This window comes from Glycine max, chromosome 19 (genome assembly GCF_000004515.6).
Source record: "Glycine max cultivar Williams 82 chromosome 19, Glycine_max_v4.0, whole genome shotgun sequence".
In the NCBI taxonomy this organism is placed as follows: domain Eukaryota; kingdom Viridiplantae; phylum Streptophyta; class Magnoliopsida; order Fabales; family Fabaceae; genus Glycine; species Glycine max.
The window spans coordinates 34,167,889-34,239,977 of record NC_038255.2 but is presented as its reverse complement, the minus strand read 5'-3'; the positions used below and the strand labels follow the sequence as shown (position 1 = coordinate 34,239,977).

General features: G+C 34.6%; 2 protein-coding genes across 2 annotated transcripts; one reads left to right on the top strand and one right to left on the bottom strand.

Annotated features, from left to right (window-relative positions):
* Positions 1-46,310: 46,310 nt before the first annotated feature.
* LOC100800779 (transcription factor TCP20-like) lies at positions 46,311-47,946 on the bottom strand. The gene is made up of 2 exons (NM_001317418.2): positions 46,705-47,946; positions 46,311-46,588 (listed from the first exon to the last, which is right to left on the bottom strand). Exon 1 carries the CDS (start codon positions 47,908-47,910, stop codon positions 46,918-46,920), a length of 993 nt encoding a protein of 330 aa, NP_001304347.2. The 5' UTR covers positions 47,911-47,946; the 3' UTR covers positions 46,311-46,588; positions 46,705-46,917.
* A 200-nt stretch (positions 47,947-48,146) lies between these two features.
* On the top strand, positions 48,147-52,634 carry LOC102666607 (protein MAIN-LIKE 2-like). Its single transcript, XM_006604096.4, has 4 exons — positions 48,147-50,254; positions 50,367-51,026; positions 51,125-52,291; positions 52,373-52,634. The coding sequence occupies exons 1-2, from the start codon at positions 50,093-50,095 to the stop codon at positions 50,727-50,729; spliced, it is 525 nt and encodes a 174-aa protein (XP_006604159.2). The 5' UTR covers positions 48,147-50,092; the 3' UTR covers positions 50,730-51,026; positions 51,125-52,291; positions 52,373-52,634.
* Positions 52,635-72,089: the final 19,455 nt, after the last annotated feature.

The window sequence follows — 72,089 nt, the reverse complement described above, 5'->3', positions numbered from 1 at the left end:
GCTATCCAACTTTTGATATACATGCCTGCGATCACAATTTGTATGCATCTTTAACTCTATATCAATATTGTCAACCTTGCTCTTGTTTATTGAGGTTTCCCTTTAAGGGAGAAAAATTGCCAATTTCACAATTTTGCACCATTTCTTTTTATCAGTATAAGTGAGTATTAACGATTAAATTTTTCGAGAGCATCAAATTAATATACTATAATATAGAAAAGAACATCATTAAGAAACAAAATAATTTGTTTCTAGAAAGAAAAAAAAAAGAGTATTCGGGGCTATCAAGCTGTTTAATGGGTTGGTGTCTAATATGGGTATTGACTCTCTGATTTATGTGTTAGGCTTCCTTGGAGTGAATTTGGCTAGATGGCCGAGAAGAAGGGAGTTGCTATTAATTTCAATTTCATTGTTATTGGCTCCTACTAAGGGGTTGGCCTTTTTTTTTTTTTTTTTTATTTCCAAAATACCCTGCCCACAAATCCTAATTTCATTGTATGATTCTATTGAGCAATCATTTTTGTACCTCCCCTTAATAAAATAAAATTATGATTCCTTTATATAGTATTCAATTTAATCACGATTTTATTGTATTTTTTTGTTATTCCAGACATAATAATGAAATCATAATTCTATTATTTTTTTTAGCATCCCCCTTAATATAACGAAATTGTGATTTCGTTGTATTTTTTTTGTCACCTTAGACATAACAACATAATCATAGTATAGTTTTGTTGTAGTTTTCTTTTTTTGCACCCCTTTAACACAATGAAATTGTGATTCCATTGCACTATTTGGGGAGAAAAAAAATTGTACAACAAAATCATGATTCTATTGTATTATTTTTTTAAAAAAATTGAAAATAAAAAATGAAAATACATTTGGTGTTTTTTATCGACTGGACATTACAATAATTGACTAACCGCACTGCTTTTTTATGTTACGTATTGATTGAATAGTACTTTTTCCTTATACATGTTAACATTTTAATTATGTTAGGATTTATGTCGATCAAGTGTAACCGAATTTCAATTGTAGTACTAAATTGAAGCTCAGGTCGTCTCCCAAGGGAATAGTACAAGGATGAATATTCAAATTAAAACCTTTTAGATAAAAATATTTTTTATATATATATTTTGATGTATCTAAAACTAAAACTAATCAAAACAGAAAATCAAAGATATATTTTTCTAGAGAGTTTAATGTGCTGAAAATTTTATAACAAATTAAAAGAAAATGTAGGAAGTTACTTGTTGACGCGATAATAATTGTAAACAGAAATAATAACATTGAGATACAAAGAATGTACTCGGAATCCCCTTATTTGTTACAATTCCTCACACTTCTACATCGTTATATCGTTCACCCCCAATTCACTAATGTATTTTATCCCCTAATCCCTTGGGTGATAGACCCTAAATCATTTGCCTTGATTCTCAATCCCTTGGTAAACCAACACAAGCAATTAACATTATCGTTTGGGAATTAGCGAGACTTAACCAAAATTATTTTATCCCAAGAGATAACCCCAATTAGGTATCCGATTTAGTTCGGATTTCAACGAGACTCGTCAAAGTACATGTTAATTCCTGGAATCATCTATGAGGTGCGCAAACTCACAAAGAATTAAGTATAGAAGACAAATCATGAATTCAAACAATATATTAATGTGAGAAAATTAAATCAAATAGGGTTCAATCCTTTTCTCTCCTAGCTAAGGAAAAAACTAGTTACTCATGAAATACAAGAAGAGAGAAGAGAATAGGGTTTTTTTAGTGAATGGTGGTATGTAGAGGTGTTTTTTTGTTGTTGCCTATATTTCTATTTATAGAATCATAAATGTGTTTAATAGAGACAAATAGTCTCCTTAATTTATAAAATAATATAATTTATACAAGAAAATTATCTCTTTAGTTGATATAATCTGTTTTAATTGTTGCAATTATCCTCCAAGTGATTTTCTTCATTTATCTTCGAGCTATATCTCCATAATTATCTCTGTTTTGAATTAATTTAGTTTCTGGATGCATTGTCTGACGCGCTTTTCGCTTAAGCAAGATATCTTCTGTAAAATTTCATCTTCTCCTCTGTTTGAGATGACTTGAGCGACCTATACCTCGCTTGAGCGAGGCTACCTTGAAAAATTGTCCCGTTTCTCTGTAAAAACTCACAAAATCATATTAATAACTTCTAAAATCATAATTCCTATCTAAAATATATTAAAAACTAAAAACATAATGAATTTGATTCAAAATACGCATCCCAACTATAAATTTGATGTTTATCACTACACATACCAACTATATTAAATATAAATGCAATATAAATAATTTATTTTGTCGATGCGATCTCAACCATTGGTATGACTCATGAAAGAACAATAGATCATCTAACATAAATATCAGTAAGAGTTTGATGCAACTCAACACTATTGATTGATATTCAATATATTGCTAAAAACATAGAGAGTGTATCTAATGTTGTGTATTGCGATGGTGTTAAGTCAAAAGACATTTGTTTCTTAAGACGAATTAGGACCCTTAATTATTTTGATTAGATGACAACAAATAAAAAGGTTAAAAGTTGAGTGTTATGCACTATCATAACAATGCTTGTAAAATTTGTGTCTGATGTTTCAGACAATAGCTAGATAGAAGCATGATCTAATATAGACCCGCTCTGATAAAAGAGAAATAACTTCCTACTGTATTGTTCAACACGCTAGCAACAAAGAGTGAACTATTTGCGTGAAGAAAGGACGTGCATTTAATGCAAGCAATAAATGCTCAAATGACCACATTCATTAGGCGAAGAACAGGAAAAACTTGACTTGTAGAGCCAAAAGTGGTCATGACATAATACTTGTAACTTGTGAAGTTAGTGGAATTTGGTGGTTTGTCAAGAACTTAACGTAGTCTCAGTAGTAGAGATGAACCAATATAACTCCATGTGTATGATCCTTATGTACTTTCTTTCTGCTTTAATTGAACTAGGGTTTGAATTTCTTTTTAGACATTTGAAAACATCTTTTATTTGGCAAAATCGTTTTTCATCATCTGACTATGTCTTTGAAAATCTGTTATCTATTTTACAAAGTTTTTCCTTTCAAACGAAACCTTTGTTTCATTGTGAAAAGACTTAAAAAATTTATAAAATCACAATTCAACCTCCATTCTTGAGATATTTGCCTTTACAGATGGTGACATGATTGTATCATTTGAAGGGGTATTATTTGAATGTTCTAGTGGTCCTAAAGTCGTTACAATAAGGGAGGACATGTCGCTTGATGCTTCAAGAAAAACAATTATGGACACCATCGGAGGTAGGAAAATTTTACTTGTCCTTTTTTACTGCCAACTTGTGGTGATGGTTGTGTTGAATACGAGTGTATGGAGCTTAAACGCGTCGATGATAGGAGAAAAATATTTTTCATATTTTCAGAATTTAGTAGCAAAGGTGCGATTGAGTTGAATGTAATGCTTGGTCGATCTCCAGATGAAATCCTTTCCTTGCTGTGCAAACCAAGATCTGCTGATGAGATCATTGCTCTAGTGCGTGATAAATCTGTGTAGTCGTGTTTTAACTTTACAAAAGTCATATGCTATTTTTTTAAAGAAAAGTCTATATTATCAGTGCTTCTTTAGTTGTTGATGTTTGTTTTATGAATCAATTAAAGATATCGTTGTTGTTAAATTACTAGGCGCGTGTTGTTTAAATAGTTGATGAACACAAAAAAGTAATTCAACCACAACATAAACTTAAAAGAAGTATTTCAAAATAACATAAAAAACTTTACAAACTACATCAAACAACGACAACAACCCCACCACCACCAACAACAACAATAATAATAATAAATAATAAATAAAAATAACAAGAACAACAACAATAATAATAATATATGTCCAAACAATAATTAATTGCCTCTATCACCCTTCTTGCCACCCTTTCTACCATCCTTGGCAAGCCTCTTTCTGGTTCTCTGTGTCTAAGTTGCACCTAGTTGCTAAGCCTTCTTCTGACGCCATTCGAAATCGATCTTGCAATAACAATTACAATTAGTAACTATATTCTTAGTGACAATTTAGGGGGGGGGGGGGGAATTCAATTTGTATTACCTAGAAAAAGTAGTCTCCACTTGGTACATAGTATGTCAGTGGCTACCCAAGCCTTGGCTATCGTGGGATAGGCAGTAAACGTACAGGACCAGGTGGAGGTAGTCCTTCCTCTGGCAGAATAATATAAAGGTGGAAAACTTGGAAAACCAAGGCAGGTAGTCAGAGGTGTGGAAGGTGCCACTTCATTGGTGGAAACCTAGTAACTTGAATATGCAAAAAGCAAGGATCAATAACATTGTGCATTATAAAAGAAAAATACATGTCTACCTCAAGTTGTTGTACCTAATTGATCTGGATCAAGAATCAACTGAAATACTACAACATCTTTGAAAATAAGATACCAATCTAATGTGACAAAAAAGAAACGATAAATTTATCTAAAAACCCTATATTGCATTCAAGAGCTAAGTATATAGAAATCAAACATCACTTTCTTAGAGACCAGGTTCAGAAAGGAACAATGGACCTACACTTTTTATCAACTAAAAATTAGCTTGTTGATATTTTTACAAAACCCTTTACTAAAGAAAGGTTGTTAACGAATCAAATAGGAATGGACAATGTAAATGAATTATTCATTTCTAAAAGCTTCATGAAACTCTGTGTCCATAGGACATATTGTCCAATGGCTCATAGTTACTACATTTGCATGATTGGACGATACCATATTCACTCATATTACAAGGTGGAATGCTATGTATGAATAAGAAACATATTCATTATACTGTGTTGAGTTGTCCCTTGAGTAACAAACCAATTAGACACATTTGAAAAACCCAAGAAAACCACTCCACATTCCCTCTTTCATTAACCCATCATTTAAACATAAAAAAGGTTCATTCTTTATCATCAACCTCTCACTCTTTCTTTCTCTTTGAAACCTAAACCCTAAAACTTTCATGTCCAATGATAGCCAACCAGACATCACCGAAATGGTCGTCCACTGATGCTACCAATGTTCACACTGATGGTGAACCAACTATTCACATTGAGCACTTCTTCTACATCCACAAGTTAGAGAAAGTTGGCCTCAAACTTCACGAGACCCTACTTTTTTGTGGTGCAAGATGCTACTCCAACGAACCACAACTCATCTACCCAGAACTCATAAGGATGTTCTGGACAACAAGACCATTGTTTCCAAGGTACTAGGAGTAACTTTAACATTGTCTATCGACACCATCACCAGAGCTATTGGGTGTCTCCACGAAGGAAGCACCTACTATGAGCGATGAGAGAAGGCCTATAACTCTCATCTCCTTAAAGCTCTCTATGTAGAGAACACTAAAAATGTAAGAGACCGGAAAGCCATTACTTACAATCTTTTGTGTGAAATGGCTAAAATTTAGAGGTTGAAGAGTGGAAGAAAGCTAGATCAAGACAAAAAGCTAAAGAGGATACTGCCAAGGTTCAACAAGTCTTAATTGATCTTAAGCAATCTGGCACAAGAGAAACAAAATAGGAAGTGGATGTGTCCATTCCTAATACTAATGCTAAAGAACCTATCAGTGAATCCACTCAAGCTAAGCAATCTCATGAAGTCACCTTCATCCAACAAGAGGTTATTATATACTCCACTAGCTCAAGCAATCCAAAAGATGTTCCTCCAATCAACTACGTTGCCCTTGTTGCACTCACTGAGTAACACATCCAAGAGATGTTGAATCAAGCCATGCAGAAGAAAAAAAGAAGAAACTCAACAGAAACTTGAAATCTTTGTTGGACAATGACATTTGGAGAATGAGCAATATCGACTTTCCATACAAAATGTCATCTCATCTCAATTCACCAACTTGTCATAGATGTTGCTAACTAACCTTCAGCAAGCTCAATCCAATGTCCTCAGAGCTGTTGCATATCCACTTGCTTAGCCTTTACCACCCGTGCAAACACCAAGTCTACCTCTTCCACCTCCTTCCAATGTCCTCGAAGCTATTGCATATACACTAGCACTACCTTCTCAATCCCCACCAACTCAACCACCTCCACCACCTACTCAAGGACAACCATGATGTCCTTCATCATTTCTTTCTCTTTAAACATGTATGTTCTTTCCTAGTGACAAAAGGGAGAGAAGTTATAGGAAAAAATTTTGATGCAATCGCAAAGTAACGCTTAATGATATGAGTGTTTGTTGGGCACACAAATGTATTTACTTAATCTTTTGCTTTCACTATATATGATCATTAATAATTCATAATCATATTGTACTATGCACTTTTCTGAATCAAAATTTATATAGTTTGTCATCATAAAAAAGGAGGGAATCGTTAGAACTGGATGATCCACTTATCCCTTAGTTTTCATGAAAACAAAGATATAAACTGGTATTGACAAATAATTTATTTGTAAGTGGACAAAACTTATTGATTGAAGTAAATATGATAATATCTTTCTAGTCCTAAGTGGTTGTTATCATTATCCACTATCATTTACTGGAATCTACTTTATATTAAATCATGATCTGCGTCCATCAGTTCTCTATGCTTAAAAATTAATCCAATATATTACTTAAGAATGATTCCTTTATTCCACTTTGTATAAGTATCCATCTATACAAAGAATATTCTATGAGATAATACTATCTTTCCTTATATAAATAACTAACATTTGAAATAAGAATGCGAAAGACAAATTTAGAAAGGATTGATCCACAATCATTCTCGCTGAGGAGAACATATCACACTTGCTATAACTATGCCAAATCCATCTATTCCCAACTGGTACCAGAAGAATCAAATCAACAATGGTCAAAAATTGGATGCATAAGATTCCACATTGATTTGATCATCTTTCTCCTTTAAAAGGCGTGCCAAAACAACACTCAAGGTTGATGAACAACATTCATACATTAAGGAGAAGCAAGAAAGAATCAAAGAGAAATACCATTGAGTGAAACACAATGTTGATAAAGTCTATCCTTTTCTTAGCAAATTTTTTGAACTGAGTCTAAATTTATTGTAAACGCACTCTTCGAGTGTTACAATTTGTGATTCTTCAAACTATTTGTTTGTGAAAGCCAAGAGTGGCTTAGTGACAGAACAATACTTGAGTGTTTTTAGATTCACGGGAAATCTAAGGGTTGTGCTAATAGTGACCTAGAGAATACTTGTAAAGCTAGGAGTTACAGGTAAGAATACTTGTTGTAATCAATCATTGATTAGTGGAACCCTTTACTGTTTTGTAAATGAGAACTATATGTAGCTTAGATTGATTGAACCGATATAAACTAAGTGTTTCTACTACTCTTGTTAAGCTTATGTGAGTATTCTTTAAGGCTAAAAATTGACACAACTTTCACACAAATTTTATGATGCAATCCTACCTCGCAAGGGCATTGGATAGAAGACTCCAAGTAGATTGGGCCAGAGATGCAAGAGAAGGCCCTAGGGTTATCATGAGCCTTAGGGTAGATTTCGGGCCCATGGGCTAAGTATGAGCCCACTTATCTTTGTACATATTAGATTAAAGTTTCATTATTTTTGGACCTTGTATTTAGGGCCCCATAATGTAGGTAAGGTATCCTAGAAATGTAGGATTTTTCAGCCCTTGTATTTTAGGGCACCTAGACTAGTTTTTGTATTAGGGGTAATTTTGTAATTTCACATGCATTAAGTGAATATTTGATGTGTGTGTTGGAAAATAAATTTAATTGAATTGGGAGAAGCCCAATCCAATTAAATTTTAGAGGGGGAGGTGAGCATTTGTTTGCTACACCCCATTGTCACATCATATAGTCACACTTTGTGCATGTCCTTCATGCTTTACATGTCTCATGACACCAAAGCACACTTAGTGGAGAATCTTGGACTTGATCTTGGATTAGTGGGCTAAACCGTAGCTAAAGTTCACTAATCATAATTAGTGAAATTTTGGCTCCAAAATTTGGCTCCACAAATTCAATTTCAAATCCAAGTGAAATTTGAATAGAAATTCAAATTCCCTCCAATTTTATGTGACACTTAGGCTATAAATATTGGTCATGTGTTTTCATTTTTTTGGAACTTTGATCATTTGAAAATTAAACTTCATATTTCAGAGCTCTTTTAGAGCACAAAATTTCGTGCTCTTCTCTTCCTCTCTCTTCATTCATCTTCTTCTTCCTCCAATCACTTATCCATGGCCTCCTATGGTGGTGAGCTTCTTCTAGATTCATCTTCTCCTTGAAGTGGCGTCTCCTCTCTCTCTTCCTTCTCCATTCCGCTGCCATTCATCTTCCAAGAAGCAAAGGAATCCATTGATGAAGAAGATCCTAGGCCTACAAGCTCCAATGGAGCTTACACCATTTCTAGGATATCCTACCTACATTATGGAGCCCTAAATACAAGGCCCAAAAATAATGAAACCTTAATCTAATATGTACAAAGATAAGTGGGCTCATACTTAGCCCATGGGCCCGAAATCTACCCTAAGGCTCATGAGAACCCTAAGGCCTTCTCTTGCATCTCTAGCCCAATCTACTTGGAGTCTTCTATCCAATGTCCTTGCGGGGTAGGATTGCATCATTTTACATATTAAATTTTTTTCAAATCATTGTTTTATTAATCACTAGACGACAACTCTTGTTACTAGATGACAAGATTAAAATATTATTTTGTTTATATAATTACTTTCATTTTAAAAAGTTTTATAAGTTTATCTAACACATTATTCACTCCCTTCTAGTGTGATTTATTGTACTACAAAAAAATCAAGCTCTTTGGGTTGTCCATTCTAGAATTATGCATACATAATTTCAAAATGAGTTATCTAAAGAAACAAGTTATTTGTTGGATTACTTGTTCTGGAATTATGTATGCATAATTCGAGAATAGGAAATTCGTATTTGTAATTCAAGATTGACCGGCCCATTCTGGAATTATGCATGAATAATTCTAAATTACATACTATGAATTTTTGTATGCATAATTTTGCAATGGACAATCCAAAAGTGCTTAGTTTTTTTTGTCTATTCCAAATTCTCCAATATGGGATTATAACTAATTTCGAAAAAAAATGATACTTTTGTAATTCGAGTTTTTTTATGGGGTGCAGGAAGCAAAACGTGAAGTGCACGAAGTAAAGGCCTAAAATATAAGCTCCAAAACTAGAATATGGGCTACAACCCATCAAGCCTTAAGTGAAGAGTTTGACTTAGGTGGGTTCAACATGGATGGACCAATCACTAGAGTAAGGAGTAAGAAATTTCAAGAAGAGCTTGGCGAGAGACTAAATTCTCTCATGGAGGAAAGAGAAGAAGAAGCGAAGCTCATTTATCTTAGCTAACTTTTAGAATAAGATTTATTTTCATTTTTAATTATATTTTGGGGCCTATTTTTGGATTTGTAATGGACTGCTATCTTTTTTATTGTTATTTTAAGTCTTTTAATTATTAGATTAGTTATTAGGCCTTGGGCCTAATTTAGGATTATTATTATGAGTTATAAATAGACTCCTTAAACACTTTGTTGGCAGTTTTTATGAAATTTTCATATTAGACATAGTTAAGAGAGTGTCTCTCTTGGTTCTTGTGTGAAACCTCAGGTTCTTATCAAAGAATTCTATTCTTTATGGCAAATCATCCTCAACTTATCAATTTCCCAAGATTGCTAATGCTAAAAATTGGATTCGCAAATCAGGGTTCCATCAATTGGTACCAGAGCTTTGGTTCTTAAAATCAGGTGTTATCTATCCTTTGTGCTTCCTGTTTCATGTGTATTTTCTCCTTTGTTTGTTCTGTCAATATTTTTGTTTAACTCTATATTATTATTATTTTATCTTCCTTTGTTTTATTTCTGAGTCTATCTTTCTTTTTTAAACTATATCTAGTATCAATATCTTTTTATCTTCTTTTTTTATAAATATAACATTAAAATTTATGCAAAAAGAAAGAAAGAAAGAAGTTAAAAAAAAGAAAGAAATCCAATTTTCAGATTTGGAGGCAAAACTCTGTTACAGTCTAGATTTGAATTTTCCCAATCACATATTTGCATTCAAATTTGAATTGTGTGCCAAAAAAAGTGCAGAGATAAAAAACAAAAGAAGAAAAAAATGAAAAAAAAATTGCATTCAGAGTCTTTTTTGTTTTTACATACTTCTATCTCAAAAAAATTGTGTCTTGTTGGTTATTTACATCTAGTATAGTTCAATTTTTGGACAATCTTTTTCTTCATTCTAGAGTCTTTTAGTTTGTCTTCCTTGGCATTCCTTTTGAGTATTCCTTTCATTATTTTTCCTTGTCTTTATATTCCTTAGTTTTGTCTTAGAGTATTTATTTTCTTGGCATCTTGAGTTGAGTTTTGATTTGTGACGTATTTCACATTGAATACTTCTTGACTTTGAGCTTGAAGGTTCTGCATAAGAACTGAAAAGAAGCAAGAGTGGTAAAAGGAAAGAGTACATATTATAAAAGAAAAAGCCTTGAAAGAGTGATACATGAGTGAACTTGAGTGAAACACTAAGTTGAGTGGTGAGGTCCTATTCTATTTTTTACTTGTGCACTAACTTTTCTTGTAGGTATGGCTTCTACAAGTGGAGATGCTACTCCACCATCTCCAAAAACCGCAAGGCTCATGGCAGAGATGATTAAACTTGGTGAGCAAATGATAAGAATGAGTTATGAAGATGAAGAAAGGATGGAGAGAATAAGAAAGGAGAATGAGGAGAGTTTGGAAAGAATATACAGGAGTAGTGAAGCTTTAAGAGTGAGGATTGAAAATATAGAGCGAAAAAGAGAGGACAAATCATCTAAGTCTTCTAATGGAGAAGATTAGGGGTATGAAGAGGATGAGGAAGGAGGAACGAGAGGTATATAGAGAGAAGAAATCATAGAAGATATGGAGGTAGACAAAGAGAGGAAGGGATTGACGGAGTGAAGGTGAAGATCCCTACTTTTAAAGGGACTTATTATGATCTAGAAGTGTATCTTGAGTGGGAGATGAAGGTCGAGCAAGTCTTTGCTTGCTACAACTACGATGAAGAGAAAAAGATCAAATTGGCCTCCCTGGAGTTTGAGGGATATGCCTTAGTGTGGTGGAATTAAGTAAGGAGTGATGTTGAGAGGATGAGAAGGCCGTTGATTAATAAATTGCAAGACATGAAGAGAGTTTTGAGAGAGAGATTTGTGTCGTCTTATTATGGGAGAGACCTTCACAACAAGCTCCAAAGACTAATTCAAGGAAATAAGAGTATGGATGAGTATTACAAAGAGATGCAGATTTCCTTGATTAGGTCTCAAATTGAGGAGTCTCAAGAGGCCACCATGGCAAGGTTTTTGCATGGTCTCAATAGGGAGATCCAATACATTGTAGAGTTGCACCACCATGCTTCTTTGGAGGGTCTCATTCATCAAGCTATCAAGGTGGAGCAGCAATTAAAGAGGAAGCAGACATACTAGAAGTCCTCCTATGGCTCTTCAACTTAGAAAGATAAGGAGACATTCAAGAAGGAGGAAGGATCTTCATTCAAATCTCATAAAAAAGGTGCTGCCCTTGGTAAAAATATTTCTAACCCTACTCCCACTTCTTCAAAGGCAAATTCTATTAAATGTTTTAATTGTTTGGGAAAGGGTTATATTGCCTCACAATGTCCTAACAAAAGGACTATGGTTGTGTTGGGTAATATGGATATCACTTGTGCATATTCTTCTAGCTCTTCTAGTTCTTCAAGTGAGAGTGAAAGTGAATGTGATGTACAACCCCTGGAAGGTGATCTTTTGATGGTTAGGAGGTTAATGGGGAGTGTATGTAAGTATAGAGATGAAACTCAGGGAGAATATTTTTCATGCTAGGTGCATGATCATGGGGAAAATATGCTCTTTGATTATTGATGGGGGTAATTGCACTAATGTAGCTAGCCAAAGATTTATTGAAAAACTTTCTTTGAAAACTTCCCCTCACCTTAGGCCTTACAAACTACAATGGTTGAGTGAGAATGGGGAGCTAGTTGTAGATAGACAGGTTTTGATATGCTTCTCCATTGGAAAATATATGTTGATGAGATACTATTTGATGTGGTCCCTATGGAGGCTAGCCATCTCTTACTTGGAAGGCCTTGGCAGTATGATAGGGATGTTGTCCACAATGGTGTCACAAAAAAATTTTCATTTGTACATAAAGGGCAAAAGGTTACCCTTAAACCTTTGTCTCCAAGTGAGGTTTGTGAGGATCAAATAAAAAAAAGAGTGAAAAGAGAAAAACAAAATTGATGAAAATAGAGAGAAACATGAAAAGAGATAAAAGAGTGGAGATAAAAAAAAAGGGTGAAACTGAAAAAAAAAAGATGGAAATCAAGAGAGAATAATATAGAGCTTGTTCATGAGAGAAAAAAAGGTGAAGAGAGTGATGATAGCTAGGCAACCTATGTATTTACTAATGTCTCATGATTATTGTTTGTCTTCTATTGCCAGTTCTTTGCCTATAGGTGTGGAAGAATTATTGAAGGAGCTTGGGGATGTTTTTCCTAAAGACACCCCTCATGGGTTACCTCCTTTGAGAGGGACAGAGCACCAAATTGATCTCATTTCAGGAGCGTCCTTACCAAATAAGCCAACATATAGAAGCAATCCGGAAGAGACAAAAGAGATCCAAAGGCAAGTGGAGAACTTGATGGAAAAAAGGTGGGTGAGAGAAATCTTGAGCCCATGTGCTATGCCTGTCATCCTGGTAAATTAAACTCTATCTCAACTTCTAAGGTATGTGATAGGTAAGAATTTGAAAGCTTGGGAGGAATGCTTACCCCATGATGAATTTTCTTATAATAGGGTAGTAAACTCTACTACTTATTCTCCTTTTGAGGTAGTTTACAGTTCTAGTCCATTGTCCCTCTTAATTTGTTACCTTTGCCTAACACTTTTGCTATGATGAATAGGGATGGGCTTTCTAAAGCCAATTTTGTTAAGAGTTTGCAAGAGAAGAGGGAAGCACAAATTGAGAAAAAGATTGAAAAATATGCTAGATATTCCAATAAGGGGAGAAAGGAAATGGTTATCAAACCGAGTGATTGGATTTGGATTTACATGAGGAAGAATAGGTTTACTTCCAAAAGGAAATCTAAACTTCAAGAAAAGGGAGATGGTCCTTTTCAAGTTTTAAAGCACATCAACTATAATGCATATAAAATTGCTTTACCACTAGACTATGGTGTGAGCAACACTTTTAATGTTACTGACATGACTCTTTGTGATGTAGGTACCTTTGACATCAATTCGAGGGTGAATTCTTCCCAAGAAGGAGGGTATAATAGAGGACTATCCAAGGAGGAAGAGTTTGGCTTAGGTGGGCTCAACGTGGATGGACCAATCACTAGAGTAAGGAGTAAAAGATTTCAAGAAGAGCTTGGCGAGAAACTAAATTCTCTCATGGGGAAAGAGAAAAAGAAGCAAAGCTCATTTATCTTAACCAACTTTTATAATAAGATTTATTTTCGTTTTTAATTATATTTTTTGGCCTATTTTTGGACTTGTTATGGATTGCTATCTTTTTTATTGTTATTTTAAGTCTTTTAATTATTAGATTAGTTATTGGGCCTTGGGCCTAATTTTGGATTATTAGTAGGAGTTATAAATAGACTCCTTAAATACTTTGTTGACAATTTTTATTAGTAGGAGTGCCTCTCTTGGTTCTTGTGTGAAACCTCAAGTTCTTATCAAAGAATTCTATTCTTTATGGCGAATCATCCTCAACTTATCAATCTCCCAAGATTGTGACGTTGTTCTTTCCATCTTCTTGTCTAATTTTGCTTTATCCTTTTATCATCCCCTAATTACATAGAGTCCCAAATTGGTTTTCCAGTTTGCTGATGCTAAAAATTGGATCCGCAAATCAGGATTCCATCACTTCACCTCGATCTTCTTCCTTCTTTTTCCCTTTAACCTTTGCGCCCTTCTGGCTTCTTAAACCATCCCTTCCCTTCTCCCTCTTCTGCATGCCCCATCTAATCTGGCATATTGTTTTTGGCATTTTTTATTCAACAGAATCACAATTGCGTAGATTTTTTTTTATTTTAAAAAAATGAGTAATGAAGTCACGATTTCAAAGATTTTTTCATTTTAAAAAATAAGTAGCGGAATGTTCCAATAACTCATTTTTTATGTGTTTGAATACCACAAAAGAATCATGATTTCGTTGTGTCTAGACAAAGACCACAACAAATCATGATGCTATTGTGTGTTTTGGTAAATGATACAATGAAATCGTGATTTCGTTATGGGTTTCATAAAAGAACACAAAATAATCATAATTCCATTGTGTTTTGTCGAAAAACAATAGAATTTGTGCCACCTTAGGGTCCTTGGGACATTATGTCAGGTCTAGACGCGATCAAGTACAATAATGAGCCAATCATTGCACTAAATTGAGTGTTATCCACCTTCTTGGATTCTTTGTCCAATCCAAGATACATTGTTGGATGCATGGGTGTTTTAATCTCCTTAGGGTTTTCTAGGTTGAACTTTTTCAGAAGTTCTTTCACATACTTGGTTTGATGGATGTAGATTCCATTGTTAGTCTGTTTGATTTGTAGTCCTAAGAAGAACTTTAGTTCTCTCGTCATGCTCATTTCAAACTCGATTTGCATTAGCTTAGAAATATCCTCACATAGAGGCTCATTCGTAGCACCAAATATGATGTCATCCACATATACTTGAACTAATATAAATTGTGAATCATAGTTTTTGCGGAACAGAGTTGTGTCCACTTTTCCTCTTTCAAAGCCATTTTCAAAAAGAAATGAACTATGTTGTTCATACTGTGAATGTATGTATACATGATTTTGATGATGCCAAAGAAGAATCAAACAAGGCTACTTCAAAGGATAAGCATTGCTTCAAGATTAATACAAGATTGCTTCAACAAACAAAGCCTTACTTCAAGATTTCTTAAAGATCAAGCCTTGTCTCAAAACAAAGTGTTTCCAAGACATCCAAGGCTCTGGTAATGTTAAAAAGGGTTTTGAATTTGAATTTTGAACCTATAATCGATTACCAGAAACCTGTAATCGATTACCAGTGAAAAATTTCAAAAAAAGCTTTTTAAAAAGACACATCTTTTCAAACCATTTTGAAAAGGCACGAAGGGCCTATATATATGTGTGTCTGATTTCAAAAAGCAAGAGAGAGATATTCCAAGAGAACTTCATTGCCAAATGCTCTCTCAACAACTCTTGGGCAAACACTTGCAAATCCATTAAGAGTTTATCCATGAACTTCAGTTGTAATATTCTTCTCTTAAAGAGAGAATTCTTCTTCTTCTTCTTCTTATTCAAAGAGATTGATTAAGGGACTAAGGGTCTCTTAAGTTGTAAGGATTCCTGAACACAAGGGATGTGTTGTCCCTGTGTGGTTCAGACTTTGTAAAAGGATTTTTACAAAGAGAGTGGAAAATCTCAAGTGGGTTGCTTGAGGACTGGATGTAGGCACGAGAAGTGGCCGAACCAATATAAATTGAGTTTGCATTTCTCTCTTCCCTTATCTCATTTATATTATTGCAATCAATTTTGTCTTGCATGATTAAAGAACATTATTAAATTGATTGCTGCTTCTACTTCTACATTCTGAGCCTATCCTTTAGAAAGGGGTTAAAAGCTTGTTAGTGGGAAATTAATTCACCCATTCTTAAGATAACTGAGGCCATTTGTCTAACACATACCAAGCTCGTGGAGCTTGTTTTAGTCCATATAGGTCTTTGTTTACATTGAAAACATGTTGAGGAAATGTGTCACTCTCAAACCTAGAGGGTTGTTCTACATAAACTTCCTCATGTATCAGTCCATAAAGGAAATGTGTCACTCTCAAACCTATAGGGTTGTTCTACATAACCTTCCTCTTGTATTAGTCCATTAAGGAATGTGCTTTTTACATTAATTTGATATAACTTCATTTTGTTATGAGCAACAAATGTCAGTAAAATGTGTATTGCTTCTAGACGAGAAACCAAAGCAAAGGTTTCAATATAATCTATAGCTTTCTGTTGTGAGTAACCCTTGACAACTAATCGCGCCTTGTTTCTCACATCTTTACCTTCCTCGTCCAACTTATTTTTGAATACCTTTTTGGCACCTAATACCTTCTTTCCTTTGGATAGTTCCACAAGTTTCTAGACATTTTTCTTTAGGAATTGCTTAAGTTCTTGTTTCATGGCTTTGACCTAGTGTTCATCCTCCATAGCATCATCAATGTGCTTAGTTCAAATTCAGAGATTAGTGTGTTGTGGCCTTGATTTTTGAGAGATGCTCATTTTTGGACCTTGATTTCTGGATGATTCTTTTGGAGTATTCATCAAGTTGGTTTCCTAACTTCTTCAAGTTGTTCTAGTGTTTGGTTGGACAAGTCTACTCTGTTGGCAGGTCTATTGTTGTTGAGGGTCCAATTCCATCGTCAGCTCTAACATTTTTGTATCAGGCTTGGTGTTATTAAATTTCACATGGATAGCTTCTTCCAATACTAAGGTTCTAGAGTTGTACACTCTATAGGCCTTAGATGTTTCAGAGTATCCAAGTAATATTCCATGTCACACTTAGAGTCAAACTTACCTAAGTTGTCTTTGGAGTTGAGAATGAAGCATTGACAACCAAAGGGGTGAAAATGTGAAATGTTGGGTTTTTACTCCTTTTAGAGTTCATATAGAGTTTTTTTTAGAATAGGTCTTATGGAAAAAAAAATTTGTAAATAACATGCAGTATTCATTGCTTCAGCCCAAAAATGTTTAGGTGTAGAATTTTCATTGAGCATGTTCCTTGCCATTTCCTGCAATGATTTATTCTCTCTCAACTATCACATTCTGTTGGGGTGTCCTGGGTGTCGAGAAATTGTGAAGAATGTCATTTTCTTCATAGAATAGAAGAAAATTTTCATTTTCAAATCCTCCACCATGATTACTTATGATTAATGTAATGCATACTCCATTTTCATTTTGACTTCTTTTACAAAATTTAAAGAAGACTCTGAAAGACTCATCTTTGTGAGCAAGGAACATAACCTATGTCCATCTTGAGTAGTCGCCCATTATAAGTAGGCCATACCTTTTACCACTGATTGAGGAGGTTTTGGTTGGACCAAATAAATCAAGATATAATAGCTCTAGGGATCTTGAGGTGGAAACAATATTTTTACTTGAAAATGAACTTTTGATTTGTTACCCCTCAGACATGCCTCACAAAGGAAATCATCTTTGTATGACAGCCTTGGTAATCCTTTCACAAGGTCATGGTTTTGTAGCTTTGAGATAAATCTCAAGCTTACATGGTCAAGCTTTTTATGCCATACCCAATGATTTTTTTAAGGTCAATAAGTGTTCGCAGCAAAAACTTGTTCGATAATATTATGCGATGCTAATCAACAAGTGTACTGAGTCGCACAAGTAATATAAAACGGTAAGAACCGAGTATCGAATCACAGGGAACTTGTTTCATTCAGAAAATATATGTTCAATGAGCAAACATTTGTATAAAACAAGTAAATGTTGAATATGTTTTTGTCTAAAAGTTTACTTAACTACAGATTAAAATATCTAAAAGTTGAGAAGTAAAACAGTCAAGTAACAAACATTGGGTCATTCTACTGACTTACTTTGATGTTGCTAAATGTTTTTCTCTATTTAACGTTGTCTTAGTGATCTTATGCTTAAAAAATACCTAAACCAAGATCCCCAGAGTGAATGGGCCTAACTCTATTTAAAGCTCGTCCTTGATCCCTCAACAAACTTAGTCTAAAAGAGTTGCATTACGATTACAACATAATAAGGACTAGATTGCTGCACTCCGTCCCCAGACATACAATTTTCTAGCTTGCTCTATCAAGTTCTAAGGTTTTAAAGCACTTCCCAGTACTAAAAATCCTAACTATGCATACAAATGGGTGATCAAGCCATAAGCATACAAAAATAAGCTTAGATAGAAGCAATGAATACATAAAAACAACTTTAAATAGATAGTAAGAGAATATTACATCAAAGGTTCAGCAGAACTCCCCAACAAGAGATTTAGCCTTCCATTACAAGTTAGCAACTTTCGGCACAAGGATAGAATTTTGAAGAAAGACTAAGGCTACAAATGGTTAAGAATGTCTCCTCCAACCTCTAGAACCCTAAAATCACTCCTCTAACCTAAACTCTCTTGGAGGCTGAGGCTCTGTCATTCTAGCTTCTTCTCTTCTTTTAGCTAGAAACTGAAGTGGTTTCAATATTAATTCACAAAAATGGGAGTATCTATTGAGTAAAATCAAACTAAACATAAAAATATGTACAACTCTTACAAAAAGAATCATAAATTGGAGGAAAGATGCTAATTTCATGAAACTATTTAATACCAAAGTTAGTCGTAAATGATGACTAACAGTAAGCATGTTACATTTTGTTTAGATAGCTCAGCAAGGTTGATTTGTACATATTACCTTTTCTTTTAGCAGTAAATAGTAAGGTGACAATAGTGTTTTGGGCGATGCACCCTTCTTTATTGAAGGAGGCATTATGTCCATTATCACATAATTGACTTATGCTAAGTAGATTATGCTTCAATCCTTTGACAAACAAGAAATTTTCTATAGGTGGATAAGGATGAATATCTATCTTACCTACTTCGGTTATTTTACCTTTCCAATTCCTCCCGAGAGTGATTGTTCCACCGTGCATGGGGGTCAAGCATTGGAATATATACTTTCTCCTATCATGTGACGTGAGCAATCACTGCCCAAGTACCATGATCAATGTGTCCTTTTTGCGGTCAAAGATATTTGCAATAGGAATTATTGTGTCATTAGGTACCCAAATCTTTTTGGGTCCTTTCTTGTTAGTTCTGAAATCATTGGACGACCCAATCTTAGGTAGATTTCTACACTTGGAGGTCTCGTGTCCCACCTTTCCACATAAATAACATATGGTAGTCATAATCATGGTGTGCTTGTGAAAACTATTTCCATAAATCATACCATTCTTCTTTAAGATAATCATGAAGCTCATTTAATTGTTTCAACATTATTTGCAGATACTGAATTTGTCTTCTAAGATCTTAAAGATTTTCATCAATGTATCATGTTCTTTTGAGACCTTCTCATTTTCCAGCAAAAGTTGTGATTCCTTTTCTTTTAAGGTATCATAGTCTTTATTGTCTTGATCAGGTTCAGTTAAGAGATTGATATCTTGATGAGCCTTTTTAAGCTCAGTATATTCTTTAGAAAGGTTTTTAAAATCCTTCCTTAGCTTTTTGTAAGCTTTAGATAGAATGGACAAATTGGAAAGAATTTCATGGTAAGTTAATTTTAAACATTTTGGGTCATCAAAATTTACATCCTCATATAAATTCAACTAAAATTCTTCTGATGTTGTATTAGCCATCAAGCAAAAATTTGCTTCTTCTTTTGTCTCTTCTATGGATGACATGTCGTCTAGGTCTTCCCATGTGCCCATAAGTACTTTCTTGTCTTTCGACTTAAAGTAGTTCTTGTTGTCCTTTGTATTTTCTAGGTCTGGACATTCAGACTTGAAGTGTCATGGCTTTTCACACTTGTAACATATGATAGAGCTTTTAACTCTATCCTTTCTATCTCTGGATGACTTCTTGGACGAGCCATTCTAATTAGATCCACTTATCTTCTTCCATATTTCCTTATCTTCTTTTATATGAAGGCTAGTTGATCATCTTCATCTGGTTCATCTTCATTAGATTAATCATCAAAGGATGTGTCTACATTTAAGGCTTTCTTGAGTCTTGTTCTAGAAGTGGCTTCCTTGAACATAGAGGACTTTTTGGTATTTTTTGCTTTTAAGGCCAGAGATTTCTCCTTTTTGATTCTCTCATCCTATTGTAGTTCTTGTTTATGGACCTTTAATGTTCCAACTAGTTCCTCTATGGACATAGAATCAAGATTTTTTACTGCTCATAGAGTTGTAACCTGTAGTCTCCACTTCCTAGACAAACTTCTCAAGATTTTGTCAATGTCATCATAATTATCATAAGTTCTACCAAGAGATCGCAATTCGTTTAATATGGTTTGAAAATGTCCAAAATATCTTGTATGTCTTCATTTTCTTCAATTTTAAGCATTTCATATTTATGTGTTAACAAGTCGAGCTTGTTACATTTTGCCTGATTTGACCTTTCATATGTTATGGCTAATGTGTTCCACATCTGTTTTGCACTTCTGAAGATGTGGACTTTAGTATACTCTTCTTTTGAAAGGGCACATAGCAGGATGTTACCGGCTTTGGAGTTCATCGGGAACCTTTGTTTTTAATCATCACTAAGTTGTTCATCAAGTGGAATGTAATTTCCATTTTCCATCACGGCCCAGAGGTCAATATGAGTAAACTCAAAAATGAGCTATCATACGTTCCTTCCAGTAGTCATACTTTGTTCCTTTGAACAGTGGAGGGTTGTTGGTGAAGTACCCCTTATCCATTTCTTTAGTTTATCATGATCTTCCTTTATATTCATTAGAATACTTAACCTAAGAGGCCAAGCTCTAATGCCAACTCTAGTACAATAAATCTCTCTAGAAAAGGGGTTGAATAGTGTGTTAGATATACTTATTAAACATTTTGAAATGAAAGTAATTATATAAATAAATCTTATCGTCCAGTAACAAAAGTTGTCATCCAATGATTAATAAAACAATGATTTGAAAATAGTTTAATATATAAAATTTGTGTGAAAGTTGTGTCAATGTTAAGCCTTAACGAATACTCATATAAGCTTAAAAAGAGTAGTAGAAACACTTAGTTTATACCGATTCACTCAATTTAAGCTACGTCTAGTTATCTTTTACAAAACAGTAAAGGGTTCCACTAATCAATGATTGATTACAACAAGTATTCTTACTTGCCACTCCTGGCTTTAAAAGTATTTTCTAGGCCACAACTAACACAACCCTTAGACTCCCCCTAAATCTAAGAACACCTAAGTATTCTTTTGTCACTAAGTCACTCCTGGATTTCACAAACAAACAATTCAAAGAATCACAAATTGTAACACTCGAAGAGTGCATTAACAATAAAATAAGACTTAGTTCAAGAAATTCGCTAAGCAAATGATAGACTCTATCAACAATGTGTTTCACTCAATGGTATTTCTCATTAATTCTTTCTCGCTTCTCCTCAATGTATGAATGTTGTTCATCAACCTTGAGCATTGCTTTGACATGCCTTTTAAAGGATAAGGATGATCAAATCAATGTGGAATCTTGTGCGTTCAATTTCTGACTGTTGTTGATGTGATTCTTTTGGTGCTAGCTAGGAAGAGATGAATTTGGCGCAATTATAGCAAGTGTGATATGTTATCCACAATGAGAATGATCATGGATCAACTCTTTCTAAATCTATCATTCACATTCTACTTTCAAATGTTAGTTATTTATATAAAGAAAGATAGTATTATGTCATGTGACACCCTCTACCCTCACAAATAACGAATAAAAGGAAATAAAATCATGCATAACTTTTTTTTTTATAAAAAAAACACACATTGATTTTAAATCAATTCAAAAGGATAAAAGGTTCACATCCACTTAGTGAAAACATAGTAGAAATTGTTCGAATAAAAGATAAAGTTATCCCGGCTCAAAACAAGGTCGTCCATTCTGAAATAAAAAAAAACTAAAATAGAAAATATAACGCAATTATATCATTCACGGAAATTATAACATGCAAAGTAAAATCCTATGCCCCAATGTCACACTTATCAGAGCATGTCCCTATCACAGACTAAGTCTCTCCATCTCTAGCATGGAACTCATCATATGATGGCTCACCTGAAACAAAATGGCAATCAGCCCAAACACAAACACACATTGGGAGTGAATTATCACATTCGTATATAATAAAATATTAGAGCATGTGAAGCATATAATACTTAAGGCTGAATTTATATAAATAACATCACTTCACAAAATCACACACATTATTCACACCCATTCAAGTTCACACACTTCAGAAAATAACATCAAACTACAATTGATAACTCAATGGAAGTCAAACACAAGCGTTATGCAACAAATACGCTAGTCTCAAGCCTACATGCAATGTGGTACCATTTTTCAGTGAAAACCTCGTCGGGCGCCTAGGAATACATGACGAGACATGCCTAACAATGGGTAAGTCAGGTCACTCTCACTAAGTGAAATCATAGGGGGACCAGTCAGGGTCATTCTGTTTTGCGAGAATGCTCCAACCATATGGGATCAACACAGGCTTAAAGGAGAACTCAAACCAGATGTATTTACCCCCAAGGCCTAGACTCAATTTCCATTAAATTGAAATATATTAATTCAATAAAATAAAAAAAACTTCTACAACAATTAATTTATAAAGTAACAAAATAATCACTATGAAACAATAATTTTTATAACCTTATTTTATTTATTCCTATTATTATTATTATTATTATTATTATTATTATTATTATTATTATTATTATTATTATTATGACACATCACAGTGAAGATGCATACTTGGAATACATTAAGACAAAAATAAACACAGTACCAAACCATTTTTAATACTTCCAAATTTTTCTTAATGCTCCAATATATGTTAACCTGCTATACGAAATCTCAAACAGCAAAAACATTGTCACGAGGAATCAAGCTGTATTTGGCCAAAATTATGAGAACTGTTCGAAATCATAGCTCTAGACGAAATAAATTTTTTATGATATTTCAAATAATTCATGTTGATTTATCACAAAAGAAAAACAAATAACAACAAATATCAACAATAATAGTAATTAGCACACTCGAAGAACAAGCTAGATTCAATAACAGTGTCGGGTCCCTTCACTTTCTAGAAACCTTTTTATTTTAAATTCTAATAGGTTGAGATTATTTTAAAGGAGGATATGTGTGTGTGTGTGAAAGAATAAGTATAGTACATGAGATTAAATTTTCAAGCTACAAGAAGCACGTACAGGGGAACTTTCATCAAAAAGCATGATATCTACTTTATATATATATATATATATATAAAACAAATGTGGTAAGACAGTACATGTGAATTGCAAGCAAAAAGGATCAACAAAGCCATATAGTAGGCGTGGTTCATAAAATTTGATTACAAAGAAAAGGGAATACAATTATTTGGGTCAAATTTTTCATTCCAATGATAACAATTCACTAACACATTCCAAAAAAGAGGTAAATCACAAGCGCAAAACAACAAAAATCATACGCGTTAATATACAAAAAGAAATCAAGTAATAACAATTGACAATTTTTAAAAAAATCTGATATACAAAAAAAAAATCATATCAATATACACTAAACACGATCATAGAATTTCATGATAATAGATATTACACTCAATTTAGCGTATCAGATATTCAATTTGAAAGGGTTCATGAATTAAATTTTTATAAAAAAAAACCCAAAATACCCCAAAATTGATCCTCTAGAGATTCCTATACATGTTTATTCTAATCCCCAAGCGTAAGTAACTCATCCCTTTCCTCGATGTAGTCGCTCAAATGTTCTCCGTTAGCAATTGTGGCGTTTCTGGTGCTCTCTAGAGCTCATCCTCCGGTTGCTCTTTAGTGTTCTTGTGCATTAGAAGAAGAAAAAAGGAACAGAAGGTGTTTTGTAAAAGCTGCTCTAGGTTAAAATTTGATTTATATAGTGGGGAAATTATGACCTAATTAATTTTATTTATTTGTTTATTTATTATCTTATTTATTTATAGGAAAACTTAAAAGGCACGGCTGTTACAATTCCATCCCCCTTAAAAGAAGTTTCGCCCCCGAAACTTACCGGTATCGAATAAGGTAAGATATGCATCACGCATCTGACCCTCTAGTTCCCAGGTGGCATCCTCGCCCGAAGCACTTCCCTATACTAATTTGACCAAGAAAATCTCCTTCCCCCTTAGCTGCTTAACCATACGGTCGTCGATTCTCAGTGGCAGTGTTTCATATGTCAAGTTCTCTTTCACTTGGACGTTGTCCAACTCAATCACATGCAATGGATCATGAACATATTTTATGAGCTGAGAGATATGGAAGACACTATGGAGATTTGAGAGAGATGGTGGTAAGGCCACTTGATACACAACTGGGCCGACACGCTTTAGGATTTCAAAGGGACCAATGAATCTAGGTGTGAGCTTACGGGACTTCAATGCCCTACCAACCCCAGTCCACGGAGTGACTCTCAGGAATACACGATCACTTTGACCTTTTCAGTGGTATGCTATCATAGTAGCTCTTCTGCCTACTTTTGGTTGCTCTCATCCTTTCTTGGATCAACTTGACCTTTTCAGTGGTCTGCTGAACCACCTCAGGTCCTAAGACAATGCTCTCACTGGGATTTACCCAACATAGAGGTGTCCTACATCTCCTACCATACAATGCCTCATAAGGCGCCATACTTATATTGGAGTGAAAAATATTGTTGTATGTAAATTCTATCAAGGGTAAGAAATTATCCCAACTACCCTTCTGCTTTAACACAGGCTCTCAAAAGGTCCTCTAAGGATTGGATGGTGCGCTCGGTCTGACCGTCAGTCTGTGGGTGGTAAGCAGAACTCAACTTAAGTTTGGTCCCCAAGGCTTTATGAAGACTCTCCCAAAATCTAGAGGTAAATCTGGGATCTCTATCAGAGACTATGCTAGAAAGAACACCGTGCAGTCTAACTATCTCACTGACGTACAAGCTAGTCAACCTCTTTAAGGAATATCTGATGTTAATTGGGATGAAGTGAGCATATTTGGTCAACCTATCTACAATAACCCAAATGGAATCTAAACCTTTGGGGGTCCTAGGTAACCCCACCACAAAATTCATGGAGATGTTATCCCACTTCCACTCAAGTATCTCTAAAGGTTGCAACTTCCCTGAAGGCTTCTGGTGTTCTATCTTAGCCTTCTGACACACTAGGTATGCAAGGAAAAACCCATTTCTCTCTTCATACCCAGCCACCAAAAAATTTGCCTAAGGTCTTGGTACATCTTAGTTGCTCCCGGGTGGATACTCAAACTACTTCTATGGCCCTCTTCCAAGATCGTTCTCCTAAGCTTGGATACACTAGGAACATAAACCCTATCCTGGAATCTCAAGACTCCATCAGGCTCCACTCTAAAACTACCTTTTCTCCCTGCGACTATGGACTCTAACTGGGCTGACAAGAATGGGTCAGACTTCTGACCCTCACGGATCTCGCTCAAGAGTTCACTAGTGACTCTCAACATACCCAACTTAATGTTACTAGAGGTGATCTCACATGCCAAACTCATGTCTCTAAACTACTCTAAGAGGTCTAACTCTCTAACCATCAAAGCAAACATCTGAAGGGATTTCCTACTCAAGGCATTAGCTACTACATTGGCTTTACCTGGGTGATAGTTAAGCTCAAAATCGTAATCCTTAAGGGACTCTAACCATCTCCCCTGCCTCATGTTAAACTCTTTTTGATCAAACAAATATCTAAGGCTCTTATGATCACAAAACACCTTAAATTAAGATCCATAAAGGTAATGCCTCCAAAGCTTAAGAACAAAAACTATGACTGCTAACTCGAGATCGTGTGTGGGGTAATTCCTTTCATGTATCTCTAGCTGTTGAGAAGCATAGGTCACTACCTGTCCCCGCTGCATAAGCACTCCACCCAAACCCATCTTGGATGCATCACAGTACACCATAAAGGGTTCACTCGGTTCAGGTAACATTAAAACTGGTGCAGTGGTCAACCTTTCCTTAAGGATACGGAAACTACTCTCACACTGAGCATCCCATACAAAAACTTGACCCTTACGAGTAAGCTTAGTCAAAGGTAAGGCTAGCTTAGAAAAACCCTCTATGAATCTTGATAGTATCCTGCTAAACCAAGGAAACTCCTAATCTCAAACACTGACTTAGGACTCTCCCAACTCATCACTGCCTCTACCTTGGAAGGATCTACTGTTATCTTTCCCCTGGATATAACGTGCCCTAAGAAGCTCACCTCCTCTAGTCAAAAATCACACTTGGACAACTTAGCATATATTTTATTGTCTTTGAGGGTTTTCAACACAACCCTTAGGTGCTCCTTATGTTCCTCTCTCTCAGGTGGTAATCCTGACACCTCCTCAAACACCTCTGGGAACTCTCTCACCAATGGTATATCACTCATAGGGGTTTTGGTCTCGACACTCATACTAGCTAAGATCATGTATACTCGTGCATCCTCCCTCAAAGATGCCTCAACTTGGTTACCAGACAAAAACATATCACATTCACTCACACCAGACTCAGGAAAGACAACAGATTTCTCAAAACAATTTATTAAGACGTGATTGGAAGATAACCAGTTCATACCAAGAATAACATCAATCTGACTCAAAGGTAAAACAACTAAATCAATCAGAAATTGTCTATCAGAAATTAAGACAGGACATTGCAAGCACACATCAGAAGTTAAAACAGACCCACTAGCAGGTGTATTCACAATCAAGTCAAATTTCAAGGAAGACACAAGTAAGACAAGTTTTTCAACACAGACACGAGAAATAAACGAATGCGTCGCACCTGAATCATACAATACAACCAAGGGAACTTGACTTATGAAACACATACCTTGGATGAGATCATCAGACTGTGCGACATCGACACCACTAAGAGCAAACACTCTCCCTGTGGTCCTTGGTCGTCCGCTCTGGTTATTCAGACTTCCACTCCTCTTCTCCCTCCTCGGATATGGGCAACTGGTACTGAGGTGGCCCTTACCTCGGCGGTTGAAACAAGTCACGTCACTATCTGGGCACTCACGAGCAAAATGACCCCTCTTACCACACTTAGCACACCGGTTTGGCGTAGCAGGTGTAGCAAGAGAACCACCACCACCACTACCACCTCTACCAGCAGGCTGAGACACTCTGTTAACTGGCTGAGAACTCCCACCAGCTAGGTGATGTCCTCCATTGGTCCTTTGTCCCCCAGAATGGTTTCCATATTGCCCGAGAGGGGCAGAATATGGCTTAGCATGACTATGAGTCATTGGCTTCTTCTCTTTCCCATGACTAGCATTGGCATTCCTGTAAAATGCAACCTTCTCCCACTGATCCTCGTCAAAGATCCTACATTGTGCAAAGTTGTGAATATCATGATAATTCACCATCATCTTTAATTCTAGTCGGAGGCCATTGACAAATTTCACACATTTGGACCTCTCCCCAGCTTCCCCTTGATAATGAGGAAAATACCTTACGAGGTTCTCAAACCTCGTTGTATACTCTGTCACCGTCATACTCCCTGTTTCAGCTCGAGGAACTCCATCTCCTTTCTGTTACTCACATCTTATGGAAAATACTTCTCCAGAAAAGTTTGCCTGAAGGTCCCCCATGGGACAACAACACCATCTGCTCCCTCTAGACGTGGGTGAGTGTTCTCCCACCAGTACTCCGCCTCATCTGCCAGCATGTGAGTAGCAAACAACACCTTTTGCTGGTCCTGACACTCCGTCACCCGGAAGATCTTCTCAATCTCCCTTAGCCAAGCCTCAACACCCTCAAGATTGTAACCCCCTTTGAAGGTAGGTGGGTTGTTCCTCTGAAAGCAATCTAAACCATGGTACATATTTGCTCCTCCATCACCTCCCTGATTGGCCATAACTTGCACCAAGTTGTTCAAGGCCTCGGTAAGAATTTGTTCTTGCTCATTTCTCACAACCATTACTTCTTATGTCACACAAGAAACAAAACTTTGAAAAGGAAAAAAAATATATACCAACACAATAGAGTACACCTCTAAACAAACAAAACAAACACAACGCATCAGAGTACACAAGGAAACACAGAAAGCTCATAACACACATGGTCAAAAGGTCCGACCTGCTTTGAGACCACTAAATGTGACACTCTCTACCCTCACAAATAACGAATAAAAGGAAATAAAATCATGTGGAACTTTTTTTTTTAAACACATTGACTTTAAATCAATTCAAAAGGATAAAAGGTTCACATCCACTTAGTGAAAACATAGTAGAAATTGTTCGAATAAAAGATAAAGTTATCCCGACTCAAAACAAGGTCGTCCATTCTAAAATTAAAAAAAAAACTAAAATAGAAAATATAACGCAATTATATCATTCACGGAAATTATAACATGCAAAGTAAAATCCTGTGTCCCAATGTCACACTTATCAGAGCATATCCCTATCACAGACTTAGTCTCTCCATCTCTAGCATGGAACTCATCATATGATGGCTCACCTGAAACAAAATGGCAATCAGCCCAAACACAAACACACATTAGGAGTGAGTTATCACATTCATATATAATAAAACATTAGAACATGTGAAACATATAATACTTAAGGCTGAATTTATATAAATAACATCATTTCACAAAATCACACACATTATTCACACCCATTCAAGTTCACACACTTCAGAAAATAACATCAAACTACAATTGATAACTCAATGGAAGTCAAACACAAGTGTTATGCAACAAATACGCTAGTCTCAAGCCTACATGCAATGTGGTACCATTTTTCAGTGAAAAACCTCGTCGAGCGCCTAGGAGTACATGACGAGACATGCCTCACAATGGGTAAGTCAGGTCACTCTCATTAAGTGAAATCATAGGGAGACCAGTCAGGGTCACTCTGTTTTTCGAGAATGCTCCAACCATATGGGATCAGCACAGGCTTAAAGGAGCATTCAAACCGGGTGTATTTACCCCCAAGGCCTACACTCCGAGGAGTCCGTTAAGGCCTCTCCCTCTTGATTCAGGTCCAACCCAGAAAAACATTTGAACACGCAGACTCTACCTATGAATTATGCAATGCACACAACTACTCAATTGTTTTCAAAATCTCAAATATTTTTTTTTCAAAATTATTTTAACTCATCGTGCCTCAAGTGATTAAACTCGTCAGGTTCCCACAGTGGATCCCATTACAACTCATCGCGCATTAACTCGTCGCCCTTAAAAGGTCTTATAGTTGTGTGATTACATAATTCATAGCTCACAACTCAATACATACAACATCTCAACAATCATGTAATTCACAATCCATTACGTACCAAATGATTATCAGTTATACACAATCCCAATCACAATTTCATAATAAAATAATTTATCACATCCCATGCATCCTACACATATCATTCAATAGTAACATTTACTTGACACAAAAAAAAATATAAATTAAATTGAAACATATTAATTCAATAAAATAAAAAAAACTTCTACAACAATTAATTTATAAAGTAACAAAATAATCACTATGAAACAATAATTTCTATAACCTTCTTTATTTATTCCAATTATTATTATTTATTTACTTTATTATTATTATTATTATTATTATTATTAAGACACATCACAGTGAAGATGCATACTTGGAATACACTAAGACAAAAATAAACACAGTACCAAACCATTTTTAATACTTCCAAATGTTTCTTAATGCTCCAATATATGTTAAACTGCTATACGAAATCTCAAACAGCAAAAGCACTGCTGATGTGCCATTATTTTCTCCTATTTCGTAACCTTTTTTGCACCATTTTAAGTACTGATTAATCTTAATTGTCAAATTAATTAGGCAGTTTTATTATTTGGGCCCATTCAACTAATTTGATGTTTTTAATCTAATTTCAAGAATTAATGAAGCATTGGGCTTGAATCCAGAATTGGGCTTGGACTTGAGGAGGGCAGACTATTTTATTCTACAAAATTTTATCTTATCTAGAATTTATCTTATCTAGATATTATTTTATCTAGATCTTATCTTATCTTATCTTATCTAGATTTGGTTTTATTTTATTTATGGGCTTGGATTTAAAACAGATTTGTAAGCTTTGGGGCTGGAAAAACTATATAACAGCACCAAGGTTCTAGTTTAGGTCTCTTCTCTTCTCTTTCTCTCCTGTTTTCGTTTTTAGTTTTAGGCTTTTCTTCTTTTAGACACTTTTTCATTTTGCAATTGCAGTTTTTACTTTTCGTTCTAGCAATAAAATTTCGCTCTCTATTGATTAATGGAAGACTAAGTCTCCAGCGTTGTTTTTTTCTTGAGGATCAAGCACAGTTCTCTTTGAGGTTCTATTATTACTATTAAATTCTGTTCAGTTTTTCCTCTTCACTAATTACTCTGAATTTGTTGCTATTAATTCATGCATGCTTAGTGCTTGATTAATTGTCTTTGCGCTGAATTTACGTTCATGCTTAACGATCGTTTATGATTAATTGGTGTATGTGTTGCTTAATCACATAATGAATGTCTTATGTTAAATTTCGCTTAGTAATTTAATTTCGGGTTGGATTAAGTGGTTGAACTAATAAAGGATAAACTCTCGTAACCTAGGATAAGAGACTTGCTTGTGAATCAAGGGGAAGCAACGTGTTTTAATTCTGATATTTTATAATTCACTTCTATTCGCTGTTTAATTTACAAAAGCAAACAACCCCTCCCCCCCAATTTGTTACTATTTCCTACTATCTGTTATGAACATTTGGTTTATAATTGCTTGTTTGGAAATGACTTTGGATCACTTCCTAGTTACTGCATTTTAATGTTTATTTGATTCGGGTACGGCCTCGATCAACTGCCACGAGGAATCAAGCTGTATTTGGCCAAAATTATGAGAACTGTTCGAAATCATAGTTCTAGACGAAATAACATTTTTATGATATTTCAAATAATTCATGTTGTTTATCACAAAAGAAAAAAAAATAACAACAAATATCAACAATAATAATTAGCACACTCAGAGAACAAGCGAGATTCAATAACAGTGTCGGGTCCCTTCACTTTCTAGAAACCTTTTTATTTTAAATTCTAATAGGTCCCTTCACGCGTACTGTATGGCTTTGTTGAATATATATATATATATATTCAACAAAGCCATACAGTACGTGTGGTTCATAAAATTTGATTACAAACAAAAGGGAATACAATTATTTGGGTCAAATTTTTCGTTTCAATGATAACAATTCACTGACACATTCCGAAAAAGTGGTAAATCATAAGCGCAAAACAACGAAAATCATACACGTTAATATACAAAAGAAATCAAGTAATAACAATTGAAAATTTTAAAAAAATTGATATACACAAAAAATATAAATCATATCAATATACACTAAACACGATTATAGAATTTCATGATAATAGATATTACACTCAATTTAGCATATCAGATATTCAATTTGAAAGGGTTCATGAATTAAATTTTTATAAAAAAACCCAAAATACCCCAAAATTGATCCTCTAGAGATTCCTATACATGTTTATTCTAATCTCCAAGCGTAAGTAACTCATTCCTTACCTCGATGTAGTTGCTCAAACATTCTCCGTTAGCAATTGTGGCATTTCTGGTGCCCTCTAGAGCTCCTCCTCTGGTTGTTCTTTAGGGTTCTTGTGCGTTAGAAGAAGAAAAAAGGAACAGAAGGTGTTTTGTAAAAGCTGCTCTAGGTTAAAATTTGGTTTATATAATGGGAAAATTATTACCTAATTAATTTTATTTATTTGTTTGTTTATTTATTAATTAATTTATTTATTTATTTATAGGAAAACTTAAAAGGCAAGGTTGTTACATGTCACATAATATTCTTTGTACAAATGGATACTTATACAAAGTGGAATAAATGGATCTTTCTTAAGTGATATATTGAATTTGTTTTTAAGCATAGAGATCGGATGGGCGCAAGACATAATTTAATATAAAGCAGATTCCAATAAATGATAGTGGACGATGATAGAAACCACTTAGGACTAGAAAGATCTTACCAAATTTTCTTCAACTAATAAGTTTTGTCCACTTACAAATAAATCATTAATCATCACAAATTTATATCTTGGTTTTCATCGAAACTAATGGATAAAGGGATCATCCAGTAAAGGATCGTCTAGTTCTAACATTTTTCTCTATTCTAGTTTTTTCAATCCGAAATTATAACTAGATTAGGAAAAAAAAAAAACCTTGGAACTTACCTTTTCGACATAGCACAATGAATGGTGAGCCAAGGAGGACAATATGGTGTTGGAGGCTTTGAGACGGTGGGAAAGGAAGAAACTGTGATAATGACGGAGGAAAAAGGAGCAACAATGGTGACAATTTTAGACGGAGGTTCCAAGGAGGGAAATCTTGGGATATTTGAAACTAAGGAGATGCAAGTAGCAAAAAATAGGATGCAAGAAGCAATTGCCAATATTTATTATAGCATACATTGATTGTTTTTTCCCCTCAGTAATTACTCGACTAAGCTCAATAACTTTCACTATTTTTTTTATTATATATATGTAGTAGTTCATGAATGAACAACCAACCAGAGATAAATTGGTAATAGGTTAGTGATTGGTCTTCTTGTGCTAGTGCCTTGTCTTGATGAATGGAATTGAAGTGAGTATTTACAAGACACTCTAGCAAGAAGAAATGTAGGTGACAATAGTGGGATTGTGTGTAATTGGTTTGAAAGTGGATTTTTCTTATATAAATATTTTTCGTCTTACACATAGCTAAGTGAAGTGAAGAGTGGTCTCTTTTAAGGGATCTGATGGGAAAATAGTTGTGCACATAACAACATGAGGAGTGTGAGTTTTTTCATGATGAGGTCCTGATTTTAGAGGTTAAATTCAAAGCTTAAATGATATGGTCCATTTGACAAGTTCATGACAATACATGTTACTAACAGGAAATTAATTTAGATATGATGCATGAAAGTGTGAAGTCTAAAACTCTATGAATGATAGGTATAAGTTTAAGCTAATTATTGATGAAAAAGAGTAAAAATACTAGTCGCTTAATTCTTTGAAACAATCACAATCCAATAGAAAAATGTTTCTTCAATACAATGATACATGGCATGATGGTTTTTTGTTTTGGGCAATATTGACAACTGTAGGCCCAAAGTTAAGATTGGGTTGGACTAATCAATTTTGCTAGGTATTTAGGTTAACTAAGAATGACCTAGGTAGAAATGTCCTCACTCCTCCCATCTCAAGGGTTGTTGCTTCTTGCACTTCCCAATTGTTTTCTGTACTCTTTCTAGGATTGTTTTGACCTTTCAAATTAATCATTCTGAAAGCCAAAAAGAAAATACATTCCAGAATATAATTTAATATTTCAGATTAACCATTTTGAATGACAAAAGGGGAGTGCAGGAAACAACTAGGAAATGCAGGAAACAATAGCTCATCTCAAGATGTCTCACTGCATGCCTAAGGGGGATTTGTGATCATAGTCAAATCCTCGATGCCATTATCATGAACCAACAATAATTCTAGAAGTTTAAATTGTTTAATAAATATGCAAAATGATTTCATATTATATTTCTAATAACTCCTCTCCCACCACACCAGAGTTCTTAAGATTTGAAGTGTGGGCAATTCACAAGCTTACCCACCATGTACTGAAATTTAACTTTTTTATTAAAAAAAATGGAAAAGCAAGAATTAAATTCTAAATCGCTCGGTTATATAGAGCCTTTTTTTTTTTTTTTTGTACAGGGAGACTTGGATAGTATGTTATAATTAAATCAACAATTAGGTGAAAATAGATTAGTGTATTTATATCATATAGTAGTAGTTCTATTACTTGCACATGACCATTAACCTATAAGTGTCCAGCATTTATGAGGTAAAGGATTTCCAATCAATTAGCATTCGACTCACAAAAACCTTACTTGAATATATGAGAGTCTTTAATTGTAAGGACATCCACTAATCCAGACTTCGTGTTCCATCATCATCTCCATTGTAAATAAGTTCTCAACTACCAAAGATAATTGAGCATCATTTCGGCCACCTCGGATCACATGATCAAGATTTTTAAATTACAGTTATTATTGCGCTTGTAATTATAAAAAGTAGCATGTAAATAAGTATCATACAAATTGATTAAGAAATTAAAAGTAAAATTTTATTTATTTATAAAAAAAATATTATTAATACACTCTTACCCTGATATTGAATGCAACCCCACGTTAATTTCCAATAAAAAAAATCTATTTATTGATTTCCTAAGAAATACCTTGAGAACATTAGCAGGATTCTTAAGAAAATTGCAGAGAACGGTGGGAAAATGTAGTTAATGAAAACTCCAATTTAGAAGTTGTGATGTTACATATTTCATATGTACTCCCGTCTAAAATATAGTCTCAAATATAAATTTTTTAAAACTAATTTTACTTTATTTAATATTATTATCTCTAAAATGTTATTTATTTAATTAAGATTTATGTCCAATAATTTATTTTTATTCTTAATACCAAGTTCTAATAAAGAATAAAAAAAACTTAATTTTTAATTAAGATTAAAACAATTAAATGTGATTAATTAATTTTTTAAATAACATAAATCAATTTTTTTGAACCCAATAAAAACATTTCTACTCTGAGATCAGGGACCGGAGAATACCAATTAACGATGATTTAATTATTGATTAACAAGGTGCACGCCTCGTTGGTTATCAAACTAAAATTTCTAGGCAATTGATTCTTAATTCGATAACCAACGCGTATTCACCCCGATGACTAATAATTCACTGGTTTTTAATTGATGTATGGCAGGTGTCACTCTCATGTGTAACAAAACCAATAATAAAACTGAAACCAATTATCTAATTTCAATTATATCCATTTTTTTGTGCCTGGTCCTGTGCATGTTAGTGCTTCTGATTGACGCATAGAATGAGAGAGAAAAATGGAAAAAAGGCATCAACGGTTTCATTCCAAGCAGCATGCTTGTGTTTGAAGTCCAGTGCAAAAACAGTAGTGAGCACCACTACAACTTTTTCACTTAATGCTGTAACTTGTTCGCTTTTTGAGCTTGTGGAGGAAATTAAATGATCTTCATGTGTTGAACCAACATCTTCATTTTCACCATAATGGTAATAGGAAAATGTTAATCAATGTCCAATATTTTAAGTACATTGGTTAAGAAATTTAAAGAATAAATACTTTTATTGAAAGAAAAAAAATTATATTACTCATGATTTAATTTTTTTTTTACGTTCTCTTAAAATTTACATAATATTTTTTTAATTTCTTAATCAAATACGCCACGGATACTAGTTTGCAAGACCCCATGTGACAATTTCCTTTTAGATCAGTCGGTTTCACATGCTCTCAAAGTCGAACTCTACTGTCCTCTAGCTTGCTCCATATCTCTGCCATTGTTGGTTTTTCATTATATCCTCACTGCTGTGTTCTATACTGAATTTAAAGATGTGTCGCATTATGGTCAGATTGATATGGATGTTATCTTGTTACAATATTTGCGATTTTCAAACTTAATAATTCACTATGATCTTCTATCATGTGGTGTTTTTTCCTTCCCCCGCTTATTTGGTAAACCAACCATTTTTCAGAAATGACAGATTAATATTTGAACCTATTGGATAACATAGGATTGTTATCACTAGAGAATAAACATAGGAATTTAATCCAAGGAATTTTGAACATACCCTCCACTATAAGAACAAATTGAGTATTTTAAATTATGCCTAATTGTATATGATTATTATTGTGTCAAGATCAGATTTTACTTCACAAAAGAATGAGTTTTTTGTATGAACAAGAATAAGCAAAATGCAGAAAAATACACCAAAAACTACACAGAACTCATAGCAACCACTTTTATTCAATCTCTGCAGAATTTCTCTGGTTACAAAAAACTCTCTTATGATCTAGGCTATGCAAGAAGAAGAAATAAAAGCACTATTTCAAGTCTAACTAACCAAACCAACTTAAAACTAATTAACTGTTACATGTTATAACAGAATAACAGAAAACAGAAAAATACTAAGTTGGTAAAGAGTAAGAGAACTAACTAATGATTGTTAATGAACCAACATACAACAATTCTCCACCTTGGTTCAATAACAAAACATTAACAAAAACAGTGGCTGCTGCAGAAACAGGATTTAATCATCCTTCAACTGAATTAAGTTCAAACAATGGAAAAACTTGCTACTTGGAAGAGCCTTTGTGATCATATCAGAAGGATTGTGATCAGTTGAAATCTTCTTGACTATAACTGATCCTTGACCAATAACTTCTCTGACAAAATGCAGCTTAATATCAATGTGCTTTGTCCTTTCATGATGCACAAAATTTCTGGGTAAATCAATGGCACTTTGGCTGTCATAGTGTACTGTGATCACTTCATTTTGTATCTTCAGCTCCTTTGCAATGCCTTCAAGCCGCAGAGATTCTTTCACAGCTTCTGTACGAGCAATATACTCAGCTTCAGTGGTTCATAAAGCCACTACCTTTTGAAGGCTAGCTTTCCAACTAATTGCAGTGCCAAAAACAGTGAACACAAATCCTGTTAGGGATTTCCTTGAATCTAAACAGCCAGCATAATCAGAATCTACAAAACCTTCAATAGCAGTTGTTCTTCTGCTATTCCTAGCTCTACCATAAACCATAACTCTTCCAAGTGATCCTCTGATATATCTGAGTATCCATTTCAGGGCTTGCCAATGTCCTTTGCCTGGATTTACCATAAACCTACTTACTAAGCTCACTGCATGAGCTATGTCAGGGCGAGTACATACCATAGCATACATCAGTGACCCTACAGCATTATCATATGGAATACCTTCCATGTAAATTATATCATCAGCATATAATAGCAATATCACAAACTCAGATTTAGAAGGAAATTTGAAGTAAACACAGTTATCATAGTGACTTCTATGAAACTGTATGTGAGCCATAAATTCATCAAATCTCCTGTTCCATTGCTTGGGGGATTGCTTTAGACCATACAGAGATTTGTTTAATTTGCAAACATAATCCTCTTTACCTTTGACTTCAAACCCTTCGGGTTGCTTCATCAATATCACCTCATCAAGCTTCCCATACAAAAATGTTGTCTTCACATCCATTTGTTCTAACACAAGATCAAATTCTGCCACCATAGCCATAAGAATTCTGATTGACCTATGTTTCACTACAGGAGAGAAAACTTCATTAAAGTCAATTCCCTCATTTTGAGTGAATCCTCGAGCAACAAGTCTAGCTTTAAATTTGTCTGGTTCAACTCCTTGGATGCCTTCCTTTTTCTTAAGGATCCATTTGCAGATGAACACTCTAGAACCAGGGGTTTTTTTAATCAATTCCCATGTATGGTTTTCATGGAGAGACTTAATCTCTTCATTCATGGCACTTAGCCATTTTTCTTTCTCCTTACTAGCTAAGACAACTTTAACAGTTTTTGGATCTTCCTCCAAAACTTCACTGGCAGCTACCAGAGCAAATGCTATTAGATCATCATATCCATACCTCTTAGGTTGTTTGATTTCCCTTCTGGTTCTATCTCGAGCCAGCACATAGTCAGCTTCTTCTTGTTCTTCTTCTTCAAATTTTTCTTCATCAAGAGGCCAATTAACAGCTTGTGTTGCAGCATGTTTATCCTCAGTCTCCACCTCAAAATTTAATTTTTCAGAATCAGTTTCCTTACTCTGATCAGTGTTGGACTGAACCATGTTGGGCTTAGTCTTGTAGGCCATTTCAGCTTCATTGAAGACAACATCACGACTCACTAAACACCTCTTAAAACCAGCCTCAAAACACTACAGCTTATACCCTTTCACTCCCTCAGGATATCCTAGAAAAATGCACTTGACAGCTCTAGGTTCCAATTTGTCTTGCTTGATGTGAGCATAGGCAACACAGCCAAATACCTTTAGCTGTTTTAGACTCGGTGGATGGCCAGACCAAATTTCCTCAGGGGTTTTGAAATTCAGAGCTGTTGAAGGACACTTGTTGATGAGATATACAGCAGTCATTACTGCTTCAGCCCAAAAAATCTTGGGTAGTTTTGCACTCAGCAACATACATCTCACTCTTTCCAAAATGGTCCTATTGAATCTTTCAACTAAACCATTTTGTTGAGGGGTTCCCGCAACTATCATGTGCGTTGCAATGCCATTCTCTATACAGAAATCATTGAAAGGTTCAGAACAAAACTCAAGACCATTATCAGTACGGAGCCTCTAGATCTTTCTGCCTGTTTGGTTTTCCACAAGTGTTTTCCAGCTTTTAAAGTTATCAAAAGCCTCATCTTTTGTTTTCTGAATGTAGATCCACAACTTCCTTGAGTAGTCATCCACAATGCTCAAGAAATACCTTGCTCCAGAATGAGAGGGAGTCTTGGTTGGACCCCAAAGATCAGCATGAACATAATCAAGGGTACCTTTTGCTCTCTATTGTCCAGCATTGAATTTGGCTCTGCAGGCTTTGCCATAGACACAATGTTCACAGAACTTTAATCTTTCCATTCTGTCCCCACATAGCAGCTCTTGTTTTGCCAATTCAATCAACCCCTTCTCACTTACATGACCCAACTTCATGTGCCATAACTCAGTTTTTGATAAAACTCTTCCGATTGCAGTGGCTACAGAGCCAATTACAACTTCACCATCTACAGAATAGAGGCCATTCTCCATAATTCCCCTCATGACAACCATGGAGTCTTTAACTACATTCATTATTCCTTTTTCACCCTTGAACACATACCCTCTATTATCAAATTCACCAAGAGAGATTAAATTTCTCTTCAACTCAGGTACATATATGACCTCTGTGAGAATTCTTTTAACCCCATCATGAAACTTGAACCTTATAGACCCAATTCCTTCAATTTTGCAAGGCTTGTTATCTCCAAGGAGTACTAACCCATCTGCTTGATCAGAAAATTGTTCAAACCATGATCTGTTTGGTGTCATATGCCATGAACACCCTGAATCCATTATCCATTTAGTTTCTGGATTCTTTTCAGACACCATCAGTGCCTCTACAGATTCATAGTCATCATCTTGAACAATTACAGCATTTCCTGAGTCCTTCTTCCTATTGTTACTGCCACCATTTTTCTGTCTTTCAGGACAAACTTTCCTTGTATGACCCTCCTTTTTACAGTGATAACATTTGATTTTGAAGATGTTTCCTTCACCATTCTTCTAATTTTCTGGCTTTTGCTTCTTCTTATCAAATTTACTATCTTTCTTGAAGGTCTTGCCTCTTGCTGTCAGCCCTTCACCACTTGTAGAGGACTTTTTTTCCTTTCTTTCATTCAATTCCTTTGAATTCAGAGCAGCCTGCACTTCATCAAGAGAAACAGAGTCTCTTCCAAACAATAAAGTCTCTTTGAAATGAAAGTAACTCTTAGGCAAAGAGCACAACAATAACAAAGCTTGATCCTCATCATCAATAGTGACAACGATATTTTCAAGATCTAGAATCAGTTTATTAAACAAATCCAATTGTTCTCCTACTGATCTATCTTCATGCATTTTAAACGAATACAAAGACTGCTTTAGGTAAAGACGATTAACTAAAGATTTGGTCATGTACAAACCTTCAAGTTTTGACCAAACCCCAGCAGCATTTGTTTCCTTAGAGACTTGCCTCAGCACCTTGTCTCCAAGACTGAGGATAATTGCACTGTGTGCCTTCTGCAGTAGTGCTTTCTTATCCCCATCAGCCATCATCTTTTCAAGTTTAGCTTCTCCATCAAGTGCTTCCACCAAGCCTTGCTGAACAAGAAGAGCTCTCATCTTCAATTGCCATAGCCTGAAATCATTTTGCCTTGTGAATTTTTCAACCTCATACTTGGCCGAGCCCATTTCTTGAATCGAACTCAAAAATCACTCCATGTTCATCGCACCAACTTGTTGTGCCAAGATCAGATTTTACTTCACAAAAGAATGAGTTTCTTGTATGAACAAGAATAAGCAAAATGCAGAAAAATGCACCAAAAACTGCACAGAACTCACAACAGCCACTTTTATTCAATCTCTGCAGAATTTCTCTGGTTACCAAAAACTCTCTTATGATCTAGGCTATGCAAGAAGAAGAAACAGAAGCACTATTTCAAGCCTAACTAACCCAACCAACTTAAAACTAATTAACTGTTACATGTTATAACAGAATAACAAAAAACAGAAAAATACTAAGTTGGTAAAGAGTAAGAGAACTAACTAATGGTTGTTAATGAACCAACATACAACAACTATACTATAAAAAAAAATAGAGAAAGATGATTTATGTCAAATGGATTGCTTGATTTCCTTATCCTTAAAGTTGTTCCATGTTTTTCTACCCAGAAATGAGAGAATTGCAGGACATGAGGGATTGGGAATTTCTTTGGCACCCAACGTTTTTCTTATATACTCAACACTTTTTTATTTTTTCCAAAATTACCCCTACCAATAAACGGATTCATAATCCATAAGAGACTTAGGATTCGTAATCCGTAAGCTTATGGATTCGTAATCCATAAGATGTAATCTGTATACGGATTGGTAATTCATATGTTCATTTGAACTAGGGGTGGGAATAGGCCAGGCCAGGCTTTAAAAGGCCTGAGCCTAGCCTAAGATGAATTTTTTAGGCCTGAGTTTGGCCTATAGCCTATCAAAGGCTTTTATTTTAGCTCGGCCTGGCCTTTGGCCTGATAGCCTTTTTAAAAGCCTTCTTCACATTAGAGCGATCTTCGAAGATGGAGCAATGGTGAAAAACTTAAAAGAAGGAGCAATGGCAAGAGACTTTGAAGAAGGACTAGCCACGCAAGGTTTCAAAAAAGGAGGAGAAGCACTAGTAGGGCTTTTACCACGAAGAAAGAATATATTCATGGAAAAGAGAAGGTAAAAAGAAAATGAAAGAAAAAATGTTAAAGGAAAAAGAATATGCAAGCAAAAATGGCAAGGTTTTGAAGTTTTACCTCTATCAAAGCTTGAAGTAAAAATGATATGATTTTTGTTTGCTCTGGAATAGGAATAGGAACAGAAACATAATAGGAAACGTTGAAAGGAAAAGGAAACATAATAGGAAAAGGAAACGTTATTAAAGTTTTACTTGATTATAGGAATGGAAGTTATGGAACAGTAATGTGTAATCAAAGTCTGCTAGTTTCAAACAAAAAATTAATTGTACCCAAAAAATAATATAAGTATATATATATATATATAGGTCGGCCTATCAGGCTTATAAGGCTTTTTAATAAGCTTAAGCCTGGTTTATTTAATTTAATAGGCTTTTAAAAAAGTCTGAGTCTAACCTTTTAATTAAATAGGCCCGTTCAGACCAGACTTTATGTAGGTCAGGTCGTAGACCCCGGTAGGTCGGCCTGGCCTATTCCCACCTCTAATTTGAACATGTGACTTTCATGTTATTAGCACGACGCTCTAACCAAACTGAGCTAATAGGTTAATTATGTTATAAAATAAATAATGTTGTTATATATAACACTGAAATTTATAATGTATATTTAATGCAAATGTAAATTTACATTATAAATTTTTTGACAATTAATTTTGATATAATAATTAATTTGTTTACATATATAAATTTTTATGAAACCTATGATTTTTATTTAAAATTTATATATGTAAAAGAATACATTATTAAATCAAAATTAATTGTCACAAAATTTATTGGCCTTATTACATAATAATTTTGTGTATTTGACTTTATTACAATTAATTTTGATCTAATAATATATTTTTTTACATATATAAATTTTAAATAAAAATCATAGGTTTTATAAATTTTATATATGTAAACAAATTATTTATTAGATCAAAATTAATTGTTATAAAATTTATTATGTAAATTTACATGTGGATTAAATATACATTAAAAATTTTAGTGTCATATATAGTAACATTAATTATTTTATAATATAATTGACATATTAATTCAGTTGGTTATAATATCATGCTAATAACGTGAAAATTACAGATTTGAATCGGATTGTTAATCCGTATTCAGATTACATCTTTTGAATTATGAATCCATAGGCTTACGAATTACAAATCCATAAACTAATTATGAATACATAAGCTTACTCTTACGGGTTATGAATTCATAAGTCTCTTACGAATTACAAATCCGTTTATTAGCATAAATAATTTTTTAAAAAAACAAAAAGATATTGGATGTAGAAGAAAAACACCGAGTGTCCAAAGAAATTCCCGAGGGATTATATTAATATGCTTGTGTTAGATATAGATATGGCAAGATACAATTCAACCCACCCCATGAAAGTGCATGAGTGTTTAAAAGTTATGGGCATTGGATGCCCCAATAAATGGGACATGAGAATATTGTAAGGTTGTTCATTTTTTTTTCAAGGGAATAATTTATTTCAATTGAAATATGAAAATGATCGTGAACCAGAAAAATGAAATCAAATTCGATTTTGAATATCTTGTAAGATTCTGGGTCACTGTCAGACACATACTTGATGTGTCAACACATGAAATTAGATAGAGCGAGCTTTAGTCCAAATGTCCAATATGGTGAATTTTAGTATAAAAACAAATTGGCAAAAATATGCAAGGTTGTAAATTATTATTGTTAAAGATGAAGCACATACAATGCACTGAATGCGGATCAGGGAGTGAGGAATTTATCTCGGAGTAAACAACTACTTTTACTCTTGAAATTAGAGGGGGCTATTACATTAGTTCCTAAATCGGAGGAAGTTAAAAAAAAGTCTTTTGAAAATGAGAATTGACAATTACATTAGTTCAAACATTGAAAAAAGTTACCACTTAAGTAATAATATTAACTTATGTTTAGAAATTAAAATGATAATGAATAATTAAATTTAGAAATTAATATTTGGTAGAGTTATTTAACATTTTTTAATTTTAAAAAATAATGTAATTAATGCCTTCCAATTTCAGATACAAATAGGTTGTTACTCTAAATTCTGGTCATGGGGGTATAAGTAATAAAGATCACAACAAGGGCGACACATTTAAAATGACGGCACGCCCAAAATAAAGAAACACCTCAAAGCTTAAACATCAAGTTCGGGAAACACTTTCTGTGCTGGCAATCCTGGCATGCAATGATCTTGTCTGATGATTTTTTTTTTTTTTTAATTTCCCCCTTTTCTCATATTGAATCTTCTCCATGAAGGATGAGTGTTTTAATCCTTATAATAAATATTTGTTAAAATTTAAATATGTTTTTATTCATTGATAAATATTTAATTTTTATGTTTATTTTTTTAATAAATTTTTGTTTTGTATTGAGTTTTTAATAAAATAATATTTATTTTTTATTTTTTATTTTAGTTCTTGATAAATTAATGAATTTTGTGTTTAATTTATGATAAATTAATAAATTTATTTTTAGTCCTGACTAATAACAAATAAAAATTCGCTCGGGGATTAAAAATAAGTGTAAAAAAAATTATTGTTTTATTAAGATTCAATGTAAAGCAAAAATTGAATATATATTAGAAATGAAAATATTATTTAAACCAAAAATTATATATAAAATTAGGAAAGGGATTAACATTAGTTCAAAAACGTGGTTTATCTAGATGATTATTTATACCAAATTTTGGAAAAATAAATATTCATCAGTATGTAATTTTATAGTTGGCATATGCTTATATTTTAAGAAATATATTATATATTAAAGTGAAATTAAATTATGAATATTAAGTAATTTTTAAATTATATGAAATATTGTAAACTTAATATACTTACTAAGCGCTATTAATACAATGGTGGAAATATTGATAAGCTTTTTCCTTTCTTTCTCCATAGGTAATTTTTTTCTTCAAAAAATAATCATGTTCAAAATACTATCAAACACTAAATATGTAGGTATTTCTATTAAGCGAATATTCAAATATTGATTTATTGCGACTTCCGCTAAATCCAATCCGTGTTGCTAATGTTGATAGGCTTCACTAAAAACAAAAATAAAAACAAAGTTGCTTAACACTTAATCGTAGAATAAGCAGATCCCACCTATTATACGAAAAACTCATTTTCAGATATTTTTTTTCTCAGTTTTATGTATACAAAACAGATCTATATGGTTATCAAAATGTAACTAAAAAGGCAGAATCTCATTACAGGCTAAAACTTAGTAGCCTTAGTTATCCATGAGCATTTGGTTGGTAGCACAATATATGGCTGGAGTAGTTTACAAGGACTCATTTTAGGGTGCAAAATGACAATTTAGAATGTGCATGTGAAATTCTAACACGGTAATAATCAGTGGCTTTTAGCTGGCTCTTGGATTACATTTTAGCATTTTTGTCAATTAGCCACTTTAGAATTGGGTCAATCCAGCATAAAGGCACTGAATTGAGAAATCTTGGAAGGCCTAAATTGAATTGATTGATGGGGGTACCTTTTTCTTGTTTTCAAAAACAAAAAAATGTCCATGATATGTTATTATTCAACAAAACAAGCTGTCCGTGGGAGAAAAAAATAATATTAAGGCAAGAGTCGGTGGATGCATAAATAACAAATGATGGCAAGAGTCGGTGAAATGTAAAATAGAAGCACCAAGGATTGGAGTGAGATGGCAAAGTCATGGCAGCGACTCATGGCCATGTTCAAGTTGACAAAATCAACATTCAAGACGTAGTGCCCTTCATGCCAATTTTTAAATTGCAACGAACAAATGATGGTGTTGGATGAATAAATAACATCTAATTAGTCCCTTAAAGAGAACAATTTGAAAATTCATAGATTGCATCCCAAAAATGCTCACTGTCTAACACTTAAAAGTTAAAAAAAAAAAAAAAAAAAACTAGAAAAACTAGAAGAGATTCACACGTATTTTGTCAACATGGAGGGAGACCCTTAAAAGAAATTGGCCTCACTAACCTTAAGTATAAAATTTGTAAGAAAGAGAAACCAGACTACCTACTACAAGGAATAATTATCACAGCCAAACATTTTTATGGAAATTTACGAAGATAAGATATATAGTAATACCATATAATGATCTATAATGAAAATTAGGTGTCATCCCCCTCTCTTCTAACTTCCAAGTTTTATCCCCCAATTAATATATTTCCACTAGGCCTAATCATCATTCCATGCAGAAAAAGAGATGGAGAAGACTTAATAAATACAAATTCTTCATTTCTATCTTGTATTCAGATCATGTCTAGGTGGCATAGCAAAAGTGCATATGTCCAAAACTGAATTTGCTTATTCAACAAAATGAAGACTCATTATTTATTTGCACCAAGCACAAACTGGTGTCATGTCATATACTGGCAACACCGCTTGAAGACTTGGAACACAAAACTCCACTTGCATTCAACAGGGTGAAGTGAGATCACTGCTTCTCATGGTACATAGTGAGGTCACATAAGCACTAGTTGTCATGAGTTAAGCACCTTCTGGTGTCATTTAGTGATTTTAAAATTGGGATCTCAACACCCACTTGCATTCAAAGACCAAAAAAAGATGAGCTCATAGAAACTATCATGCTATGGTCTTTCAAAAGCTATATGCAGATTTTGGCACCTTGCCAGTAGTTTCAGGAGCCGCACTCTATTCTTTAAAACAAAAAAATTGCTTGTGTAGCAAAGTATCACCTTCCCCAAGATAATTAATCCATTATGTATCAATCAGATCAACAATGATATCATTCATCTAACTATATAATAATGATTGTTAATATACAATTTAGGCAGCCATGGTTTCAAATTCAACAGGGTTAACACATGGTTGAAGAATATACACTCTTATTACAATTTTACCCTGAGGAACATCACGTTATTTTGGGTTTCAATCAATTAGTAGAGTGGTCAAAAGTTAAATAAGAGAATAGGATGATGCTCAAAAGTTCATGGCAGTCAAAAGTGAAGAATTTTGCATCCATACTTTTAACAAAGATACAAGGGTCATTCATTTTCCATGCTTCAAGGCAAATAAGAAAAAGACACTATTCTATGATCATTATCTTAGACTCTTAGCCGAAAATTAAGTAATTAACTCGTAGTTTAATTGGCATCCGTCTATGCCTTTAGATTTAAGTGTGATGTTGATTTGAGACGCTTAATCCTCTGCTAAGTGCCGCTTTCCCGTTTCCCCCTCCCACATTCAATTGCTTGCACCTCCTATTATGTAACTAAAAAAATTATAGACTCCAAGCCTCCACGGAAAGAAAATGGCAAAAGAATTTGGTTGATGCTGAAAGGAGGCCTAAATGTTAAAAGTTAAAGCAGTTGTATTTGATTACATTAAAGACAATTCATGTAACTTCTCCAGCTAAGAGACCTTTAGCAAAAGTTCAGATGCAAAATTTTCAAGTGTAAACACTGCTAAATAAAGGAATTTTTAGTGCCTTTTATAATGAAGCAGAGCTGTAGATATTAATACTTGAAATAAACAACTTTAGCTTCTTTAGAATTGCGTACCAATGTATGAAGATTGAAAAACAATTTTTTTTAAAAATGGAAAGATCCTCCCAACAAGTGATGAATTTTAAAGGAAGACAGCAAAGTTGTATGATAAGAGATAGTAAATCACAGATGATAAAGTACTAGTTGACAGATTCACAGATGTAACTTGCAAGTGATGTTCCACACAAAGATTAAAATTTCCCAGATGATAAACGTACTAAATACCAGATCCAATATGAAATTTGACAAATATGATTATGAAACTATATCTTCAAATTCACAAAACAAACCGATCTCAGCACTCCACCCTGTCCTAGAGAAGAACAAAATAATCAACACACCTCTGAATTAAACAATAGTTTTAAGGCCAGACCAAAGCAGCCAAGCCATCTGGCCATGCAATTCCACCTGCAAGTTAACACCATCAAAACAACACACAATTATAAGTTTATAACCCAAGAAAAATTGCAAATCACAGATCAAAAGTAACAAAAACAACAACAAAAAAGGGCTTATTGAAGCACCTGTATATGGAGACTTGAGTACTGGGGAGAAGGAACAATAAGGGGCTAAACCAAATCCAGCTTTCTATTGAATTCTCTGAGACACCTTTTTCTTTTCCTCACAGTCTCCCAATTATACTACAATACAAAAGCCATTGTAGAAACCTCAGCCAGCATCTGCACAATGATGCTTCTTTCTTTTTTCTTTTCATCCAAATCCATAATAAAACTCTACTACTGTCCTCCTGAGCCTTGAGAATCATCCTTAGCAGGAGTTTGCTGATGCTGTTGTTGCTGATGCTGATGCTGTTGATGCACTCTACCAGCTTGAGCCTGATGATTCATCTGCTGATAAATCTGGTTCAAGGCCTGTGGATTCAGCACCCCAATATGGCCATCCTGGGAAAGTCCAAGCTCCAAACCAGGCATCTGCTGGGAACCAGCACCACCCAAAATTGAGGTGAAACTCATGTGACCCATGTTGGTGGCAGAAGTAGGCAAGTCAAAGCCAGGGAAGGCAATTTTCTGGAGGTAATTGGAGCTCTCAGTGGCTAAGGTGGCATTAGATGGACCAGATGATGTTGTTGTTGTTGTTGTTGTTGCTGTCTGAAATCCAAATCCACTGACATGGGGGGGCCATAGGCCTGTTGTGGCCACACCCAAATGGGGTCTCCCCAAATTCCCCCCAACCATCTGCCAGCTGGCCCTACTGCTCCCACCTGACCCACAACCTAATTCATCAATCTTTTGGTGTTGGTGGTGTAAGGCTGATGAAAGAGAGGAACCTTGAGGTGAGAGTGAGTTGCCAGCAGCAGCAAGAGCAGATGCTGGGATTGTGCCAGTCCCAGTGGCAGCTATGATGGATGGCTCAGCCTGCTGGAGGAGCCACTGGATGGTTTCCCCATCAGATTTGTGGCCCAATTCTCTGGTCAACTGGAAGATTCTGGCAGCACAGAGAGCAGGCATCCTTATCCTCCTCCCCCTGCCCTCAACCTTGGTGTGCCTGTCCTTGTTGGAACTCCTCTTTGGTGCCAACTGTTGCTGCTTCTTGCTCTCGTCCTTCTCAGCAGCTACCACTATCTGGAAATCCTTAACCTCTGATGGTTTGTTCTCTCCCATGTTGTTGTTGTTGGAATTCCCTTGTTGTTGGTAGTGGTGTTGGGGGAGGCTGAGGAATTTTGGTACCACCTCCTGTGGCTGCTGCTGCTTTGAGCCCTTGGGATCCATCAACAGCACACAAAAGAAAAGAGGAAAATAAAGGATGAAAGAATTTTTTTTATAATAATAATAATAATAAAGGAAAGGAAATGATGGGTCCTCTTTGATTGAAGAAGGTGGCCTGAAAAGTCCTAAACTTTCGTGAGGTTTTCACTGTTTCTGGCAAGATTTGAGGGACAAAACCATAAAATATTATAATCCCTATGTGCCCCCCATGTCAAGCTTTTCACACAATGGTTTGGTTCTCTCTCTCTCCTTCCTCTCTTGTCCTTTCCCACCTCTTTCTCGGTGTGTAGTAGTAGTAGTGCGTTTTGACCAGTCAGATATGAATTTTGAATGCAACTTTAACCGCCGGTTTCACCACCTTGGGTGACTACTATAGACACACTAAACAAAACAGGTACCCTTCTTGCATTCTCCTTCATTATATTGTTCGTGCATCGCATAATTGCAACATTACAATATACCTATTCAACATGAAACAAAAAAAGAAAAAAAAATTAATTGCAATTTTAATTATCCTTTTATTGTTCAAATTCAATTCTGTTCTTCCTTATTTAAGTATATACTTTTGGTTTATGGATTGTTTATTTTTCCATCTACAATGAGCTAAGTCCATTAGATCTAATGGATTGAGTCCAATAGACTAAACCAATATTTAATTGGATATCCCGGTAATTTTTAGCCTTTATGTGCTAGGGTGTTGCTAGGTGCATTCAGTATTATTGCTGGTGTACCCAGCATTTAACTGAATGGGCAAAATTGCCTTTGACTTAAATTTAAATTAAAAAACGCACACCCAACACAGCTGCCCTTTTGTCTTCTTCTTTGCTTCTCTTGTTCATTGCTTTGGTGGCTCTCCTCCGCATATTGGTGTCATTTTCGAGTTGCATTTCTGCCTTTCCGTCGTCGAGGTTAGTATCATGTTTCTCCCCTTTAATGGCCTAGTTATTGTCGTAGGTTAGACGATAATGGTTGTAGGTTAGACGATGTAGTTCATCCGTAGTAGGGAAAAATGGAATAGGAATGAGTTTTGCGCATACGAAAGAAGTTATGAAGTTTACGGAAGAAGTTGTTCCGTATGAGTTTACGGTAGAAGTTCTTCCATAAGCAGAAGAAGATACGGAAGAACTTCTTCCGTGTGAGTCATACAGAAAAACATCTTTCGTATGAAAAAAGATTTGAATTTTTTTTATTAATTTTGTTAATTTTTTTAAAATTTAGTTGTATTTGTTTGTTTTATATTAAAAATAGGTATGTTTTGTTTTTTAATAAAAAAAATATGTACGATTGCATCAAAATAGTTATTAGGGTATGAAATAAATTTTCAAGTTTAATAGTATATATTAGGTAACATTTTTGTTTTTGATGTTTAATATATTTGCATCAAAATAGTTATTAGGGTTAGTGACTAGGGTTTAGTTAAGGGCCTAGGGCTGATTGTATGTGGTTAGGGTGTAGGGCTTAGGGGGTAGAGGATAGGGTTTATGTTAGGGACTAGGGTTTAGCGTGGGGTTTAGTTTAGTTGTTAGGGTTTAATATTTATGATGGTATGTAGTTAAGGTTGGTGGTTAGGGTTTAGTTTAGGGTTTAGGGGTGACATTAAGGTTTGGTGTGGGGCTTAGGGTTTAATATATGTTGTGGTATGTTGTGGTATGTTGTTGGTAGTTTTAGAAATGGTAGATATGTAAAGGGGTAGAGTTGGTGGTTAGGGTTTATTCTAGTGCCTAGGGTTGAGCTTTGGGTTTAGTTTAGGGTTTAGGATTTATTTTAGTTGTTATGGTTGAGCTAATGGTTTAGTTTAGTCGTTAGGGTAGATATGTATGGGTAGGGTTAGTGGTTAGGGTTTATTCTAGTGACTAGGATTGAGCCTTGGGCTTAGTTTAGTTGTTAGGGTTTATTTTATTGGTTAGGGTTGAGGTTATGGTTTAGTTTACTTGTTAGGTTTTAATATATATGGTGGTATGTTATTGAGTTTTAGAAATGGTAGATATGTAGTGGTTAAGGTTTAGTTTAGTTCGTAGGGTTTATTTTTAGAGGTTAGGGTCGAGCTTAGGGTTTAGTTTAGTGATTAGTTTAGATGTTAGGGTTTAATATATATGGTTGTTTGTTATTAGTAGTTTTAGAAATTATAGATATGTAGATATGTAGGCAATGGGAAGTTACCCCTGTTACTGAGGATGTTCCTGAGATGACTGAGGACGTACCTGTACCTGGTGCAGAGGGATTAGCTGGTGATGGTGCTGAGGGATCAGCTATTGATGATGCTGAGGGATTCTCAGGTGGGCCACGTGACCCATCAGTGCTGACTTCGTTTGCTGAGCATGTTGCACATAGCATATGGAATGGAGAGGTATTATAATTTTTACGTAAAGTTATTTGTTAATTATTTGTTATTGTTGAGTTGTTTGTGATAATTAATTTTTGATATAATGTTATTTGGAATCATCCTTGCTTCAATTCAGGAACGTCCTGAATTGAAGTTGGTCTCCCATGGAAGGAAGGTTGAGAAACTTGGGAGGCCAGCTCCTGGGATTGAAGGGCTAGTCGCTGCCACAGGATTAACTCCTTTGATCGCGTGTTCAGTAGTCACCGGTGATCGGGGAGTTATATCCACTTTTGTCGAGAGGTGGCATAAGGAGACTAGCAACTTCCATCTTCTAGTACGAGAGCTGACCATCACACTGGATGATGTGGCGTCACTCCTCTATCTTTCGATCATAGGCGCCTTCCACAGCTTCGAGCCTTTACATGTAGACGAGGCGATCATCATGCTGGTGGAGTTGCTAGAGGTCTCGGGTGAGGAGGCTAAAGCTGAGACTGCATAGTGTCATGGGGCATATGTACACCTGTCATGGCTACGGGATATCTATCAAAGGAGATGCGAGGCCCGACAGTGGATAGTTGCAGCTCGTGCGTATCTCCTACACTTGGTTGGTTGCGCTCTTTTTGCTAACAAGAGTGCAACACATGTTCATGTAGTTCATTTGGACGCTTTTCGAGACTTGGCTCAGAGTGGGACCTATGCCTGGGGAGTTGCCACGCTGGCGCATATGTATGACCAGTTAAATGAAGCTTCTCAGAGCACTAGCCGACAGATTGCTGGTTATGTAACTTTATTACAGGTAAATTTTGTGTTTGTAATATGTTAAATTGGGTTATGATGTAAATGTGTTTTTTATGTGTATTTGACATTGATTTTATGTTCATGTCATGTTTGTAGTGTTGGATATATGAGCATTTTCCCGGTGTTCATAACAGCGTGATTGATGATGGGTATGATGAGACGTCACCACGTGCCTGCTGGTGGCTTACTACGAAGGCTTATATGAAGGGATTATCAGCATTGTCGTACAAGACATGTATAGATGCACTGACAGTCCCTGATGTATGCTGGATGCCTTATGGTGACCACCGAGGAGTTAGGGCGTTTGACCTCATCTCATGCTTTCAGGGTGAGCTTAGATGGTGATGTGAACCTTACGGGCCGAAACGTTTGATACAGGTTACAGAGTTTGGTTGACGCCACTTCCAATGAAGAAAGATAAGTCAGGATAGACGCCACTTCCAGTGAAGGAAGATAAGTCAGGGTAGACGCCACAAGGATTACCTTGATAAGTCTGATATTGGTTCAATAAGGAACCCAGAGAGAAGCTCTCACCAAATTTTATCAAATGCCAAAAGTCTCTTATTGAAAACAAAAACCAATACTTATAATATATCTGAACAAAAAGATAAAAATAGACATGGGCCTTCTAAACAGTTTGGGCCAAAATTACAATAAATAAAAATTATAACTAAAAAACATATTTAACTTGGGCCTTCAAATTAGTTTGGGCCTTCAGCAATAATTAATAGTCTTGGTAGTGTCTTTGCCTCTAGGCCTTCATCTTTCTCCACTTGGGCCTTCATCCTTCTCCACTCAGGGGCTTTGTCCTTCTCCACTTGGGCCTTCGCCCTTCTCCACTTGGGCCTTTAGCCTGTATTTGGCTAGTTTCATGATTCTCATCAGATGGGGTCCCATTGTGGTCACACTTTGACCAGAGAGGGTGGTGCGATAATTTGGCTACGTTCAAACCATCCCTCCACCGTCTATTAGTGCCACCTTGTCATATGAGGATATCGACGACAGGTGGATGCACTACTCAGACCATCTAGCAGTTGTGGGACAGATTTGTCTTGTGCCTGGGCAGGTTTCAAGAGATTACATGGAGTGGTTCTTCCCGATATCTCATTCGTTCATCACACCCACACAGGCAACTGATCAGCCCAGACATCAACATGTCCCACAGCATGAGGCATACGTGGAGCCAGATATCCTGGAGGTCCTAGTGGCAGCAGAAGCTGGACCGTCACAAGCAGCTGACCCCCTCCCCCCAGACATACAGTGGTAAGATTAGTTGCTTTAATGTTTTATAAAATGTTATTTATTTTAAATGCTCTAATAAATGTGCTTTTTTGAATGTCATAGGATGCTTGTGAAGCAATTGCAAAAAGTTTGGAGCGTATGCTCAACCTAAGGATGGTCACTGAAGGCACAGAGTTACATGAGATCATGGAAGACTGCCTCAGGATCACTAGGGGTGTCACCTCAGATGGAAATGTGTATGTTAGGGTGCGACGAAGATGGCGCACAGATCATTCAGAGATCATGTTTATGTCTTGTATTTGACAAAACTTTTGTATTTGTTACATTATTTTGGTTATAACTTTTATTGAAAGTATTTGTTACATTATTTTGTTTTTTGTGCACTCTATATCACACACCTTCCATAATTGATAAATTTAATAAATAATAATATGATGATAAAATTATCTTAAAAAGAGATATAAACAATAAAACGTAAAAAATATATAATAGAAATAAAATAAAATAAAATAAAGGTGTATGGTCCACCAAGATTTGTAAATTAGTGAACACATGTGGATGATGTCACAATGAACGAGAAGTGGGAGATTCTGCAACGCCACCTACTCAGCGTGAATGACCGGTGGTCATTCCAAAGTTAATGTTTTTTTCTTCACGTGCCTTCCTTGGAATTTGGATGTTACTCGCGTTGTGTTGGTGAAACATGTGTGACCATAAAACGTTTTTATTTTATTTTATATGTTTTACTTCATACAAAATAAATTTTCCTAAACACCATTTCTTAGTAATTTTACTTCTTAGTAATGACATGAAATGTTAGTTATAAAGAGGAATGGAGATTTTCTTACATTTGCTAGTATTTTTTATCTAATTATGAGCCTAAATAAATGTTAGGTTAAATTATGTGTTTTTTCGCCCACTGTTATTGGGTTCATCCCTACATCTTAAACCTTAAAAATGTTAAACATGTACATGCAAAACATTCACATTTGAAGTGTTTATGTATCATTACTTTTCTTTGGTTACATTTTCTCGTGGTGACTAAATTATTAAATGCAACCTAATATGATATTAAATACATTTCTTGAAAGCAAGTTCATGTGAAACATATGAGCTTAATGCACTCATGAGTCATTACCCTTTAAGTAACCCTTTAAGTAATACAAGGCAAGTCAAACATTACATTAACTTCAACATAGTGGAAAGAAATAAAATTTGCATGAAAAACTTGGAAATAAAACTTGCATTCAATCATGTCGCGACATAAACATGTCGTCTTCCATTTCCGTTACATGTTTACTAAAAACAACTAAAATTTCTATTGGCCCAAATTGTTTCCAATAGTTAGACTATACTAAGACCTTCAGCACGTCATCGTTAGTTTTCAGCTCAATAATTTCAAATTTGATAACTTTGTCTAAATACTCAAAATGACCAGGTTGTCGAAAAAACAATCGCCTTACCGTTTGTAATTCATGAATACCATGAGGGGGAATCCCTTGAGGTGTAACTTGCTTTATCAAATCCTTCAGTTCATCGATGGTACTTCCTGAAGGAATGTCAATTTTTTTTGGATTTTTTCTTGCGAACGCGTAACCTACAAAGTTGTTTTGACGTTGCATGTTCCACCTCCCGTTGTAATATAGAAGGGCATCATGAGTAGGGGTTATAGTGCCTTGAAGTAAGTTTAATATTCCATCTGGTGTTCTACCAATGATGCATAATAACTCAATCGGACCAACACATGAAAATTGATTATTACACATTAACATTGTGTTGACATCGCCATTATTTTTCAATTGCATACATTGAAAGCGAAATTAGTTACCTGTATCTGTGAATGACTGCCGGTAGTAAATTTCATCCAAAAATTGTTTGTCGGTTAACTGAAGGGTATTGTGTATTCTGTTTTTTAGCGTTGCAAAATCACAAGTGTTTGGTACTCGAATGGGTAATAGAGTGGACATTTGAAAGTAAACATTACTATCGCTGTGAATAATCGATCCATTTGGAAAAATGAAACCCAACCTTGAGTTCACAATCGTCTGACTGCTAGTTTCTCCCAAAAATGTCATACTTTGTTGTAAAAATTGGGAGAGAATGTGTGATTTTTTAGCGTGCTGCTGTATCTCATATATATAGATGGTTTTCACTAATATTGCTTCACTTTTTTAAAAAAAAAATAGAGACGCGTGCAGATGTTTCATGTTTGTGTTTTCAACTAAACCAATGTGGTGTCAAGCTGTATCGTGCATCAGAATGTGTTGTTAAGTCAGTCAATGTCGTGTCATGCTCAAACTTTAATACGCATGCATTTGACTATGTGTTGTCAATTCTGACAATGATGTATCATACATGCGTAATTGATTTTAGTTGCACCAACTAATTTATTTCTTAACGCAACAATTACTTAATAATTATGGATAAACGTCTAACAACAAATTATATCACAAAATGAATAAAATTAGATAAACAAGTGTCACAGTCCATAACAACAATGCATGTTCAGTCTTCATTTAGGTCGACATACTCTCTTTTCAACATCATGAAGCTTCCATACTGTTGCATTATACTAATATATGGAGTTGGCCACTGCTTTGCCTGAGGACGAGAATTCCTAGACCACAACAATGCTAGAAGCGGTAAAGGACAACGGTCTATCAAATAAACCCGTTGTACGTGAACAAACATTATTAACTCAAATGAACACAAATGATTGCATAAATCTAAAAATTAGACTAACTATCTTCAATTCAATGTACCTGAACAAAATGATTTCCAAACACGTGATCGACACATATAATGCGGTGCACAGAAGAATCTGGTGGAGGTTGACTTCTAAGAGGAAAAAATGTCATGCTTTGTTGTCGGGACAACGTTACAAGGATTACATTATACCTTGATGCAACTACATATCCCATCTTCGTTATATCCATCCACTTGTCCACACTAACATGAATCAAACAAACATACACATCTAAGTTATTTAAAGTTTGTTCTTTAAAAAAAACTAAACAACATACCTTGGAAAACCCATCAACAAGTAAGGACAACCTTAATTCTTCAAATCCCTCTGTGCCACAAAAGAGGTTGATATAGTCATGCGACCATTTGCCAAGTTCTTTAATCAATTCGTTGTGCACCAACGACAAAGAATCTTTGCCCACAACTAATAAAGCGGCAATGGACCGATATCCACAGTTACCGTTAGCTTTCACATCCACAATGTTGTCAATGAAACCTTGTATAAATGGCTCAAATTGATCCAACATCGGGATGATCCTTGTTGGTTTCGGCGGGTCAGAAGATGATGCACTACGTTTCACTGAAGAGTTGCTGTTTTGAACAGAATGAAAAGCATCAACATACTCCCAATAAGACGGATCATGCTTTGTGGATCTTTGGTTTCTGTTCATCGGTTTCTTTGGTGCACCTTTAGTGTTGACCTTTGACGGAGGAGGACACATAGAGTTTTGATTAGGGTATGCAATTTCTCAAAGTTTACTCTTGAGAGTAACTTTACCACAAACATCAAGTTCCTCAAATCTTTTAGATATGGTCTCCATCTCTTCCTTGATGGTGACTTTGGCCTCAAATAATCCTTGGTCTGAAAAACTAAGTCTCCTCCAAAACATATGGATTGAATCGAGTGGGATGCTGCCAACAACATACCTAGATAGCTCACATGCACAAGGAAGACCGTGTGTGGTTCTCATCACACAACCACGAGAAGAGGGATTCTTGCCAGCATAATGTACACGCTCAAACTCAGTAGCAATCTCATTTAAAGCATACCTTGAAACCATTCCAAGAAGCCTCTTGTATAAGTTTTTTTAAATACATGTCCAACCACATGTGTACTTGTTTCAAAGGATGCTTTAATTTGAGTGTGTTGCAGCGTGATCATGTTGTTCATGGCATCCCAAACACTATACAAGTCTCCAAGGCTATTATGTAATACTCTTTTTAAAGCCCAATGAACAAATTCAACCTTACATTTGAAATACACAAAAAACAGTAAACATATACAACAATTAAATTCCATGAATTAATAAACATTACCAGAAAAACTGAAACATCTTAATACTTGTTTGTTGTTGTGTTGCCTAGGTGCATCACCTTATTCGTCCAGGCTGTAATAAATTTTTCCTTGTGTGGGATTATCCATGTTTTGCTAACATAATCAACGAATATTGACCAAGGTGATCAAGCCATTTGAAACTTCTGAAGGCACTCAGCGAATTGTTGTTCGAAAGGACAATAAACCAGACTACCCCAAACATCCATGACATACTCACAATCATTTTTTTGACCGATTAAAGATTTACACTTGGTCTTGATGTTCTTGTTGATGTAAAAAAAGTAATTAAAGGTGGAACAAGAAAAAAACTCAAAAACAAAATCTCGTACAAGGAAATCAATGGCACGAGGTCATTCATTCCACTCTAGTTGTCTAGGCCCCACTTCTTCAAGGACGTGTTATTACAAAACGGAATAGAATCAAGAACAAAATTAAATAATGGGATCAGAAACCGTGAGTAATGGACACATTAAAGAGAGGTACGTTCTTGCAGTTGGGTACAAAGGGGAGGAGTGCATGACTTGTGTTGTGTTCAGTGACATAGATCCAAGGGGTGGGTCCTTGCCTCTTTAAATACGACTGTTGTTGTTGTTTGCAGGGTATGTCCCAGTCCCATGTACAAGAATATAACTTCCCGTGGACTTAGTAGTAAGACTTCTGTTGTGGTGAACCTAGTTTCAGTTCAGACCAACAAAATGGTAAATAAAAATAAATAAAAAATAAAAAGTCTATTTGACATAAATTAAGTGGTGTGAATTTTGTTTTGGAAAAGCGAAATCAGCATATTTTTAGATTCAATCGCTTTGTGCCATTGTTTTGACTGCCAGTGAGGTGTTTTGTAACCTTCTATCTGTACTTCCCTTTTCCCGAAGAGTGTGTTTGTTTCGTTGCGAATATTGTTTTGTTTTATGGCAAAATCTATTGGTTTGAAAAGTACTAATTTTATCATCGAAAAGGAAAATAGATACTGAAATATCAAATTCATGTTTTTTAATTAATAAATCTTAATCGTTTTATGTTAGAAAATTCTGTTGATTACTATGCTTTATGTCGTCTTGTTTAATGAAATTTTTAGGAAATGATACATATTTTCAATTTATTTTGAACTTTCTTCTCTCTCCAATTTAAAGCTTTTACTTGTATTTTCTTCGTTTCGTTCCATAAAATTTATGTTTTCTACCCCCAACAAGGCGTAACTCTTATTGGGAGAATTAAAAATTATTTTTTTTCTGGCTAAAAATTAATTTCTTTCAAAACATAGAATTATAGAGTTGAACTTTATTTTTCTCAATATTTTTTATATATAATATGATAAAAAAATGAATATTTTAAGAAACTTAATTAATAATGTTAAATTTTAAATAAATTCAGATTGGTCAAGAAAGCTAATTAATATTGGATATATTTTTATATATATTTTCTATAAACTTTTTTGAAGCAAAGAAAAGGGAGGTGAACTCAAGAGAAGAAGAGGCTGAATTCCAACTATGTTGGCATCCAGCCCCTAAGCCTCCAACAAGATATACCTCATAATAGATTAATAATCTCAAAAAACAGAACACTTGAAAGGACCAAACCATATCCAAGAAATCTAACGATGTGAATATATAGGAAGGGAGCCTACCAAGTATAACCACAAGCCTGGAACTTCAAAAGTGACAAACTTGTCAACACAAGCATTATTTTCACGAAAAATGTGAGTTATACGGAAATTAAAAGAACTAGCAATCTTTATATAATTCAGCCCGTAGTTAAAAGGGGACCAAGGCACTGTTAAGAGTTGTTGATTACATAGCAAGGGTGCACGATGCATCCATTAAATTATAAGAGAAATTTAATTAAAACAAATTGATATGGATTTTGTGAGTTCAATTCTGTCTACATGTTTTATAAATAAATTCATTTTTCTTTTAAAAAATAATTTGAAATTATCTTAAATATTCTTTTAAAATTAATTATTATAAAAATGAATCATTTTAATTCTATTACAATAATGATTGAATTATGGTATATTTTTTTTATACCATCGACATATTCTAGTTATTGTTTTTCTTCTTTTGTGCATAACACAAATTGATTCAATCGTAATGGGATTGGATTGAAGCAATGATCATTATTGACAAACAATGAAGTTGCATTGCATAAGTGATAAGGAGAATGCTTCATTGATTGGACAAACTTAGCAATTGATAGCGGCATGGTGTGGTTGGTGAATGGCTATGGTGAGCCAGAACAATGACTCTTTTGGCTGGGATATTACTATTGCTATGCATGGTGGAGTTTTCAGGTGTACAACAAAAATGGATTAGATTTTAGCAGATGTAGTGTGATGCAATTCTTGGACTGCACAGTGACTCACAAAATAGGGGATGGATAGTTTTGGGACAGGGGGAATAGTCATAAATTGCGTTAGTAGCAAGTAAGGGTAAAAATGGATTGGTCACTACACTATTTGCTTGAGCTTGGTTTATTTTTAAATATGAGAATTAATCAAGACTCTATTTAGATAAATATCTTTATAAGTATTTCTTGAGAAAAAAATAAAAAGGAAAAACAACTTGTTTTTGAACTTATACAGGTAAAGTGAGTTGAACTTAACTTTTTCCATACGAAAAAATTAATGTATGCATTTAATTTTATAGAAACATTTTTTATTTAATTTCTTCAATAATTAAGGTGAATAAGTTGATTTTAGTTTATGAAGAAATTCTACGCAACTTACCTTTTTTTATTTTTTTATAAATATAATTTATTTAACTAATATAAGATTTTATTAAGGTTTGATTTAACTGTTTTCTAAAGGTTGACTTTATTTTAAAGTTGATTAAAGTTTATATTTTTAGTAATTAATGCTCTTTAATATATTTATAAACTTATGTCTAAATAAGTTAGTAAGTCTAATATATATGTTAATAAATATGTAATATTATAATAAAAACTAAATACAAAAATAATAATTGTATTTCTTTTTTAAACTTAACTTGTCAGACTTCAAAGACTTTTCACAAAGTCTATGCTATAAAGTAAAACTATTTAATTGAACTAATATAAATATAATAGAGAAACCAAAACCTAAACAAAATAAAATTATATGATCAAAATCAAAACAAAATACATGTATACAGACCAAAACTTATACCTGTAAAATTATAAGGATCCAAACTCAAACTTTTAAACTATAGGTACAAGTATCAAAATCAAAATTGTTGCAACCTATAAAGACAAAAATATGTTTAAATCATAATAAATGTTATATTCTAATACAACAAGAGACTGTGTATAGAGTGGTGGATCCAAGATGTTAAGGTCAATTGAGATAATTTAATGAGGTTATTTAAAAATAACAACAATCACATACATAAATATACAAATATTAAAGTTATATAGATTTTAAATATATAATAAAATAAATGACATACATTTTATGATTGTAATTAAGAAAAAAATATTGATTAAAATTTGAGTTTTATGATCATGCACTTATAATTGTGATTTAAAAAGAAGAAATATTGAGATCATTATCAAATTTTAATTACGAAAGGCTTAAAAAATCAATTCTTTCATTTCTCAAAGGCAATTGATGTTGCTCTAAATAGCAATTAGCATTACTTTGATAGATTGCCTTACTCTATTACCACCAAATATGTTTTAGGTTAGTTTGTTATTAAAAATATTTGTTTAATTTGAATTTAGTGAAATAAAAATTAGAGAACTAAAAAAAGATAATGCTTTTTTTTTTATAAAAAATTATCATTTGTTTTGGTGAACAAAAAATATGAAAACTTGGATTTAATGGACAACAAGATTTTAAATTTTTTAGACTAAAGTGAAAATTCTAAAGCTAAAAAAAATATATTTTAAGCTTAAGTATAATTGAGTTTATATTTAGTGAGTTCAAAATTATAAGAGCAATGAAAAAAAACTTACCATACTTATAATTTTTGTTTTAGTCCTTATAACTTCAATACTTATAAGAGTTTATATATATTTTTATTTTAATTCTTATAATTTTTTTATTTGAATTAGCCTTTATAATTTATTTATTTTTCATTTTGGTCATTGTTGTTAGTTAGCTTGCTTAAGTGCTGACCTGATATACAAAATACTATGTCAGCATGTCAGGTAAGATTAGACCTCAACAGCATTATCATGTCAAGGACCAATATAAAAATATATATTATACAAATCAATTTTAAAAAATATTTTATAAAGACTAAAATAAAAATGGGTATATCACAAACAAAAACATAATTACGTCTTCCTCTTTCTTTCCTTCTTTTTGTGAGTTTATTTTTTTGGAGAGTTTTGATCTACACCCAAAAGGAAGTTTCTTCCTAGCTCCAATCTTCAAAGAACACAATGAATGTAAATGTAGTGATCTAGCTTTTGCTTATGATACTTGCATTTGTGATATACTATGTTTTGTCTTTCCTAACATTATTTACTATGGCCAAGAATGGTAGGCCAAGATTCTAAGTTTCACATACTTGAAGTAGCATAGAAAAAAAAAAATGGAAAACAACATCTACAGTAGTGCACAGTGAAAATAGTGATTCTTCAAAGTTGTGTTAACACTGGTCATGGAAAATGTATTAGTTTTAATGGGAAACATTAAGTTTACATGAAAAATCTAGGAGACTCACAATGAGTTAAAAATTAAAATTAATTATCATAATAGGTTGGTCAATAAAATATTTATCAAGGTAATTTTTATCACGTGAAAATGTAAGAGATGCTATCTAAAATGACACCTTATATACTTTTTTATCTTATAACACCAGATGTCACCTTAATATGCTTCATCCTGTCATGTATTTAACATCAGTCAAATCGATGCTAAATACATGTTTAATGACAAGATCTATAAACATATTTTCACTCAATTTAGCGCCAAGCAAGCTGATGTAAAATACCTGTCAAATTAAACTCTTGACTGAACAATAATTTATTTTCAGCTCAACCAATCATGTTTATCTTATATTGATGAAGCTACTTATAATAAGTATAAACATATAATTAATTATGAAAAAAGGGTAAGTACTATTATTAATGAAGCATGAAGTAATAGGAGCATGTATTTCTATTTCTTTTGGTAACGGTGAAAAGTAATAAGAGTATGAATTTTAGTATTTTTATAATATACTACAAATCATGATAGATAAATTTTTTTTATATTTATATTATATATTTGTGATATAACAAAGGAGATTCATTTAGTCATAATATTGTTTCATCAAAAATACTTTTATTATTATTTTTTATCCCTAGGAATCAAACTACAAGATTTACAACAATTTACATCCTACTCATTCGACTAAGTTAGACCCTTGTGGTAAAATATATTATTTATTAAGCAAATATATTTTTAAAATAAAGGAAGATTAAAAGTACAGTTACAACCGTGTTTCAATTATTGTTTAATCTATATAATACACTTTGTAATTATAATATACTCTTCATTTTTATACTTATATTTTATAATCTTAACTAAAAAATAAATAAAGATTAACAAAGTATATAGAAATGAAAACAAAATATGAGTGAGTTTATTTAAACTTATATATTTTTTAAAAAGTGTTTTTTTAATTAAATAAGCATTGTTCTATTTTTCTGTTTTATAATCTAAAACAGGTGTCTTAGGTTCGGCTTGACCAACGCTAAATTGAGTGAAAATATGCCATAAGTACCTGTCATGATGAAACATATCAAGGTGACATATGCTGTTAAAGAACAAACAAAAAACATAAAGTGTCACTTAAGGTAATGTCTCTTATATTTTTACATAATAAAAATTATTCATTTTGATAAATACTCAAAATACTTTATTGACCAATCCCATTATGGTAATTAGTTTTAGTTTTTAACTGATTTTGATAGAAAAATAACCCATAAAATATGAGTTAGTAACAATGGTAAACACACAAAATTTTACAATGTTTTTTTATTCCAAGCTTGGTGCAAGAAGGAGAAGCATGTCTCAGCATTTAAGCATAAAGCTGAAAAGAGATTTAATCTAATGTTGCACAAGAGAATCTATTATATGTATCACTTTGTTTTAATTAGACCTACCAATAATAATCTCCTCCTTCCCCTACGAGAGTAAAGGGAAGTGTAGACGTTAGAGAAGTCCCTTGATGGGTTTATCTTTCTGCCTTTCTTCGTATTACATTCATCTCCATCTTTTATATATTTTGTCTCTTTATATCTCCGTTTTCTTTAATCATAAATAATTTTCTATTTCTGAAAAGTTGACTTTTATTAATGATTATATTAACAAATAAATCCTTAAAAGTGAGATATAAAATTTATTTTTGGTTGTAAGTTCTTTTTATTCAAACAAGCAACTATAGTTTCCAACTGAAGAGAATTACGTAAGTATTGATAAAAATAGTTATAGTAATGTTTATAGTGATATCCTTGGTAACAATTTTTGTAGAAGTAATTTCTATATTAATTTAGATTATAATAGTTTTTCATAGAAAAGTTTCTTTGATAATAATTATATTGTTGATAAATTTAGTCATACAAGTTATAACACTTTTAGTAATAATTTTGATAATCATAAACAATGGAGATTGAATAAAAGCACAATTCAGAGAAGAAATAAAGATTGGCAAGAGTAAAGGTTTCAAAAAGAAATAGAGATTGGATACAAGTAAAGTTTAGAAAGAGATAGAAATTGAAAAAAGTTATGGATTCAGAGAAATGTAGAAAGTAAACGAAAATATTTTTTATTAAAGGTGGAATGAATACATACACTGCAACTTTCGAATCGATAGTCATTTTCGTGTGCAATGTTGTTTTGAGTGATAATGATTCAATCCAACAAAGAATGACTTTTGCAGGTCTTATTTATAGACTTCTAACAATAATGGTTACATTATATGACTTTACCATGTGAACAAATTTTTTTTTTAACTATCTAGATCTAATGACCTCTAATGTCTTCGAGTAATCTTTTATCGCCAATCGCTTTTACTTTTGTCTTGAATTTGAATTCAAATTTCTTGTCTAAGCATCCCATTCGTATGTCTTGTGCATTCCCATTCTTATGTCGTGTGCATTGCTTTTATCAATTCACCTAAATAACAACATTTAACCATGTAAGACAACATTGAATAAAATTTCATCGAAACAGTTTTCTTCAAATGTGCACTTCCCTATCAAAATATTTTCATCGAAAATGAGTTCAATTTCTCATAACTTAGAAATTTTCTCAAACAGAGATAATAAAAGTTCCTTTTGTCTCTTCTGTTTTACACGACCTCGTACCTTGATTCTGAGATTTGACACTTCCTTCTTCAACATTTTGCATCACCAGGTTAGGGCTTCCTTCTTCAACTTTTTCTGATTATTGTGCTTACAACATCATTTGGTTGGTCAAGAGGTGGTTCAAATGTGTAGAACAAACCAGAGAAGCTGTTACACTATGAAATAAGCTGGCTTCGAGGGCCAGTACCTCCAGAGAAAATGAGAGAGGACTCATGATAATATTTCATTCATGGTTTTGCCTTATTACATTGATGCTAAATTTATACTGAGAATTGGGATAACAAAATTTGTGATTCTATTCAACATATCCTAATAGAAATGAAAATGCACAAGCAAATGGCAGACAAGGCTATAGTGGTGCGATAATGAAGGGCCCTACAAGATGCACCAGCTCAGCTATTGTTAGTTAACGAAATCCCTGAGGTAAGCAGGTGTGGTTATCCTTCTTCTGGGTCTTGAGTCTAGTAAAGCTTGCATAGTGGTACTGCTATCATCCCCTTTGACTTCTCGAAGAACCTTGTCCTCAAGGTTATAATCAGCTTGAAGTTGATCTTAGTCCTCCCATGATGCGTCATCTGGAGATAATCCTTGCCACTGCACTAAGACTTGTAACTTGGAATCTGCGGTATCTGAGGTCCGACGAGTGCCCAATATAGTCAAAGGACTGATAACAGGTTGAGATGCAGGTAAATCACCAGAGGAGGGTTGATGGTACTTCTTGAGCACAAAGCAGTGAAATATAGGGTGAATTTTGACACCTTCAGGTAATTGTAGCTTGTAAGCTGTGGAACCGATTCGAGCCACTACCTTAAATGGGCCATAGAACCTTTTGGCGAGTTTTTGAGTGTGGGCCTGAAACTGTAGATTGTCGATAGGGCCGGATTTTAACCATGACCCAATCCTCGGTTTCGAAATTAACATATATCCTTTTGGTGTCAGCTATGGTCTTCATCACCTCTTGAGCTTTGATAAGCTTATTTCTGATTTCAATGAAGATGGCATCCCTATTGGTCAAAAATTCGTCAACGACATCCATTGGCGAAGAACCAACAATATATTGAGTGACATTAAATGGCTATTTTCAAAATGTAATCTTGTACGGTGTTGTCCCTGATCCATAATGCCAAGAAGTGTTATAAGACCACTCTGCCCAATTGATGAATTTGCCCCAAGAAGCTGGTTTGTTATGAACAAAAGGGCGAAGACACTGTTCGATGACGTAGTTGATGACCTTTGTTTGGCCGTTCGTCTGAGGATGGTACGTCGAGCTCATCCACAACTGAGTGCCACTCATGCAAAATAGTTCCTACCAAAATCAACAAAGAAACAATGGGTCTCTGTTAGAAACCAAGCTACGTGGCATGCTGTGGAGCTTGCCGATGATGTCCATGAATAGGATCGCCACTGAGTGAGATATGTGATGATTGGGTAGCATGCCCAGGAAAATTCTCTTGGAAAAGCGATCCACGACAACAAGAATGGTTGTGTAACCCTGGTATGGCAGTAATTCGTTGATAAAGTCAAGGGAGAGATCCTCCCAAGGTCGACTTGGCACTGGTAAGGGACATAAGAGACCTACCACCTTCTTGGTCTTGTACTTAGTATGTTGGCAGTCAACACAGGAAGCAATAAAACATTCAACTAATTGGCCAAATACAGGCTAAAGGCCCAAGTGGAGAAGGGCGAAGGCCCAAGTGGAGAAGGATAAAGCCCCCGAGTGGAGAAGGATGAAGGCCCAAGTAGAGAAGGATGAAGGCCCAGAGGCAGAGACACTATCAAGACTATTAATTGTTGTTGAAGGCCTAGATTAATTTGAAGGCCCAAGTTAAATAAGTTTTTAGTTATAATTTATTTTTATTGTAATTTTGGCCCAAACTATTTAGAAGGCCCATGTCTATTTTTATCTTTTTGTTCAGATACACTATAAGTATTTGTTTTTGTTTTCAATAAAAAACTTTTGGCATTTGATAAAATTTGGTGAGAGTTTCTCTCTGGGTTCCTTGTTGAACCAATCTCAGACTTATCAAGGTAATCCTTGTGGCGTCTACCTTGACTTATCTTCCTTCACCAGAAGTGGCGTCATCCAAACCTCCGTAGTCTGTATCAAACGATCCGCTCCTACTCAGGTTCACATCAAACGTGCTTATAAAGACCAAGCTAGTAGAAATATTCCGTCAGCCTTGCCAGAGTCTTTTCAACGCCCATATGGTCCCCAGTGGGTGTAGAGTGATATTCCATGAGCAGTGTTGGGATGAAAGAGAAACCTTGTGGCAACCAGATGCGGCTGTTTCACATAATTAAATCCTGAGTGAGGACATATCCTGGGTAATTATGTAGGTTGTCAATGATGTCTCACCGGAGTTGCTAAAAGATTGTATTTTGAGCCAACTAGTGTTTAAGTTTTTCCAAAAATGTGAAACATGGGACTGATAGCAGTAACAAAGATGAAGACAAATTTTCAGGAATGCGTGACAAGGCATTTACAACTATGTTTGTGCTACCAGTGTGGTATTGGATACTATAATCTTGTCCCATCAAACGTGCTAGATACATTTGTTGTTCTGGTGTCTGAACAACCTGAGTCATCAGTTCCTTGAGGCTGTCATGATCCGTGAGAATGACAAAGTGATGACCCAAAAGGTATTGGCGCCACTTCTTGACGGGGGCTGTTATCGCGCATAATTCTCTAACATACGTCGAAGCGCAAAGCATCTTCGGGCTGAAAGGCTTACTAAAGAAAGCGATGGGGAGGCCTTTCTAGGATAAAAACAACGCCCATACCTGTCCCAGAAGCATCTGTTTCCACTGTAAATGGAAGGGTGAAATTAGGGAGGGACAAAACCAAAGCAGATGATAAGGCTTCCTTGATCTTATTAAAAGCAAGTTGAGCTTCTGTAGACCATAGAAAAGGTTCCTTCATCATCAAAGATGTTAATGGTGCTGTCAAAAAGACATATCCTCGAATAAACCTTGATAGAATCCGGCCAAACCAAAGAAGCTGCGTAAAGCTCTCGTGCTATGAGGTATTGGCCAGTGTTGAACTGCCTGGACTTTAGAGGCAACTGGTTGGACCCCTTGAGTTGACACAACGTGATGCAAATATTCAATCTGCGCCTGGGTGAATGAACACTTTGAAATTTTGAGAACAAATTGACCTTGCAAAAAGAGTTGAAAAGCTTGTTCCAGATGAGTCAAATGGTCGCTGAAGGAGTGATTGTAAATTAGGATATCGTCAAAGAAGACGATAATAAAACGGAGAAGATAAGGTCTGAACAGAGCATTCATCGTGGCCTAAAAAGAGGAAGGAGCGTTGCAAAGACCAAATGGCATCACTTTAAACTCATAATGGCCATGGTGGGTGCGAAACACAGTTTTGCATATGTCGTCTTCATGCAGAATCCAAATTTGGTGGTATCCTTGGAGAAGGTCCAACTTAGAGAACCAGCTCGTGCCCCCCAATTCATCAAGGATTTCATCAATGGTGGGGATAAGGAAGCGGTCTTTGATGGTGAGGGCGTTTAATGCACGATAATTCACACAAAAATGCCAAGTTCCATCATGCTTCTTAACCAAGAGCACCAGGGACAAAAATGGACTTGTGCTAGGTCTAATAAGCCCCTTCTGAAGCATGGGTTCAACCTGGGTCTCAATTTCATGTTTCTGGAAATGAGGATAACGATAGGGCTTAACATTGACAGGCGCAAAATTGGGGATGAGGTGAATATGGTTGTCGAAACGTGTGAGGGAGGAAAGGATTAAGGTTGGTGGAACAGGGCAGGGAATTGGTCGATGAGTGTTTGAATCTCAGGAGGAATATGGTGAAAGTGAGTTCGGGTTGAAGGTAGCTCTGTTTGAGTGACGAATATGTGGAAGTAAGCACTTGCATCATCTTTTCGAATCGAATGTCGAAGCTGAGGAGGGGTAATGAGGTGTTGCACAAAGTTGATATCGCCCTGGAATTCAACCAAGCGTCCATTATGGGAGAATTTCATGGTTAAGGTGTTGTAATAAGTGAGAATGGGGCTAAGAGATTTAAGTCATTGCACGCCCAGAACTAAGTTAGCGCCACACAAAGGTAGCACGTAAAGGTCTAAGGTGAAGCTGATATCCTGAATCAAAATGGTAATGGCTTCATAAAGGCGGTTACAGGGGAAGTACTGACCATTACCCACCATAACGCTCAACGAGGGGCTTGTGTGGGTGGGGAGGCCCAGTTGGAGTGCTAAGGACTCTTGGATGAAGTTGTGGTTGCTACCCCCATAAATTAATATCACCATATGCTGAGAGCCAATGTAACCCACTAAAAGAAGCGTTTCAGGGGCCAAATGACCCGCGAGCGAGTGAAAACTTATTTGGGTCATTGTTGGGTTTGGATGGTCTGGTGGGTTGGGTAAAGGCCCCAAAGCAAGAGTGTCTTCCTGAGGGTCATCATCTTTTTCGGCTATTAAAACATGAACCCTAGAAGAACACTTGTGACCGCAATGGTATTTCTCCTCGCAGTTAAAACACAAACCATGTTCTCGGCGGGACGCCAGTTCCTTAGGTGACAACTTCTTAAGAAGGACAAAAGCAAGGTGTCATGGAGGAGTGGGTAAAAGCGGAGCGGTAGGAGATGCAAGTATCGTGGCAAGGGGCAATGGAGTTGGATTTGGGAAAAAATGACCCTGTTGATGACGCCGATTATCAACCAGCTTTTCCTCCTGGAGTTTTGCTAGCCTTGCCGCCTGACCAAAGTTAGCGGTTGAATGGCTTGAACTTCACGCCGAATCTTAGGTGTTAAGCTGGAGATAAAATAGTTGAGGAGAAGTGGAGGTGGAAGACCAATTATGCGATTGGCCAAATATTCAAACTCTGAGAGGTAAGTGCTCATTGTTCCCCTCTGTTGTAGTTTAAACAAAGCACTTGTGGGATCCTAGTATTGTAAAGGTGTGAACCGTGTTTGCAGGGCTTGTGGGAATGTTGGCCATGACGTGAACTGGCCATTGCCAGTCATCCATTGGAACCAAGCAAGAGCATGACCCTCCATATAAAATGAAGCGATGGTGAGGCGTTCAGCTTCTGGAGTTTCATGGTATGCGAAAAATTGGTTGACCTTGAAGATCCAACCGAGAGGATTGGTTCCATCAAACCTTGGAACATCCAATTTAATACGATGAGGGATGGTGACCGTGGTCAGAGAGGGTATCGCTGTGGAGGACGAGGGAGAAGGGCTTGGAAAATCCCGAGGTTGTATTTTGTGAATAAGCTCATCAAGCTTAAGGGTCATATTGTTCAGGTTTTCACTCAAGGATAGTTGGTGGGAAGTAATCTTTACAATGGCTTCTTCTAAATGATCAAAGGATACCTTAGAACGGGTGGACTCCTCCATTAAAGCTCTACGAGAGCACTAGAATGTTACATTATTAAATAAGCTAGCTTTGAGGGCCAGTACCTCCAAAGAAAAAGAGAGAGGACTCAAGGTAATATTTCATTCATGGTTCTGCCTTATTACACTGATGCTATATTTATACTGAGAATTGGGATAATAGAATTTGTGATTTTGTTCTAACATATCCTAACAGAAATGAAAATGCACAAGCAAATGGCAAACAAGGCTATAGTGGTGCGATAATAGAGGGCCCTACAAGATGCACCAGCTTAGCTATTGTTAGTTAATGAAATCCCTTAGGTAAGCAGGTATGGTTATCCTTCTTCTGGGTCTTGAGTCTGGTAAAGCTTGCATAGTGGTACTGCTATTAGAAGCCTTTGACTACATCGATTATGCTATGGTAATCAAATGGGTCAAATTGAAAAACCTTGAGCATATCGGGATTGGTTAAATGGAGGAGCGGACCCCTTTTGAGGATTCTTTGAACACTTGTGTGGAATGAAGGGGCCACTAGTGTTGTGAATTTTATATAGGGTGTATGTGTTAATGGTTGCATGGTCTTACAATGGGTGGCTTTAATATTTATGTATGCATACTTATCGGTGGACACAATGATTCATGGTAGGGTATATGTTTTTGTTGGCACTGATTTAAGGTTTAGAATCTTTTTTTTATGCATGCTCTTGATGTATACGCTACGATTCTTCTTCTTGGGGTTTGTTTAGTATGTGAGATGGTTATGGCTATCTTTTATATGGTGGGTGGAGCTTCAATAGTATGAATGTGGGGGGTGGTTATGGCTATCTTTTATGCTATCTTTTTGCATGTATGCATGCCATTTAATCATTACTCTTTTATGTGGTTTTGAATATTTGCTTCCAAATATCAATGATGAGTGTCGCATTTTTATTGTAAATTAATTTATAGACAAAGAAGAAACTTCTACTTAATTAATGAAAATCACATGTATGAGTATGCTCGTTAGAAGTTATTAACAAGTTAAACTTTGAGCTACTTTTGCAAATTTTCTGATTTTTTTTTATATGCATAGTGGACCAACTTTGGGAAGGGAAAATTGTTGGATCATTTTTTTCGATTGTACAAAAGGTAGGTAACTCACATTCACACCTCCCCAATATATAATTGTTGATCATGTAACAACATTTTGTTACATCTATTGTAAAGTGATGACTTGAAAAATGATGGCAAGAAATTAAAGGGGTCGGGGATACTTGTTTTGTTTTACCTAATGACAATTAATACTTTTATCATTATTTTTATTTTATTGTAAATTCATTGTCATTTTTCAATTCTAGAGCACATAAGTTTTCAAAAAACAAAATGTTATTATATCAAGTAAAATTGAAACATTTGTAGGAAAGTTATGTGTTTAATTTCTTTACTTAGTTTCAAATTTTCTTTTAACTTTTTTTTTATCTTAACAATATAGATATCTATAAAATACTTCTAAATGTTATTTTATCAAGTTATTGCTCATCTTGTACTTGGCTTTTCAGGATTTGTGTAATATTCATGATTTTTTACTTCTCGGCAGCTCTCACACTACTACACTTCACACGGTGATACTTCACTCAACTTCTTATTGGTTAGAATCCTCCATCGGTTAGAATCCTCTGTAGGTAGCCCTTTTCGAGACATCGAAAATATGCTTTGGCTACTTGCAGGATTAATGACTGTCCCCACAAACCAACACAAGACTTTTTAGCATGTTTTGTCCTCACTCACACACTTTCCATGAAATTTCTCAGAAGATCACCAATCCCATAACTACTTCAAGCCAAGCATGCTTAACTATGCAGTTCTTAAATGATGGATTACTGAAAAGTAGATGCATCTTATTGGTATAGGTAGTACCAATTAATTCCTTTATGTCACTCTAAACTGCATAATCTCATACTTGTACTACCTCTAGACCCCTCATATTCTGCTATGATTCAGTTGAGGTGTTACACGTATGTTGTTAGGATCTTTATCTTGTTCATTTGCACAACTGGATCTTTCGAAGCAACTTACATCTACTAGCTCATGTAACAATGATATGTAAATTAACATTTTCTCTTTGAATTTGTGATATATGCAGGGGAGATAAATTCATTGTTTTCTATTTTATGTAATGGGAATTTATCCTTTTACTATTGAGTAATGAGAGTGGAGTGATATTTGAGGTTGAAAATTCAATCTCTTATTATTATCGTGTAAATATAATGGAAATGGCTAACTTGTTAGCAAACTAATTGAAATACCAGATTGTGTCGTTGACCTTTTTTATCTTATAATTGTAAATATTGAACAATGGTGTTTCCGTTAGCATTCAGGAAAATAAAATAAGTTGAGTACACTTTATGGTCCTTATGCATGACTTGATCTTATTGGACACATATAACATGAAGAAAATAAAGTAAGTCATGGAGTTTGAGAACGAAAAGAAATGAAAAATAGTACTAAGTGGTTCATATGGAGTTTATTATAACTAGTTTTAGTTTGGCGCATTTTTATCATATCTCTTCATTTGTTCCTAGATAAATGTATTTGTTCTTCTAATAGTGCCCATGTATTTGTGATACAATTTATATACATTCCTATTGCCAAGACTAATTTAAAAATTTAACTTTCTTGTAGTTCCACTTTATATTAGTTGTGAGCTACTTTACTTTTGACATGTCTTAGATTACCATATATTTATCAACCTATGATGTGATACGTTATTTTTAATCCAGATTTAATATTTAAAGCAATGGATAAATCATGGATTATGAAGCCCCAAAACTCTGTTGAATATGTGTTAACTCTTTGTCAAGTGTACCAATTTGTCTAAGTAGTAATTTAAAACGATAAGATCGAGTATCGAGTCCACAGGGACTTTGACTGTACTAAAAAATTATATATGTCTAATTTTAAGCAAATAATGAATTGAATTGAATATTTGTAAAGTGATGATGCATAAATGTAAATCTGGCGTAAATCAAACTACAGAGCACGCATGTGCAAGAGTGAGAGAACAAAAAATCAGAACAGTGAAGTGACAGTTAATGCAAAATTATGGGCATGTTGGGGGCTTAGCCTACCAGAACTACTCT

Excerpts from the sequence above, each read along its gene's own strand:
- LOC100800779 (NM_001317418.2), bottom strand. The coding sequence starts at position 47,910 with ATGGATCCCAAGGGCTCAAAGCAGCAGCAGCCACAGGAGGTGGTACCA.
- LOC102666607 (XM_006604096.4), top strand. The coding sequence starts at position 50,093 with ATGACTGAGGACGTACCTGTACCTGGTGCAGAGGGATTAGCTGGTGAT. Across the intron at positions 50,255-50,366 it reads ATAGCATATGGAATGGAGAG|GAACGTCCTGAATTGAAGTT; the intron begins GTATTATAATTT and ends GCTTCAATTCAG.